The sequence below is a fragment of the Melospiza melodia genome, chromosome W (genome assembly GCF_035770615.1).
Source record: "Melospiza melodia melodia isolate bMelMel2 chromosome W, bMelMel2.pri, whole genome shotgun sequence".
NCBI lineage: Eukaryota > Metazoa > Chordata > Aves > Passeriformes > Passerellidae > Melospiza > Melospiza melodia.
This window is the reverse complement of record NC_086225.1, coordinates 24,143,814-24,215,902: the sequence shown is the minus strand read 5'-3', so window position 1 is coordinate 24,215,902 and position 72,089 is coordinate 24,143,814. Positions and strand designations below refer to the sequence as shown.

At 41.2% G+C, this 72,089-nt stretch overlaps 1 protein-coding gene across 1 annotated transcript; it reads left to right on the top strand.

Moving 5' to 3' along the window:
* The first annotated feature begins 33,940 nt into the window (after positions 1-33,940).
* LOC134431535 (dual specificity protein kinase TTK-like) lies at positions 33,941-69,864 on the top strand. The gene is given in 21 exon segments (XM_063179531.1): positions 33,941-33,972; positions 48,977-49,083; positions 52,656-52,796; positions 55,919-56,027; positions 56,144-56,219; positions 56,301-56,398; positions 56,931-57,030; positions 57,749-57,866; positions 59,205-59,386; positions 59,504-59,640; positions 61,047-61,107; positions 61,109-61,174; positions 62,255-62,347; positions 64,053-64,210; positions 64,296-64,447; positions 65,636-65,760; positions 66,070-66,150; positions 67,388-67,564; positions 67,872-67,962; positions 68,196-68,293; positions 69,387-69,864. Coding segments are annotated over 21 exon segments (2,292 nt in total). The 3' UTR covers positions 69,477-69,864.
* Positions 69,865-72,089: the final 2,225 nt, after the last annotated feature.

Genomic DNA, 72,089 nt, shown 5'->3' with positions numbered 1-72,089 from the left:
CCATGGTTACAGAGGTCTGAATGTAGGCAACTGCTCCAAAAGAAACCCGACCGCATGGATCGATTCACCTTTTAAGCTCAGGGACAGGGGAAGGGGAGGGGACAGGTGAGCACCAACCAGGTGGAAGGGGCAGGGTCTCAAGGGACAAGGGACACCTAGACAGGCCAATGACCCCCAGGCCTGAGGGGCATCCTTTGAACTTGACCAACCACACGACGCCTTGCTGGAATGTTAAGCCTGATGGACAGGACTCACTCAGCATGGGGGCAAGGGAGAGAGGTATAGGCACACCTGGGGAAGGAAGTTTACGACACACTGCAACATCTCCCCCTAGTTTTGTTTAAAAAGAAGAGGACTGTGTTTGTGGTGCAGAATGATTGCCAAACCATGGTTGGTAAATCAGTTCTTCCTCTACAGGAGGGTCAGTGTTTTCCACTGAGGCTTCCAGGTCATCCATTGGAGCACTGAGGGCTTCCAAATGGTAGACCTCAGGAGGGGGAGATGAGCTTGAAATTAACTTGAGAACCATGTGTTTGATTAGTCCAAAAACAATGCTAACAACTACAATAAATATAACTAAAATAAACAGCACTAAAAACACAGTTTTCAGAATAGATCCCAACCAGCCCGAGAGTCCCCAGCCCTTGAACAGTCCATTCAGCCAGTTGTCAGTTTCTCTGTTGATGTCCGAGAACCTTTGTCAAGGTGGTCCATACGTGCTTTGGGCTGAGGAACTATGCAGGTGATCGCAGATGGGATGATCACGAGTAGGACGAGAAGCAGGCTTGGTCTCATGGCGTCTCGAGGCTACACACGAACAGTGGGATCTAAACTGGTACAAAACCTTGAAACAAACATATATTACAAACTATTCCAGACAGGAGGCTTAAATGGAATTTCCTCCAGAGAACGCGTGCGGCGTTTCCTTCTCCAGGCAGCATGAGCAACCTGGGGCGCTTCTGTAGATTTCTCTGAGACTTTGGGAACATAGGGCTTTACCCATTTGGAAGGAACCCACCTTAAACCAGAGGGGGTGGACACACAGGCATATCCACGTCCCCAAGTAACCAATTTGTAGGGTCCCACCATTTTCCAAGTCTCAGGGTCCTTTACTAAAACCGGAGGTTTTTCTTTCATTAACCTATGATTGCTCCCCCCAAAGTGGCGTAGGATGGGTGGGTTCAGGCTGTCAAAAGAACAATTCAGAAAATTGATTGTGAATAGCGCCCTGGATAACCGGATGTGGGGAGTTTCCACCTTCAGAACCTGTTGTTGCTGGTCTAGGACCCTTTTAATATCACGGTGAGTTCTTTCTACAATGGCTTGACCTGTAGGGGAGTAGGGGATGCCAGTTTTGTGCTCTACTCCCCATTGCTGCAGGAAGCTCCCGAATTCCTTGGATTTGTAAGCAGGCCCATTATCAGTTTTCAGCTCCTTGGGGATGCCCATGAAAGAAAAAGCCTGTAAGAGGTGCTTAATAGCATCAATAGATGATTCTCCTGTGTGGGCAGAAGCATAGACCGCTCCAGAAAAGGTATCTACACTAACATAAATATATTTCTGCCATCCAAATGACTGTATGTGTGTTACATCTGTTTGCCACAGTTCACAACTGTTCAGTCCCCTTGGGTTTGTTCCCGTACTCACTGTAGGGAGTGCATGTTGTTGGCAATTTGGGCGTGTGGCCACAATCGCTTTGGCCTGTTCTCGAGTGATGTTAAACTGACGAACCAGGCCAGGTGCATTTTGGTGGAAAAGCTGGTGGCTGATTTTTGCCTGTTCAAAAACATTTGGGAGAGTGGCCATCACTGCAGGTGCAGCAAGAGCATCTGCCCTTCTGTTGCCTTCAGCGATAAACCCTGGCAAGTCAGTGTGTGACCTGACATGCATCACATAAAATGGTTGCTCTCGGTGAGTGACTAACTTTACCAGTTTTGAGAGCAATTCGAAAAGTGTGATGTTAGACACTTCTTGCAGTATTGCTTGATCTGCCCTGGATACTACTCCTGCCACATATGCAGAGTCTGTAATCAGATTAAATGGTTCTGAGAACCTTTCAAAAGCCCTAACAACCGCAGCCAATTCAGCAACCTGAGGTGAACCTTCCACCTCAGCAATGTCTGTCTCCCACTGCTGGGTTTGAGGATCTTTCCAAGTCATAACGGACTTGTGGGACCTCCCGGACGCATCTGTAAAGACAGTTAGAGCCCTTTTTAAATGTCTCCTACTTAGAGCACTTCTCAATTTTAAGGTAAATTGAACATCTTGTTCGAACAATTTGTGAGCGGGCCGCGCTACCGAAATTTGTCCTGAGTAGGAATCCAGAGCAAACTGCAACACTTAATTTTCTTGAAACAATTGTTCCAATATTTTCATAGTATTTTGACCTGATTTTAACTCAACTGGAATGTGAATGCACTTAAAATCACATCCTGCTAACTCCCTGATCCGGGTCCTTGCTTTCTGGATCAGTTCCGCTGGCAGCTCTTGAGGCTTTGTCAGTCTCTTGGACCTTTTGTGACTGAGGAAAACCCATTCTATGATGAAGAGAGAGTCCCTCTGGTCCCGGTCCTTTTTTGGTGTGTTCTTTGCCTTAGGTGTTTGTTTTTCCTCCCACTGGAAAATAATTCCATGGAGGTGTGGCAACTTACCTAGAATGATAAATTTGAATGGCAGGTCAGGCCGGCATCGGTTGGCCTGTCTTGTGGACATAGCAATCTGAACCTTTTCTAGAGCTTTCCGTGCCTCTGGGGTAATGGACCTAGGAGCACCTGGGTCCTCTCCCCCTTTCAATAAATTGAAAAGAGGGGCAAGGTCTTCATTAGTCAGACCGAGCCATGGCCTTACCCAATTCAAAGACCCACACAACTTGTGGACATCCGCAAGGGTCTTGATCTTTGGATTGATTTCTAGTTTTTGAGGAACAATGGTCCTATTTCCAATTTCTAAGCCCAAATACTTCCAAGGTGGCATCTTTTGAATTTTCTTTTCCTGGAGCTCGAACCCTGCAACAATCAATGCATCGATCGTTAGGTCAAGGGCATGTGTGAGTAAATCATCATTGGGGGCACACACAAGGATATCATCCATATAATGATAGATGATGGCCTTCTCTGCGGCTGCACGTACTGGGGAAAGCAAGGAAGAGACATACCACTGGCAGATAGCTGGAGATACCTTTAATCCCTGAGGAAGAACGGTCCAATGGTACCTTTTCATAGGTGATTCCATATTAATGGAAGGGACAGAGAATGCAAAACGCGGTGCATCGTCAGGGTGCAAGGGGATTTGGAAAAAACAATCTTTAATATCAATAACAGCTAATTTCCAATCTTGGGGAAGCATTGTTGGGGATGGCATACCAGGTTGGGGAGAACCCACATCTTCAATTACATTATTAATTTGTCGGAGGTCGTGAAGAAGTCGCCATCTCTTTTTGTCAGCTTTTTGGATGACAAACACTGGAGAGTTCCATGGGGACATGGTCTCCACAAGGTGGCCCTTTTTTAGTTGCTCTTGCACTAGTTCCTCAAGCACCTTTATTTTTTGTTTACTGAGCGGCCACTGTTTTACATCAACTGGTTTGTCTGTTTTCCACTTCAGTTTTTGGGTGAGGCGCTGTTGTTCAATGGCTGCTTTACAAATATGCTGTGGAGAGTCTGGAATATCAATTGTGACACCCCACTGGGCCATTACATCTCTCCCTAACAAAGGTTCCGAATAATCCAACACAAATGGACGGATATTTGCCAATTGTCCATTTGGTCCCTCAAATTGAATAATGCTTTTGGATTGTCTTGCCAATTGCAGACCTCCTACACCTCGAAGATGACCTGCAAAATTTTGCAAAGGCCATGTGCTGGCCAGTCTTGTACTGGAATCACTGTGCAGTCTGCACCTGTGTCTACAAGCATCTCAATGCGTTTTGACTCCCCACCCCCACTGACATTACACCATAATTTGGGTTTGTCTTTCCCAATAAGTTGGACCCGGGCGACTGTGGGCCCTTGTTTTTCGATATTTTCAGGTAAAGATGGCACAGGGATAGCTTGTGCAACAATTTGTCCCTTGGGAAGAAACAGGGGTGGGTGGAAACAATGCAGGCCGAGAACCAATTGCTCAGGATTTGATGTTGTCATTCCTGGAGCAATTCTGATCTCTTGTGGTGTGTGTTTGCTGTCCCCAATGACGATGTACTTACAATGAATTCGGTTCCAAGTACCCTTCTGTTGAGGATTTACAGAGACAAAATGCCAGTCAGTGTCCTCCAGGTGGAGTGACTCTGTCAGCTGCAACCTGTAAGGCTCATTGACAGAAGACGTGGTTAACACAGGATCACCTAAATCATAACAAAGGTTATTTTGTTTCACTTTCAACAGTGGACCAACAGACATAGTCTTTGAAGCACCTGCTTCACTTACCCAAATATTAATATTATCGCGCGCTTGATTTGTTTTGCTACCCTTATTCCCTTGGCCTGCTCTTTTTGTGTCTGCACGCCTGGCAGGCGGGCGCTCCCCTTTCAGTTTTTTTGTTGTTGTTGACCCCCAGGGAGGGCTTGTAGTTCTCCTCCCCTGCCATTTCTAAATTCATCAAATTGCCTTTTCAGGGGGCACTGGTTACTCCAGTGCCCTAGGTTATTACAAAGCAGGCATGGTTTTGTGGGCTCAGCCATTGCTGGTCTCCGCTGCTGCCCAGGGTGCTGCTGTGCTGAGGGGAAAGGCGCAGGGCTGGCAACGGCGACACGCTGAGGTGGTCTTGGCAGCAGCCTTGGTCTGGTGTCTTCAGCCACACTCATCAGAGGCACTTTCCTGTTACAGACTAGAAGCATATCTTTTAGTGTGGGGGGAGGTTCTATAGGAAGGCTCAGGATTGCCGATTGACACTGTTTATTTGCATTTGTAAATGCCATTTCCTCTAAAATCGCTTCTCTAGCATACTCTTTTTTACTTGTATTTCAATAGCTCTAGTTAACCTTTCTACAAATTTCAAAAAAGGCTCTGATGGTAGCTGTTTAATTTTACTATAGGGCTCAAAAGGCTTTTCAGGTTGTAGGGAAAAGAACGCTTTTTCAGCTGCTTCGTTTACTTTCTCGAGTGTTTCTGCAGGAATTGCAGTAGCTTGGATTGAGGGAGAAGACCATTGGCCCTCACCACAGAGGTGCTCAATGGTCATAGGGTTACCACTGTTGTCTTTGGCTGTGTTTGGATCAGCATGCAAGCCTGGGAGAGCATCTTTTAGCAGTTGTTTCCATGCTAATTCCCATAATTTGAATTCCGTAGAGGTCATGTGACAGGAAAAAAGCTGTTTTAAATCATGTGGAATCACTACAGTCCTACTCAATTCAGAATTTAAAAGGCCACGGAAATATGGACTGTGTGGACCATATTCTTTATGAGATTTACAGATCTCCTTAATCAATTGTCGTCCAAAAGAACTCCAATTAGCAGTTGGGGCTGCTTCCTGAGCTGCAGGCTGAAAGGTAACAGGAGGCAGGGACAACATGGGATTATGCATTTGGTCTGCTGTTCCCTGCTCTGTATCCCTTGAATTGGAAGCATTGGGATCACAGATACAGGTTTGGGGACAGGCAGTGGGTGTGTCCCCACCGTGGGAACCCAGGGAGGGGGCGGGGATGCAATAGCACAGGGGGCGGGGACAGGGGGCTGGCAGGGGGCGGGGAAACTGTAGGAACAGGGGGCGGGGTCAGGGGGCGAGCAGGGGGCGGGGATGCCTGGTGACATCATGTCAGCAGACGCCCCCTGGGAGGAGTAGAGGGGTGGAGCTGAGGGTATTGCAGGAAAGGGAGGGGGAGGGGGGAAGGTGTCACGAGGAACAGGAGGAGAGGGGGATGGAATGTTGGAATGCTTAAGAGGATTTTGGGAAGAAGAAGACCAGGTTTGGGAAGATGCCACGTGGCATCCACCATCTTGTGGACCCCCTAGGGACTGGGGGCCATTTTGGGCATCACTGCTCTCTGGAAAGCTGACACGTGCTCTGGGTTTCAGAGGAGGGGACACAGGGGATTGGGAAAGGTTCCACGCAGCCTGGCCAGGGCCTTGTGGACAGGGCAACTCAGGCATTTTAGCAAACTTTGGGAGTCGACTTCCCAATGAGTTTGCTCTGTTTAAAATACTAAGTTTTGGGGAAAGAGGTTTAGGGGTTTTAGAGCTAGGAGAGGGAGAAACAGGGAGAGCAGAGGTACATGGTTTTACATTTGGCTTTTTCTCCATTTCCTTTTGTTTGAGCAAGGCTGTTCGAATTTGTAAACTCCAGAACACAAATTTAGCTGAGGGTGCATTGCCAGATTGTCCTAAGGTTATCAATTCATTCCCAACTTTATCCCAGAATTGAATATTGTGGATTTCTTCAGGGGACATATGTGGGAAGTGCAGAAAAAGCCATCTTATAAACTGTTTCAATTTTCCTTTAGAGAACTTCACATTACCACTGACTAAAATGCTAACAATATTATAAAACACTCCTTTTTGTACAATGCTGAGTTTGGAACCCATATTAGATGTAAAAGGCAAAGTACTAAATCCCACCTGACCAAAAACAAAGCCAAAATCAGCTACCAATTTCTACAAAAAACCACAGATAGGAAAGCGATAACGAACAGACAAAAGCCTTACAATGCAGCTGTATATATTGCTTTTAAAATTCCCGGGCAGCAGCAGCAGGGCACACCCTGCCGAGCCGAGGCAGAAACAAAGCCTCCCCTGCCCTGGAATGCAGCCCCCCCGCGGAGCTGAGAGAGCAGCCACACCACGTGGCAAGCTGAAACCGGGGGCCCCCCTGCGCCGCATGTGCAGAGAACACCCCTCCCCCGCACAGAGAGAGAGAGAGAGAGATATCCCTTGACCACGTGGAGAGAGCCGAGCACGCTGCGCTGCAGAGCCGGAGGGAAGGGCAGAGAGCACTCCCACTCCGGCGTGAATTCCAAAAGAGAGTAACACACGCAGCAGAAAGCTAAAAGCTAGAACGCAATGAATTCCCGTCTGTGGGGCTGAGCAGCCAAAAATGCAAAGGCAAAAAAAGGAACAGAACTCACGGCAGAGTCTGATTTTTGAGCTTCTGCTCCACTGAGAGCAGAGATACTCACCCAAAATGGAAGCTGTAGCTGGCTGGGGTCTAGGCAGGTCTCCTCACCGGAACAGGACCTCTCTATGGGCAAGAGAGGCTACCCTGTCCTCCCTCTGGAAAATCTGCTTACCACAAAGGAGCTGGGCTTTCCCGAGGTGCCGAACAGTCCACGAAACTTCTTCTGGGAATATTCCCAAAGTCTCTAGCTGAGGGCGTTGCAACCAAAGCCCTTCCAGCTGGGTGCACGGCTGCCAGAAGCTTCTCCGAGGTAGTGAGAGTCCATTCTCGGGCTGCAGAGTCGCTTTGCCCACCCAGGGACGCCAAAATATTGGAGTAGGAATCCCAATATTACCAGTTAGATTGTGCCTGGGCCAGTCTGACCCTCGCTGCTGGGCCAAAGGCAGCAACTGTGGTGTAATCACCCCAGAGATACCTTTAGCATGCTGGTGGTTGCAGCTGGGCACTGAACAAGTCCAGGCTTGTTAGGAACTCCGTTTTCCTCAGGAGGAAAGCTTCAGGCGATGGTGAAGGGAAAAGGAGATGGATTCTGCTGGAGGGTTTAAATCCAGAGATTTATTCCATGGTTACAGAGGTCTGAATGTAGGCAACTGCTCCAACAGAAACCCAACCGCATGGCTCGATTCACCTTTTAAGCTCAGGGACAGGGGAAGGGGAGGGGACAGGTGAGCACCAACCAGGTGGAAGGGGCAGGGTCTCAAGGGACAAGGGACACCTAGACAGGCCAATGACCCCCGGGCCTGAGGGGCATCCTTTGAACTTGACCAACCACACAACGCCTTGCTGGAATGTTAAGCCTGATGGACAGGACTCACTCAGCATGGGGGCAAGGGGGAAGGGAGAGAGGTATAGGCACACCTGGGGAAGGAAGTTAATGACACACTGCAACAATCATACCCTTAATCCTTCCTGGCAAATCCAACCCCAACCAGCTACTCGAGCTGAGAGAAAGAAGGAAGCCCTGCCCTAGCAATTACATGGAACTGGTCCCATGCCCTTACAGAAATAAGGGCATGGAATTCCTAGATTTTATTTCCTGACAGTAACTGTTCCTCTGACCACCTATTTTTGCTGTTGATGACTGCTAAGAACATGTTTTTGACCCTTCTATCTCTTCTTGAAGATTATGGCTTCATAAATTATGTCCTTCAGCCTCTTAGGTGAATATATAGTTACAGTGGACTTTGGGCTTTCATGGAAGGGGTCTGAAAAGTAGTCACGGGTGGAGAGAAACAAAGTAGCTTCTCAACAAATGAACAAGCAAAAGCATCAAGCTAATGCTGAAAATGTATTTGATAATATACTTGGGGAAAAAGTCACAGAACACTGCTATTATTCCCAAATGCAAGACTTAAAAAACCAAAACCACAAACAAATCAGATTTAGTCAGCATGCTTAATGCTAAAAGAGATTGTAACATCAACTCAAAACCATTTAGGCTCATTATATACTTGGTCTTTTGGGGCTTTTTTGGTCTCAGAAAAGGTCAGTTGCTTTTTAAATAGCACAAAGCAGGGGAATGAAAACAATCAAATCTTTAATGTGCAAAAATAAAGCAGCACAAGACTCAGTGGGATGTTCTGGCACAGTTCTACAGAAGTGTCATCACAGGAGTCCGAGGCAGCAGGAGAAAACACCTGCTGGCAAGACAATCTTGCTGAATACAGAGAACAGGGCTGAAGACACGCAGGTGTTCAATAGAAAAATGGAAGTGGGAAATTGAGAGAATAGGTGTAGGAGTAGTAGTGGGAATAAAATTTCTTCACATTTTGTTGTGTAATTTTGCTGTGTAGTAGTGTTTCAGTATGATTTATTGTGTAATGCTATTGCATAGCATCATTTGTTGAGCAACTTTGCTGCGTGGTATAGTTTTTTATTTAATGATATTGAACATTAGGCAATGGTGTTGCATGCCATAATTTGTGTTTTCTGTTGAGCAACATTACTGTCATGGCTCTTAACACAAAGGTGAATTGCATGAATTCATAACAGTGCTGAATTCACAATTTTAACATATAGAATGGCTTGGGTTGGAAGAGGCCTTAAAGATCATCTACTTCCAACCACTCTTCCATGGGCAGACACACCTTTCACTAGGATTTCAGAGCCTCATCCAACCTGGCCTTGAACAATTCCAGGGATGGGGCACCCACAAGTTCTCGGGGCAACCTGTTCCTGTGCCTCATCACCCTTGCAGGAGAGAATTATTTTCCTATTATCTAAACCTACTCTCTTTCAGTCTGAAGCCATTACCTTGTCCTATCCCTACATACCCTTTTAAAAAGTCCCTCTCCTGCATCCCTTTTAGGTACTGGAAGGATGCTGTATGTTCACTCAGAGATGGCAAATGGAGACAATTATTTTTGTCTGAACAAAGAAACATGCAGAAAAGCAGCAAACTGAGCAGGTATTTTTGCAGAACTTTAGGGCATTAAAGATTATTTCACTGAACAGCCACACAGCATTGTCTCCTGAGTAACACTTTCTTATCCTGAGCCACCTTGTAACTAAAATGTGACACCTATCCCTACCTGACTGTAAAAACTACAGGAGAACCTTGTTCCACATACTACTGGGTATAAATAAGAACTGTAATGTGTTTTTCATGTGACTTAGGCTCTACTCAAAACTAGCCTTGCAGGAACCTGCTGTAATCCAAAATCGGAACAAGAAACTTTCCACGAGATAGGACTGATTACTTCATTACAATGCAATCCTGCTTTAACAGCAGTGCTACTGAACTTAAAGCAAAAATTAAAATTTTTACTTTAGTAAATCAATAAGACTTACACATATTTTAGAGGCAATAACAATGTCATCCTACTACACTGCTTAACATCCTCCAAAGAAGCAAAAGAAAAAAGTTTGCTCTAGGTATAGTATCATAGTCAGTTACTTATTGTTACATTCTTGACGTTTACTTGCTTGTTCTTCTTCTTTTTTCTCCCCTCTGATAATTTTTGCTTACAATAGACATGGTCTATTGACAGACTTAAATAACATTTTTGAATTTCAGGAAATATATCAGAATTTGAAGTATTTTTTCAAATAAATCAAGTAACCTATAAGGTTATCAACTTTGTACCCACATCTATTTTTATATCCATCTGAAAATGCTATTGATTGACCAGAATAGCATCTCTTTCATTCTTTACCTGGCAGTCTATGAACAATTGTATGTTGCAAGAGTCAGAGAGCAAACACTGGTAGATTACAATGCAGTGCTGCTGCAAGCATTTTTATTTGCTCTCATATTCTGGCAGTTTTTAAAAACAGAAGAGAAAAATACGCATGCAGGCTCAATTTTTAAAATACAGCAAAATACAGAAGGTATGGAAAGGCAAATTGTGAAAAAAGTGAGCTCTTTCCATCTATAACATAAGATTAATTTGTTATGTGGCAGATGGCAGAAGGGAAGGGGGGTGGAAAAGCAAAGACTGCTGATGCAGTGAGCTTCCCGTCTGTAATGAAGGCCCCACATTCCCACCTATCACACTGCCACCAAACACATCCACACTTACATGCACACCAGTTTTGCTCTGGGTTTCAAAATAGCTAAACCTCATCGCTGCGTGGACAACGAAAAAATGAAGAAAACATCCAGAGGAGTAAATGATCCTTCTGCCAGCTGCCCGTGGCTACTCACAATAGCAGCTGTGAAAGCGACTCCTTTCATTTGACACACGAGACAGAACCATTCACGCTGACCAATAACACTGCCAGAGCTACCGGCCGCTGCAGCAAGGCACCACCTCATTTGCTGTCCCAGCATCGCAAGCTGCTTTTGCACATTTCTCCGTATTCCGAGACATTTACTCTTCCTTCAGCATCTGCCACATTGCAGTCGTGGAGTGCCAATACAGGAGTGGAGCACATTGAAAACGGAAAACAGCAGGACTGACCCAAACACAATATAAAATGACAAGCTGCTGCAGCGGCGGTAACAACCATTTCCTCATTGCTTTTGCTGAACTCCACGCGATGCCGACGCGGGGCTCCCACCTGCCGCAGGAGCCAAAGCCCGCCTGAGCTCCGGCACCACTTACCGGAGGGCCTCGCTTACCTCCGACATCAGATCCCCGTATGACAAGCCCGAGGCACGCCGCGGCGGCAGAGAACCGGAGGAACACGGCCCTGGGAAGCGGATTTCGCTCCGTCCCCCCGCGGGCGCCCGGGGAACGCGCTCACCTTGCCGCGGATCGATGCCCCGCGCACCCTGGGCCGCTACACGGGATTACGGCAGATAAACAAACACCGCACCGAGCGCACCCGGAGGGCCGAGGAGGGCAGGCGGGGGTGGGGTGGGGGGATCTGTCCCCGCCGCGGCCCCATCCCGGGAGCCGGAGCGCGCTCCGCGTCTCCCGGGAGATGGAGCCATTTTGAGCCGCTGCGCATCAGTGCCGGCGGGCGGGGGGCGCCGGGCACGGCGATGGCGGGGCCGCGGCCGCCCTGGCGCGTTACCTCGGATGCTCCAGGTCCAGCGGTAGAACTCGAGGGTGTCGTTCACCACGCTGGACACCAGGCCCATGGCGCTGGGGGGCTCGGCGGCGGCGGCGGCACCCATGGTGAGCAGCAGCAGCAGCGGCGGAGCCGGCAGACCTGTCTCGGCGCGGGCGTCCGTGCCTCTGCGCCGGGGCTGCTGCTGCTGCTGCCCCTTCTACAGCCGGGGATGTGATTTAAATCTCTATCTCTCCGTATCTTCCCTCCAGGCTCCGCCTCGCTCCCGTCACCGGCTCCCGTGCCCCGCGGGCAGGGCGGAGGGCGCGGAGGCGGGGGGCGGCGCGGCGGCGGCCGCGGCTCCACAGCTCGGTGCTCCCAGCCCGGCGCTCCCGGCTCGGTGCGCAGCGCCCGGCGCGGTGCGGGCGGGCGGGGGCGTCACGTGGCCGCCGTCTCGCTGCCCCTGGCGGCGCCCGCGGAGCGCGACCCCACGGCCCGGCCCGGCCCGGCCGCGCAGGCGCCCGCGGCCCCCCCGGAGCAGGTGCGGGCGGCGGGGACCGCTCCTCCTCCCGCCGAGGGCGTGCGGGGGGCGAGGAAGCGCGGGTTATCGCAGCCCGGCTTTTTATGTTCAAATAGGGGGTTTTAATTTTTATTTTACCAGAAAGGGGGGAAATGAGTGTTTCAGCCAACTCCTATTTCCTTTCTTTCCTTTCTCTTTGTATAAGTTTGGATTTTTCTTCTCTCTTCCCCTCTTGCTACCCCTTGACAGACACGCCGAGGGTCCGCCGTGAGCGATGCTGGTTTTACCTCCGTCTGTGCGTATCAAGGCTCTTCTGCTGCTTCCAGGAGCCTTCGCTAAGATCCCTTCTCCTCCCAGTACGGATAACACCAGCGACCGCAACGGGACCTCGCTTCCTCCCTGCCCCACCACCTGGTGGCACTTCCCTGACCAGCCTTCTCCAGGTGCCACCCAGCTGCCCTTCGCACACCCCCCCTTATCTCCTGGACCAAGGCCCCTGTTGTCGCTTCATGGAGCAGAGAGATGCAGCTGCCTGGAGTGTTGCTGGGTGCTGCAGGAGAAGCATCCATATTGCACCCTGTGTTTCAGTCCCAGCAAACCCTCTGTCTGGTGTAAAGGCACCACCTGCTCCTCACACCCTTTGCTTCTTATCTCCTTCTTGGCAGCTTGTCTGTGCCATGATCTTGCATAGTGCAGATGGATGCACGACACCCTTGGGAGCGAAGGGCAGGAGGGGACCTGCTCCACCCAAGCTGCAAGCTTTCCTCCTAGCAGGCAGCACATCAGATGGTGTCGGCCTCTCCCTCCTCCAGTGCAGCAGCACCTCTATCACTTGTTGTCACCTGGTCTTGGTGAGCACAGCTCGCACTCCTCCTCCTGGGTGAGTCACCCCGGCTTAGCTCCTGCACTGCTCTGGCTGCTGGGATCCCAGCCTATGGACAGGAGAGGCACATGGCCGTCACTAGTTACTCCACTGGAAGCAGAGTCACTGCACCAAAACCAGGGGGTTGGCAGTAGGGATCACCTACACTGGGAAAAGGAAGAGGAGCTATGTCAACACCTGGAGGCCTCGATGGACAGGGAAGTCCAACTTATCCCAATGCTGGCTGAAAGCTGGAGTGAAGCAAGGATGGCACATGCGGATGGATGGACAGCTGCTACTTCTCTCACATGAAAACAGCCAATCAAAATTCTTCATGAATTACAGAGACTTGAATTATGCCTTATTTTGATAGTGCTGATAGTGGCAGAAGGTCTGGTGAGAGCTCTGAAATGGATCTGTCACTGGGTAGGGCAAGGTGAGCACCAACCTGCTTCTCAAGTTGCAGGCAGACAGTGTAGTGTTAGCTGTGCTTCCTGCGCCTCCAATAGGAGAAACCACTGGAGTGCATTCCTGGACATTTAGTATCTTGATATGTGGTTAGCATTGTCTAAAGCACAACAGCTTCAGAACTTTTTGTAACATTGTCATTTGAATCAAAAGGAAATCAGGAGATTGGGCCATATACCTCCAATTGGCCGTTTGTGTTGGCCACATGCTTGAACAGAATGGCTACTGAGTGAATCAACGTGACAGAGGTTTGCACTTCCCTGCCCTGTTGAGCAAGATGTGGACTTAGGAGAGTGCCACCAGCACAAGGAGTGAAGATCCACAGTCTACCAAAGAACAAAAAAGGAACAAGACATATTAGGAGTGTGAATACATATTTCTGTTAATAATTATTTATATTATAGCTTACATATATTTCTTTATTAGAATGCCTGTGGAAGTTTTTTTGCACAACTGACACCAATAATTATTGTTTATAAAATGTTTATATAATCCAATTTACTGTTTCATCTATTTCCAATTAGGTAACTTTTCTTGATGGCAATTTAATCCTTTTTATTAGCAATATGATTGTACATAGATAATTTCACAGAGCCATTAAGGCTTGAGAGGAGCCACAACTGAGTTGCAGAGTTTGGACAACAGGGAGAAGATGAACTATCTAACCAGAGTAACTTCCTCTGTGCTTTAAGATTGCCTTAAAAAACATGATGAAATTTATGGCTAACTATTTTCATTAGTTTAACTTTCAGCCTGCAAATATGTGGACATGCTTTTAAGATTAGGTCTGTGTCTGGGCTTCCAAACACATCCCTGCTAGTTTTCTACATTTGTGCACCCAGCAGGGTATGCTACCTTAAGAATGCTGAGACCATGTCTTCTACTCAAAGACAGCAGAAGGAGGAAGGCATCCAAAGGCATAGTATCAAAATATCCTCCAAAGAAATCTCCAGCATGGTCATCAGAAAATGCTGAGTTTTCAATATCATTAGTTGGTCAGTGTTGTAATTTTCTACTTGATAATCTACTCATTCCTAGAACCTGGATCTTTCAGATGGGCAAATTTCTGCTAGGAAAAGGCAGGTCTGTGGCAGCTGACTCCAGAGGAACACACACATGAATTGCCAGCTGTGCTCCGGCCATTTGCCCAGTGCTGCAGGGTGCTTGTGCTGGCAGCAGGCAACTGTGTGCTTTGGGAAGGGTGCAGAAGGTAACGGAAGTCATGGGATAGGTGGCTCTAGGAAGCTCTCCTCCCAGTTCCCATTCCAGATACAAGCTGTGTGTATTTCTTCCAGATATTTTTGTAAAAAAACCCCAATATCTCATTTCAGAGCTGTTTCAAGCCATTTTCTGCTTCTTCATTAAACAAACAAATAGAATAGAGATGTTACAGCTCACGATGATCGGTGCCTTTAGTTGTGCTTGTAAAAATGTATTTATTCATTAATTTCAGTGAAGCAAATGCTACCATAATGATTGATGAATCAGCAGATGCTTCTGCACTAGTTGAAAGTATTCCCACTCAGGTTTTGCTTCAGGTTAGCAATGAAATTGCTGTGAGGGGAAAATGCAATGCAGGTATATTTGGTAATATTTATGAAGTGTAGTAGGAAGAAAGCAGTCAGAGCTTTGTATGTTGCCGCCAGTGATCCCTCCAGGCAGCTCAATAAAAGACAAAAGCAGCAGAAAAGGAACTCTGCCTTCCTACAAAGAGAATCACCACAACCAGGAACTTACCTGGTGGGAAAGCATAAAATTGCTTGAATCAACACATTTGACAGATCTAAATGTTACATGATGTGGTAAGGGACAGCCTATTCCCTTATCAGTAAAGAAGGTGCATAAAGTATTGTATACATTGAAGCATGACCAAATTTAAATTATGAAAACACATTTAACTTTAGAAATGGGGTTTAATTACTTGAATTATTGAATTCTCATGTCTTTTCATTTGATTCCATCAGTGTCTTGGGAGGGAAAATGATTAAATAAATTAGCACATTAATTTGCAGTGAATGGGATTTTCTTGCACAGCTTATCCAATTGATATGCTCCTTGCATTAAAACTTTCAAGTTGATATGCCTTATAAAGACTGCTAGCTGAGCCAAAAAAGCTCATTTGATCTTTGAATCAACAAGTACAGGCTCAAGTGTACTCATATGCATACTATAAAAGCTTAAAAGAAGCTGCTTTCATACAACCATAATATTTTAAAATAATAGCAATAAAACCAACTATGTGTCTTTCAGCACTAATTAATTTGTTTATTGCATAACATTCTGTTAATTCCATAATTTGAGGTGGGGTAACTCTGCACACAGGTATTCTACAGCACAGAGAGTCTTCCATGGGATCTGAAACAGATCTGGCTTTTTGTTTTCTAAACCATCTGCTAGATGCCATCTGTCCTTTCATACATTTAACTGCATCAAAAGAATTTTTTCCAAACCAAATATACTGGAATGATGCATCAGAGATGCTAATGCTCAGTGCAGGCTTTGGCCAAAACTTACCCTTGATGTAAGTTCCCACAAGGTTCCACCTTGCTGTTGTCACCAGCACTGGATTGGATCTCTCATATGTGTCAACTTCATGTTTTGAACATCAGCCATTTTTACTGTGGCTCTAACAGCAATATGAGAATTAAAGTATATTTAATATCCTGGTTTAAATAGTCAAGGGCCAGACTGAACACTCCCAGTGAAGTCAATGCAAGTTTTGTTTCCAAAGGGCTCTCTATACATACTGACATTTCCTCTTCATCTTTCTGCATAAAAAATTGGTGCCAAGAAGATGAGGGAAGTGGTGGGCAGCTTTCTCCCAAGCCATATCAGGCTTGACTCTCAAGTAAAAATATCTGTGATTTGACTCAGGATCATTATATTTAGGGTTTTTTTCTAAACTGTAGAACAAACCCTGTTTACTGCAGTCTGGGCAGAGACTGGAAGTGTTGGCCTGCAGTGCTGGGCTGCACTTAGCTTAAACTGCTGCTCTTTGGTACTTGTTCAGAAGAGGAGCCACTAGTCCAGTGTTTTCCAGCACCATTCTGAGCGATTAATTTATAATTGATTCCTGTGTGGGAAATGTCACTAACCATGAAGCTAATGTGGATATTCAGCATAGGAGATGTGTTGTGTACCCAGCAGGTACACATACATTCATAGCTTTACCTGCATTTCAGCTTCTTTTCAAAACTGAGTGTTCAACAGACATGAGGATGACAGAAACCTGTATATATACTGTCTCGCTCTGCCTTGACAATACTTTTCTTACATAGTTTCTCATACTTTTACCCAGCTAAGATTTTTATCTGCGGTGATATCTGTCACAGCATCTATCATTTGTGAGATGTGGCAAGCACGCTTTTGCAATGAGGGCTTCATATGTGTACATGCTGGAGAAGGACGATGCTAAACTATGGGCTGATGTTTTGAGGGCACTGTTGAAATGACAGCAACATGTATAGTCAGATCTGCAGCAAGTCACTAACTCCCAAATCCAGCCTTTTCCATAGGCGTGTGTCACCGCTACTGCACCCACTTCACTGGGTGTGTCAGCCTCCTGAAGGCGTGGAGCTGTTTGTAGGGATGATCTTGCACCTTTGCTTCTGCGCTAGTAATGGCCTGAAATGTAGGGCACAGTCCCCTGCAGAAGCTGCTCATAGCAATGCAGGCAGGTGGAAGGGCGGTGGTTGTGCAAGCTGGGTGCCATCGTGCTGCCTCCAGCTGTAGCTGTGTGAGCATGGGTGGTAACCATGGTGCTATCCTTTATCTGTGTGCTGTGTGGAGGACAAAACTGTGGTAAAGGAGTTTATATATAAAGGCTGTGTCAGCCTCTGGGCCCCTGAACTGGTGTGACCTGGCTCCTGCTCCACCTTTCGCCCTGCCAGGGGGATACACTGTGGATCTGCATGCTCTGGATGGACAAGCCTGAGTACCAGTCCTCATTATAGGCGTGTTGTCTTATCCTCAGAAAATCATGTGAAAGTATTTGCCACAGGCTTACACATTTTATAAACAATAGGTCAGCCATATAGCCCTACTGAGGTAATCTGGGATGATTAATTTCATTTTAAGTATGGGGAAACCGAGCCTAGAGAAAAGTGATGCCAGTTCCAACCACTTGGAATGGAATAGAGCAGAAATTTTTGGCATGTCCCTTAAACTAGCTGTGTCTCGGTCATTCCCTGGTATAAACCCATGGTTCACGGGTCTTTTCAGTGCCATATGCAGGCATGAGCCTCAGGACACTACTTGGAAAGAACCTCAATATCCACCAGGTATTTGAAAGCAAGAAAGACATATAAAACATAACACTTCCTACGCTTGTGTAGTGAAATTCTAAATTTCTTACTAAATGTATGAAAGCTTTTGCTCTGAGTTTTTGTGCAGTGACTACTGTAAATCTTTCAGTTGTCAGGATTTGCAGTAGAAAATTTTGTAGTAGTTGTGTGCATGTGTGTGTATGACACAATAGTGTTTCAAGAGAAAAAGCAAGAGCAGAAAAAGAGAATAGAACATATGAATATTTAGTTGTTGAAATCAGAAACACTGTCATTACCTTGTAAAGGTCCTTGAAATCATCTACCACATCCTGCTCACACTCAGCCCAAGCTGCCATGCATCCATCTCTCCTGACTGGGGATATCCTGGCTGGGAAATCCCCAGGGAGGGCTGCTCTGCAGGCAGACTGTGTTTCCTGCTGGGATTTGCATTGCCCATTACAGGGTGTTGTGGCACTGGGCTTGGTGTTAGCCTCTGAGCCATCCATTCTTAGCGCAAGCAGCAATTAATGCTCAGGAAGATTCTACCAGGATTACAAAGCTCTGGTGGCAATGAAGTCACCTGTCCCCAAGGTAAGAGTCACAGCTCTACGTTGTTTTGCAGAGAAAAGAAGAAACTTCACAACTTTATAAAAGTTGTAAAGCCCGGTATGTTTATTTACGACGCGCGCCGGACGCAAGTCCCCCAACAAGGCATGCGTGCCTCTGAAGACCTCGGGTCTTCTTTTATCCCCCTTCCAAATGCATATGCATACAGTTTCACAATAAGTTCATACATATTCATTCCGCGTGACATTTAGCACCAGTTCTTCTTTATCAAAGGAATTTCTAAGTCGGGGGCAAATCGACCTTGTGGTCTTTTCTGTTTTTCTTTCTCTGTCTCCTTGCTGTCTCGGCATGCGAGTTTTTCCTTCAGCTTTGGCCTCACAGACTTTTCACCTTTCTTAGACACTTCACCTAATTCAGAATGGATCTTTACTCTGTCTCATTCCCCCCTTTCCTAGGAAATAAGTAAATTCTTTTACTTAATGAAAACCTTCATGACAGTAAGTGTCTTTTAGTGCTTCACCATGTACGTTTGACAAAGATGTTAGTACAGCTATTCGTTGTAGCATTCTACAGTTCCAAATTAACAATATAATAGATAATCCTAAGCTTATCCCAACTAATATTAGTAAAACTATAATGGGGTGGCACAACTTATTAAAGATTCCATTTGCAGTTGGTGACCACCAAAAGATCACATCTCACCAGTAATGATCCATATTTTGTTTTATTCTTTGTAGAACTCTGGTTATCTCCTTTGTATCATGTTGGACAGTAATTAAGGTTTTCTTTCTGCTTCCTTGGATTCCTTTCAAGCCTTCCAATAGGTCTTGGTGCTTAATTAATTGTTTTACCAATGTAAGGTTCATCCCACTAGGGGTAGGTGGTAGTCTGTGATACATTGTGTAATTGGCTTAAATCAGCTGGTGGGATGTTACTGGTACCAAATACCAAAAATCACACCCAATAATCTTAACAAAATTACAAATACAGAGATTAGAATGGTTTCTACTAGACAGAATAACATCATTGCTATCAAATTGTACAGCAGCACAAGCAGTTCTCAACCATACACCCTTTTCCAGTATATACGAGCACAGTTTTCTGGTCAGTGACTGGATGAATTTCAAAGTGACAAATACTCTGCTCAGTGTCCAAACACACATCCTGAGCATTAATAGTATTGCTTTCACAAATGAATCCCATCTGTTCTCTAGTAATGCAGGATTCCAAGTTTACTGTCTGCCACTTTCCATTCATCTTTCGTGCCCACACTATGTTCTGAAGGATAGAGTATTGTTTTTTCATGGTTTAATCTAAGGGCAATGATGGGATGGATAACATAAACAGTGGCATTATGTATGGTAAGCACAAAGGCAGTTGCCACATTAGAAACAGGATCATAGGTGAAATTCACCATAGTCTGCCAGGATTGAAAGTTCCTTTCAAAATCAATTGCATTATCTAACACAATTTCTTGAATTTCAGCTGGAAAATTACCTTCACCCCTTTCCCATATGATCAGAGCTGCTGTTGCTTGTATCCATAACTGTGCTTGTATACAACTGAAAGCTAAAGACACATTATCTTGAACTATACTAAGTGCTTCTACTATCAACTTGTGGTCTTGGTCTCCGGCCTTTTCATACTTCCTTACTTTGGCAGTACTTTTGAAATCTGTCACTGGCTAGTTCCTAATGCCAATAGAGATTACTATAAAGGCTGCTTCAATTTTGTTAGGCCACCTGCTGCAGTGGCCAGTTTATTCACCAGTATTTCTGAATCAATTCCATTTAAAACTCCTAATCTTGTCCCTAATATGCCAGTCAGATGTTTGTTATGGGGAACAGGAACTGCTTTCTGTTTATGACCATCCCTCCCTGCCAGAGGGATGTGCTGGGCTCACACTGCAAATTCAGACACACTTCACAAGTGTATCTGACAGAGGTTTAGGTCATATTTGAGGCAGATGTTTGTTCTGAAATGTAGAGACCTCAGGAATCTCCTTCCCCTTCCAGAGCACCTGATTTCCCAGATGTGTGGCAAGCAGGAATGTCTCTTCTGGTCTACAAAACCTCACCCACCTTGCCCCTAGCTTCAGGTCCAAGCTTCAAGTAAATAATGAAGGGGAAGTCTGAGAGAAGAGCCTAAATTCATTGCAGTGCCTCAGAAGAAACTGGGATCAGGTTTCTGCTACTTGAAACACTCAGCACAAAAGTGATGCTCAAAATCCTACAGCCTGCTGCTGAGCTCTGAGGCGGGGTCTCTCTCTACCTCTTTTAAGCAGAATCCAACTGCCTCAGACTGGGACAATCACTGATTCAAATCTCAGTAGGAAAAGGGATAGCTATAAATAAAGAAACTCACCTTCCTTGCTTGGGTTAATTTACCACCTGCAGTTCAGCACTCTTTACCAGTCATTGCCTGAGTGTTCAGCCAACCGGCTTGGAAAATGACTTAAGGAGCTGTTGTTCAGTCACATTCTTTACTACGTTAGGTTCAAGTTTGGAGTTTGGGTAGAGTCTGAACTAGTAGGGGGTGTATAAGGCCCTGCTGCGGTAAAAAGTGCAGTGTCCACTTTGAATTCAAATGAAAGTCTGATAGTAATTCGAGCTCAAAGGCAGGTCACTTCTACAGGCTGTATCAAGGTGAAACTACACCAACAGTCTGATTCACTTAGGTTATCACAGACTTCCTGGTGTTCATACACACCAGGGGAGGTTCAGACACTAATTACAACTGGTCTCTCATAAGCTACCCTATTGATGACCTGGCACCCTACTTTGATTTCTTCTCCTCTGATTCCTTGAAGTGTCCACAGTTCCTGTTCTTGCCATTCTTGCTCCTTACATACCTGATTCTCGTGGATTACTACAGTAGATATGTTTAAATCTTTTATCTCAGAAGGTTTTCCTATGGATCCAGTATACTGATTAAATGCCAGGGACCAAGGCCATTTAGCATTACTTTGAACAGAGGTACTCTCAAGTTCTGTAACTTCAGTTATGATTACACACAATACAATTCTACAAACTAAAATATGAGCTACTCCCGACCGCAATATACTCATTTTGCCCGAGTAAGTTTTAATCTCAGTTCATTGTCTCCTGGCGTCACTCCTTAAGGGGTTTCTGGGCTTTCTTCACCCGAGAGTGATGGATCCAGGCATTCTGCTCCTTGATTTTGATTGCAGTGAAGGTGGTGAGAAGTACTCGCAGTGGTCTGTCCCACTGTGGTTCTGAAGTCTTCTCTGTAAGACACTTAACATATACATCATCCCCAGGCAATCTAACTCCCTGCTCCGAGTTCCAGCCACATGTTTCTCAATTTCTCTGAGCTGTTTGCTTAAAGCCACCATGTAGGTGGACATTCTGGACATTCCCTTTGTATTCTATATGGTCTTCTATAAGGCATTCCAAAAGGATTCAGCATTCCTTTAGCTCAAGGTTTAGTTTGAATTTGCAATAGTGCTAGTGGAAGAGCTTGGGCTAGGGTAGATTAACTTCTTGCCCCAGTCTTATGATTTGCTGCTTAATCAAATGATTCATTCTCTCCACCTGGCCACTTGATTGGGGGTGGTATGGGGTGTGAAGTTCCTGATCTATGCCCAGATGGCTACTAATCTGTTGCACTATTTTGGAAATGAAATGTGATTCTTTATCTGAGGATATCGTGGCTGGAACTCTGAAGCGTGGTATTATTTCTTGTAAAAATAATCTGGTCACCTCTTGAGCTTTGACAGTTCTGGTGGGGAATGTTTCTGGCCACCCTGAAAATGTATCTATCAATACCAGTAAATACTGATACCCACCTTTCCTTGGGAGTTCTGAAAAGTTAATTTGCCACTGCTGTACAGGCCCATGGCCTCTCCCAGTCTGACCGAGTTTTGGCCGGGGGCGTATTTTGGGGTTAGTCTGGAGGCAAGGATCACATTGTCGGCTTACCTGAGTGATAGTGGCATATAAATTCCTGACAACGATACAACGATTGTTTCAATCAGATTTGTGTAATGCACTCTGTATCACTCGCAGCCTTGGTCATTTCGAAAAGGAGCCACACTCTATAAAAGGCTTCTAAGTAGTTAGGCCCTAGTGTGTTTTCTAGTGCCCTTCCTTCACTAGTAACCACGAAAATGGGAAGGGATTACTCGCTCTCTTTCAATGGTAGCCCACCCCTTGCAGTTGTACGTCTCTTTTGGTTAGTATTATTGTATTATGGCTTACCTTCAAGGAAAATCTGTACCTCACCCTTTGCTGCTTTCTTTGCCTCTCCATCCGCCAGCTCATTTCTTTCCTCCAATTTTAAGCTCACTCTCTAGTGTGCCTTAATATGCCTTTTCAGGTAGCTGAACTGCTTCCAGCAGCTGGATTGTCTCTTCTTTCCCTGTGAGGTCAGCAGTCCCCTCTCTTTCCAGATGGCTCCATGTGCATGTATGACTCCAAATGCATTCCTTGGGTCTGTGTAGATGGTTATTCTCCTCCCTTTTGCCCTTTCCAGGGCACGGGTCAGGGCAATTATCTCAGCCTTCTGCGCAGAGGTACCTGTTGGTAAGGGTCCGGACTCGATTACCTCTCTGCAGGTAGTCACTGTGAACTTTGCAATGTCGCTTTCCTGTCAGTGAACCAGGTCTCTGCATCGTCCGGAGGAGTGTCCCTTAAGTCTGGGCGGCGGGAGTACGTAGCTTCGGTGGTCTCTAGGCAACTATGGTGTCCACTGAGAAAAGAAGCTGGGTTGACAATATTAGTCACCACTATCTCTACATCGTCTTGCTCTACCATGATGGCCTGGCATTTCAGAAACCTCTGTGGTGAGAGCCAGTGGCCACCCTTTACTTCCAGTGCTGCGGACACTGTGTGGGACACTAGCACAGTCATTTTTGTCCCAGGGTAAACTTGCATGCCTCTTGAATATTCAGCACGACTGCTGCTACAGCTCTGAGGCAACCTGGCCATCCTTTGGCTGTTGCATCTAGTTGCTTAGAGAAGTAAGCAACTGCCCTTCAGTAAGGGTCCAAGTCCTGAGCCAATATTCCCTGGGCAATTCCTTGCGTGGGAAAAGTAGAAAGAATGGTTTACTTACATCTGGAAGTTTCAAAGCTGGAGCTGACATGAGGGCACTCTCTCTAGCTGGCGAAAGGCCCATGTGGTGTCTTGTGTCCACTGGAGATCTCTGTTTCCATTGGCAATAAGAGCATAGAGGGGTCTGGCGAGCAGTCCATAATTATAAACCTACAGCTGGCACTACCCTACCATGCCTAAGAGGGTTCGGAGTTCTTTCATTGTCTGGGGTTTCAGGGTTTGGCATACGGCTTCTTTGCTTTAAAGTCTGCTGCTCAGCACTCACTTCTTACCCCAGGTAGATTACCTTCTGTTTCACTACCTGGGCCTTTTCTTTGAGACTCTGCATCCTTGGAGTCCTAGGAAATTCAAAAGGCTTACCATCCAGGCTTCTCTCGCTTCCCTCATCCGAGTGGCTACTAGAAGATCGTCCACGTAGTGCAACAGCCTCCTTTCCTCTTGTGGAGCTTCCTGGGACTCTGGGTCTTTGCAAGCTGTTCTCCAATCGGAGTGGGGAATCTTGAAGCCTTCAGGCACATGGACTATGTGAGCTTGAGTTTGAATGCAAAAATTTCCTGGCTGGCTTTGTGGATAGGGAGGCAAAAGAAGGCATCTCTTAGGCCTAAAACAGTGAACCAGGTTAGCTCAGGTGTTAAACAAGTCAGTAAGGTATATGGATTTGCTACCACAGGGTATAAATTCTGTGTTATCTTATTGACAGCCCTTAATCCAGTACTATCAGTTATTGGGCTGATTCCTTCCTTATTTTCCTTTTGAGGGTACTACTCAGTTCTCACTAGTTGTGTTCTTTCCTTAAACTTGATGCTCATGGGGGAGCATCTTTCACTCTCCCTGGTACAGCAGAGGCCCATACCCTTGAAAACACTTGTTTACTTATTCTAATATCTCCTTACTAATGTCTTTCTTAATTTCAGTGTCTGTTAATGTTAAGCCTAACATCTTTATATCATTTGCTTCCAGAGTAACCTTTCTCATTTGAGAATGTTTAGCAAATTGAGCGAATTGTACAAAAGCTTTTAGGTACACATAGTACACATATTACTTTAAAGGTTTGCACAAGGATGCCTTCTCAGACTGGCCAGTTGTTCAGTTGTTCCCCACACTGCAACATAAACATTCTCCGCAGGTACTAAAGCTTTATTTAAAACTGAATATATGGCCCTTGTGTCAACAAAAATTCTTCCCTTTTGGGGAGGTCATCTTTACCCTTCCTCCCTTACCTTGGGAGGAGCCTTTAGCAAATCATATGTACTCATTTTGTGAACTGTGATTGCTTTGCATTTCAGCATGATAATCCTTGCCTGATTTCATACGTTGCTATCTTATGCTGCATGCTGAACAACATGTTTGATTTGTTTTCTCTTTGCCTTGTTTTCCCTTTTCAAGAAATCTGGGTGATTTCTTAAAACACAAAGACATTTCAGCATACAAAACTCTATCCCATTTATCCTCCTATTTTAAAACAGTACTAACAGCAATGAAGTATTATAAATCTTTTTATTTTCTGAGCTGCTCCTACTGGCAGCCTTCTCCCAGTGAGCCCCTCCCAAAAGGGGCTAATTTAGGAACCTCTTTGCTCTGGTCAGTTCTCATTATTTATTTCTCCTTGCCCTATCTCGCTTCCACTCAAACCTTTTTACAGACCTTCACAGTAGTTTCTCAACTTTCCTCCTATACACACAGCTCCAGGTGGCAGGTATCAGATGTGGTTCCCACACACAAGTTCTAAGACCTTAGGTTCTGAATCCGCTTGACCAGAAACCTCTAATTTACATGTGCCCTGACACTTATTAGAACAGCAAAACCAGTGTTTCTCATAAACACCGCACTGCAATAATAACTGCACATCCAGCTTTTGCTCACAGGCCATTCCCGTGTTCCCTGGGGAGACGGGGCAGCCAGAGCTGTCCCTGTGCCCAGGGGACAGCCACTGTCACCTCACACAGCATGCTAATCAAAAACGTGATATAGACACTATAATCTGATCAAACAAAATATCAGTCTTTTCTAGTTCTCTTCTTGCACAATCTAATTAAGCCCTGTGTCTACTTACACTTGTTTTACTGCTTTGCAAAAAGGCTGTGCTAGTCACAGCCGAAACTCTGGTATGCCCTCAGACACAAACACTCGCACCCGCAACCCCCCTTTATCTCAAATTCGCTAGAGCCAAGGCTTGAATTGCTGTGAGGGGGGGAATTCTAGGAATTCCTTTAACTCTATCGTAATTAAGCATAAATCACCGTACTATAGTTCTCCTATGTAAAATGCCACTCTTGTTGCAACAAAATCTTAAAATCTCTACAAACACTACTATACAATCTGAGAATCAAATTACCACAATGCAGCGGAAGAAACTCACCACACAAAACCACTGGGAAAGGGCATATCTCTCAAAGTGCTCACTTTTCTCAACACAACATAGCATACCATAATTCAGCATTTACTCACATCAATTTTCTTGGACACAATCAAAATCAAACATCCAAGGCAAAGGAACTCTCTGAGCTCATACTCATACTCACGGTTAAAATGTACCAGATCTACACAAATCACTACATTTAAACACGATAAATACCATCACTGACATTCTTCCACTCGTTTCTCTGCGGGGCACTTCTGTCCCTGCCCCCGCAGCCTGCTGCAGCCGGCGCCTCAGGCCTCACTCGGCTGCTTCAAACACGGGTAGTACTGACCCCCCCGCACTGTAGATTTATTCTCTTTTATACACCATACACTTATACACTTGCACGATTAGAAACACAGTGCACCGACCACACAATGCACACATTAACCATACAGCAACACAGTGTCCGGACATCACACACACACAAACAAAGCACACACGGGCTCAACAGTTCTGCTCTATCAGAACTATGAACCCCTAACCCACACATACACGGGTTCACCCGGCTCACCCCTAGAGCCTCTAGCGGTTCTGCTCTATCAGAACTATGAACCCCCAACACACATACACGGGTTCACCCGGCTCACCCCCAGAACCGCTTGCGGTCTGCTCTATCAGAACGATGAACCCCATCTCTAACACAGCTGCTCTATCAGCTGAACCCAGACGTCTCTGGGTGGTTTACTCCCTTGCTCTCCTTTCTCTTCCCCGGGGGCCCCTCAGTACATACTGTATCTTCCTCCGCAGGCCAGCAGGTCGTTGTCTGTCCTCGCAATTGGCAAGTTGAGACGAGCGGAGCCCCACCAGGAAAAAATCCTAGGGCGCGCCTTGGAGGTCCATCTATCCCCCCTGCCCCTGTGGGGACAGAGAACTCCTGGCTGGCTCACCATAATGTTTTGCAGAGAAAAGAAGAAACCTCACAACTTTATAAAAGTTGTAAAGCCCGGTATGTTTATTTACGACGCGCGCCGGACGCAAGTCCCCCAACAAGGCATGCGTGCCTCTGAAGACCTCGGGTCTTCTTTTATCCCCCTTCCAAATGCATATGCATACAGTTTCACAATAAGTTCATACATATTCATTCCGCGCGACATTAGCACCAGTTCTTCTTTATCAAAGGAATTTCTAAGTCGGGGGCAAATCGACCTTGTGGTCTTTTCTGTTTTTCTTTCTCTGTCTCCTTGCTGTCTCGGCATGCGAGTTTTTCCTTCAGCTTTGGCCTCACAGACTTTTCACCTTTCTTAGACACTTCACTTAATTGAGAATGGATCTTTACTCTCTCTCAATGTGGCAGATAAGTGGACTCCCAAAGGGAAAGCTGACACCTTAAACTTTCATGTTTTTTAAAAGACAATTATTGCATATGAGTAGATGCACTAAATAAGCACATTTTATCTACATGCACATTTTTTGAACTCTGCATCTACCCACAAATCTTTATTTTGCCTCAGGCCTTTTCTCAAAATATTAGGTCTTATCTATGTAATGGAGCAGGATGCTTAAAACCAAAACCTGGGAAGCCTGACATTGGAAGAGGCAATATTAAAGTATGTCCAAAGGACAAAGGCCAATCAGATACTGTAATATCTGCCAAAAAATCACAAGTAATGAGAGGCTCGTGGACACAAAAGGATAGCTCTGTATCTGAATTATTTCAAGAGTTCATGAATCAATACTTGGAACAGATCTTGTGTAAATGAGCAGGACTCTGCTGAATTCAGTAGAGTCTTTATGCACTCTAGCTTTATGGACACCTATTTTATATTGTTTACAGCAGAAACATCAAGCAGAAACATCAAACTTGTCTTTTCATTGGGAAAGCGGTCAATGTGAGGAAGGCCAAGGATGCTGCATTATACAATAAAATATTTACATTAGTATATTCTGAGGATCAATTTATTGATACATGAAGAAAAAAACCCTTCTTTTTAAATAAGCTTGTTGAATAATAAAGTTTGATTTTATTTCTGCCTAGCTGATTCTAATAACAAAAGAACCAGGATTATTTGGTCTAGACTTAGTAAGCCATAAGATTTGAAGAAGGAAAATAAAAGAGGCAAGAAGTGATATCTACTCTGAACTTAAAAGAAGGAGACCTCAGGGAGATTATTGTTGTGCAAGTTCCCAGGAGCTGCTCCTTTGAAAGAAAAAGGATCCCAGAAGAATGAGTCTCAAACCATGAGAAGCATCAGCTTCTGTCTGCAGGACATGATGCAGATGTGAGGCAGCCAGACTATCCAAATGGGGAACTCCTGACAGGGCTTAGAGGGGAAAAAGAGATCCTATGGGGCACAGAAGAAGGCATGGGCTGCTCAGGATAAATACAGAAGGAATTCCCAAGTCTGAAATGATTGAATTAAAAAACTGAAAGACTAGCCAGAGTAAAAAATGGTGAAGTACAAGAAGGAAACAGCAAGAGGAAGAATAAGGCCAAGTGAACAGGTAGTCTAGTAATGAAGGAGTCAGAAAGGTGGAGGATTTTTCATTCCAGTTTTTACGGGCAAAATTTGTTCTCAGGCTTTCCATGTGTTTGGTGGAATATAACCAGTGTGAGAGGAAGACTGAGTTAGGGATGACTCAAGCAACTTGAACACAGAGCCAGGTAGGAAGAGTGACTGATATCACTGCAAGGCTGTTCCCTACCTCTTCAAGAGGTTGCAGTGATCAGAAGTTCCCAACGACTGCAGAAGCAAATGCCACAGTCATCTTCCAGGATGACAAGGAGGAAGAGCTGGGGAAATAGAAACCACCTGGCTTTACTTTCATATTTGCAGAGGTTAGGGAGAAAATCCTTGTGTAAGCCATGTACAGGCGCATTAGAAAGAAGAAACTGATTGGGAAAAAGAAGTATGGATTTACCAATTGCAAACTGTGCTTGACCAACCTCATTACATTCTTCATTGTAATGACTGGATTTGAAGATGAGGGCAGAGAAGTGGTTGCCCTTAACTTTGGCAAACTTTTGTCTCTGCTCTTACAGAATTTTTGGAGCTAAACTAGACAGACAGGGTAGGTGGGTTTATCCATTAGTTTAATTCACTAGCTGGGTGAATTAAAGTGAGTTAAAAAAAAAAGGCTGGAACAACAGGCTGAAAATGATGTGCTGTCTGTTTACAAGTGGTATTCCTTGGGCATTCACTTTGGAAGCAGTATTGTTTAACATCTCCTTTCATGGCTTTGACAATGGAACAGCATGTATCTGCCACAAATTCACAGATGGTATCCAAATGTAGGGAGCAGTCATTGTGCTGGATGATATGTCTGCTGCTGGAGTCACCTTGATAAGCTGAAGAAATGGACTGATAAACATTTTCTGAAATCCAACAAATGCAGTCCTGCATCTTGGACAGAATTACACCATGCAACAGTACCAGTATCCATACAGTAGATATGATATTTAATAGCATTCATTATACCAGCAGGCTCTAGGAAGGGTATCTGTAGGTACAGGGATAGCTCCAGGGCTGTATTCAAATTCCACAGAGGCTATTTAGCTACAGAAGGGAAATGATACTTTAATTTTTTTTAAATTTAATTTTACACAGCACAATATTGGTAGCTAAAGAAAAATGCAGTGCAGGTTCTCTGATAAGAGAACCTATGAGAGTACCTATAAGAGAACCTATCTCCTGTATTTTGCTGACACAGGGCTAAGGGAGTGTGCCAGAAACTTCTGCCAAACTGCAGGCCCATAACCCAGTGCCAGCCCAGAGCTGCCCAGTGCTGTGGTGCTCAGAGCTGCTGGTTATTGTGTCAAGAAGCAGATGAAATATCCTTCTTGGTTGCTGTCAGCATCTCTGCTCTGTTTTCAGCCCAGAGTGGCTGCTAGCAAATAGCCTCCACATAACTTTCTGCAGAAAAGGAAATGAAGTTATATCTTCTATCTCTGTGGCATACGAGAGTTTCCATTTCTCTCTTTTTTTCTGAATTAATCACTTACAAGTTGTTACTTATCATAACTTTTTCTTGCCAGAATTTCCAGTTGCAGCTCTTATTTTTAGTCAGCCCTATTGTATAGATCAAACTATTGTCAGTAATATCTTCTCTATGTTGGAATTAAATTAATATTTCTTCATTTAGCAAATTGATTTTTTATTGGACGGCAAACCAGATTAGTCTTATTTTGATGGTTAGTGTTAGGCACATTGCAGATGTTATATCATTCACCAAAGTTCTTGCAAGTTTTTAGTATATTTGTAGAAATGTGAATGCCAGATCTGTCAATGTTTTCTCAGAAATTACTGGGCTCCTTACAGCTGATGGTCCATTTGCAGTTACGCTTACTGTCACTTAGCTACTTGTTAATTCATAGAAATTAAATTAACTAGATTTTGCACCTCTAACTCTTAAAACTCATGTAATTCAGATGCTTACAGAAGGTTTATCTAATAGGCTAGTACCATTACCTGTTTTGATCAGACTTCTGATCTTCAAATAGTAAGCCTATCTAGCAAAATCTGTATTTCATAATATCTGGTTGGTGGCCATTAATTGCTTACATATTTTATTTTTGTTTTAATGAAATCAAATTTCTGCCTCTTTATGGAGTCCTGAACCTGAGCCATGTTAATGAGTTACACATTTGTGATATCAACAAATTTAATATTTGAACATGTTCTCTCGAATGCACATTAAATTAATTAGTGTTTTAAGATTAGAGAAAAATCAACTTTAATATTTAAGGGAGTAATTTGGCCAAGAATTTTAATGTTTTAATACTCTTGGACTCTGAGTTTTCCATTTCTGTGCTTTTTAGGGTTTTTAATTTTACCAATATAATTAAAGATATGCATCCATAAAATTATAATATTACTTCAAGTGTTTCAAATGGGATTGCTTTACTTGGTGACTTGTGAAGTGGCTAGGTGGGATGAAAATTTTACTCTGTTCAATGTGTACTGCATTTAATGTGTCAGAATTGACAGAAAAGTTTTTGTATGACAAGTAAAAATGAAATCTATTCCTAGATGTATTTGGTTGTTTTTTTTTCTGATATGTGCAAAATGACACAGGTTACAATGTTACATGACCTGAGCTATACTTTCAGTATATGCTATCTCACAGTACATCATACAGGATTTATGATCAGGTAATGTTTATAATCCCAAACTTACTCAAATTCATTGATGATACAGATTAAGTCATACTGTAAAGGAATATTTGTGAATGTACAGGTGTAATGACAGCCACAAATATGTTACCCTATAGGAATGGCAATACTGTGATTAATAATAATAACAACAGCAGTTACAATACAGCCAGATTATCCAACATGGTCATCATGGGAGTTTTGGAAGACCATTTTACCAAGAAAATCAAACACTAAACCAAATATAGCACTTACAGCAACTTTTACTGCCACTTGGGCTCAAATTCCACATGAATGTACAGAGATTTTTCTTGCATGACAATGTCAATATCTTGCACTATATCCTAAAATGTGAATATTCTGTATGTCTAACACATGTATAAATGGAATTTCACCTATGAGTGGAATACTGTTAATGGCAAATAGAAATAGTTTATCTGTAATGCCACAGTGACTGGAACTGGAACCTTTATGCTAGAAATCACACCTACAGCAGGAACAGAGCCCTTACCATAGAGGCCTTGCAAAATAAGCTTAGATAAAAATATACTGCGGGCAAGTTGGACACTGGCAGTTTTAAAACACTCTGACATGGTTGCATGAGAAATGCTCTGGCCAGAGGAGGGAAGGTGAGGGAAAATGGCATCTGGTCCATGTTAAGGCTAAAGACTGCCAAGACAATATTCCTATATAGGTATACTGACCTATAACAATGACTCACTGATCTTACTGATGTTCAAATGGGTACCTGAGGTGAGTCCACCTCTTTCACCTCTTCCTACACCTCCTTTCCTTCTCCCAAATGTGAGCTCAGCTCTGCTGTTAAATTTAAATGGATTCTTGCTGCATATTCAATTTCTGGGGCTAGGGCTTGCCATGCATTCAGTGAAGAGACCTGAGCTCATGCCTGCAGAATTTGGAGTTTCTGGAGTTTCCAGGTGATTCTGCAGTGTTGTGTCTGTATGCTTAGAAAGACAGTGCAATAAGAACCACATGTGCAATAATAAAGATGGGTAGGCACTTGTATAATTTTTGTTATGTGGCTATCCAACTTGACTTTAAAGAATATGGTGGGTACAATATGGGTGATATTTTAACCTTATCATTCTAATGAATAAGTAATAAATAGTAGCAGTTGCTTGATCAAAATGGTAAGTTTGTGCTTAGTCTCAATTTCCATTTTTGGAAATTTTCTGCAAATTTTCTATGAGCTGCTCCAGGTTCCATAGCCAGTGGGGAGAAATAGATACTTGTAGAGGAAGATGTTTTCTATCACCCTTAGATAAAAAAGTCATTGACTGAGGTTTTCCATCTCTAGCAATAATGCAAAAAAGCCTAGAGCAGTGACTAGTAGGTGTTAGGTGACTAAAGAAAATTAACCCCACCCTTATATATAGTTTACTATTCAGGTAAACTTCACTCATTCTGAGCCAGTGTGTATATTCCCTGTGTACATACAAGGAGAATGTGCTGTCGTAATATGAATGATAAGAATACTTTTCATGTATCTATCTCATTCACCCCAGGATATCCTCTGTTTATCAACGTTAATTAATGTGTCTTCATAACAATCTTATGAGGAAAGAATTGCCCCCAATTTAGAGATGAAGAGATGGAGCCATAGGATGTTTAAATAAGTTGTCCCCAGTTGCACAGAAAACCAGTGGCATAAATGTAAATACAAGAGGATGCCTCACATTCATAGCCCAAAGATAAGGTAATCATAAGGTGTGGTTCCCAAATCAATACAAACAGTGTAATACAGTCTTTGCTTCCGGCCTATTCAAAGTAAATAGGTTGAGGTGTGGTGTGCACAAGGTAATTCCTGATGAGTTCACATCCATACACTAAACTTGGTACAGATATAGCCAGACTGAGAACAGAGCCACAGGGCAAGGGTCAAATACCTGTTCCACATACTTGACATATTTGTGTGTCTGTATGATTCATTTATTTTGATTCCGAGTAATCCAATCTTTCAGCAAGGAAACAATTTGATAGCCCTGATGAGAGGGACTAGGGGTACTGGTGGATGGGAGTCTGGACGAGAGCTAGAAATGTGTACTTGCAGCCCAAAAAATCAACCATATCCTTGTGTGATGGTCAAGGGAGGTGATTCTGTCCCTCTGCTCTGCTCTGATGAGATCTCACCTGTGTCCAGCTCTGGGGTCCTTAGCACAGGGGCAGGTCCAGAGGAAGGCCATAGGAGTGATCAAAGGGGTGGAGCACCTTTCCTATGAAGGCAGGCTGAGAGTGTTTGGGTCCAACTCCCTGGACAAATCTTTAGAACAGCAGTGAAGAAGCCCAGCTGGTTTATGCTGAAAGCAAGACAGAGAGCGTTTCAGGAGTTTGCAAGTGCAGCTGATTTAATTTCAGGATCGTGAACATTCCCTGCTGCCAATTTATTTTTGGGGACATAGGTATCTATTGATGCTAGGTTTTGTTCACGCCTTCAGTGGGCTTGATGTCCCTATGTATGAGCTTGCCTTCAATAAATACTTGCTGTGTATTTTTCCCCCAAAGCACTCCTCTCCCCTCCTGGCTTCACACCCCTACTGCCATTCTTGTCCAGCACTTATTTGCATGTCTAAACCTGTCATCAGTGTGAGAAATGGCACAAGCCAAAGACTTTAACTGTACTGAGTTACAGTTCAACTCATCAGTGAGTATCACCAGAGCTGCAGGAGAAATCCTGTGCAGTTAACTTCCTGCTTTGCTACACAGAAAAAAGCAAGCACATGTTGCTAAACTAGTTTCAAAATATTATTCATGTATTTCTCCCCATGTTTTTATTTCCCCTGCTTTTGCCCTTTTCATTCTTCCATGTACTGGTCAACTTCCTAAGGAGTTGACATTTGCACAATGTTTCACTTTTCATTTCTGTGTGTTGCTCTCCATTTGCTACCCTGTTCATCACAGTTATGCCATCCAACACAATGTCAAGTCACTTTTCCTGCTGCTATCTGGGGTCATGGTACGGTTTGGGTTAGCTGCTGGTGCGAGTAGCCAACAGCCAACTCCTTGAGCCACCATCATCTGCTATGACATAACTTCAAACAGAGACTCTCTCAACCTTTCCCTGTAGGACACAGGTGAAAGTAACTGAGAGGCTGCATGTTAATGGCAGAGAGGTGGGAGAAGAGACCACGATGACCACGGACCTCAAGGTCAGCCTCTGGCAGTGAGTGAACTAGAAGATGCTCTGCTGAATGTTACAAGCACTGAACTAAGTAAAAACTGTGTATTAGAGAATCTGTGGCAGGAAAAAAGTCCACTGACCCTTTTGACTGTTGTCATGAGTGAGTTGTAATGGAACAGGAAGAGGCTCCTCCATTTTGCTACAGTATCCAGGTTTATGCACTGAGCTTATTAGTTGTTTACAGCTGTGAGTTGTATTTGTCTTTGTGTAAAGATGGGAAAAGAGCATTTCTTTTGCACCACTTCTTTTTTTTCCTGTACCAGTTAAACTACAGAGGAGGAAGGGAAGTGATCTAATCATGCAACAAGGGCCTCTTTTAATGTCTTTGCAATTTGCAGAAATATAAGAGATATTGGTATACTAAGGAAGAGTACCCATCTCTTCTGATATTTTTGTAGCTCTAACACAGCAGTAGACTAAGATTAATTAACTATCACTGAAAAATTATCCCAAATGGAAGGACTGTGGAACTTGGTACAATTACAGTCTTTGGCTTGTGCCATTTCTCAGCAAGCTCTTTCTGACTGAGAGGGATGTGGAAAGACTTGTGAAACATTTGCTTTTTTGGAACTCCTCTCATAGTTCAGCTTCTTTTCATGCTTGTCTAAATTATCCCTGTAGCTGGCAAGGGACACCCCAGACCACTTCATACCCTGGGAATTGCAGTGGTCAGTGGGATGCTAATGAGTGCTTGTTTTCAATGGCAACTTCCATAACTAACATATGTGTCGGATCCCATTTTTCTCTTTCTCTTCTGTTTTATGGTTGATTTATGTTTGCTGGTTGTCGGTTTCTCTTCCCGGCTGATTTATGTCCGGAGATAGCTCAGGGATGCCACTTGCTCGGTTTCTCGGCTGTTTCAAAGACTTGGAAAGGCCCAGAGTGGCCTTGGACAGCCCAGCGCTTCAAAGGACGAGGAGAGACTTCTGATCTTGTTTCGGTCTCAGTGTTTATTAATTGTTTATCTAAAAGATTTTCTTTCAGCCCGACAGAGGTCTGCACAGCAAGTCAGCCATGGGCACACTCTCCAGCCTCCGGGGCGGTCACTTATCTTTATACCTAAAGTTACGTGTACAATATTTATGATTTTTCTCCAATACCTTCTACTCTTATTAACCGGTGCACTTCTAGTAAAGACCAATCCCAAAGTGCCACCATCACCACAGAAGATGGAGGCCAAGAAGAAGAAGAAGAAGGACAGGACACACCCCAATTCCTCCATCTTACTTCTTTAGACCCCCCTGTACAGAAATCCTAAACCCTGTGTTCTACACCTTAATTAACTTATCCCTTCACCATTCACCCAGTGAAATCCTCCCAGTCCTCATACAGGTGTCATCTCCTGTGTAGGATCAAAGTCCAGCCACCAGACACTTCTGGCAACATTCCAGGACTCCCGAGCCCCCCAAGGGTGGTCTCGGTCTCTCTGCACCACAGTCCTGAGGTGCTGAGATCCCACATCTCCCCCTTCTGTTTGCACCAGGAAAGCTTCTTTTGCTATCCGATTCATAGCGTGTTTTAAACATGCAAATATGCATGGGATAACAAGTATGAGGACTAGTAGAATTATTAAAACATAGAACCCTATTCTTAAAATTCCTCTCCAAATGGGAGAGATGTCAAAGAACTCTACCCTTAAAATTCCTCTCCAAATGGGAGAGATGTCAAAGAATTCTACCATACATTTTGCTTTTGCTGACTAATAGGTATATTACCCCCATTGCTTACTGCAATGAATGAAAGAATGATGCAGATAAGCATCATAAAACTCATGGCTTCGCTTCTATGTGAAATCATTCTTTCGCTTTTCTTTTCAGGACCTTAACAGAGAATTCCCCCAAAGTCCTTAGTTTCTTTTTATTTCTCTTCCGAGTCGTCTTGTGCTATCTGAGTCTCGACTCCTGTCTGAGTACTCGTCTCTTTGTTACTTGAATCATTGTTTCTGGGATCCGCGTTTTCATGTTCTCGCACTCGAAATAGTTTCACGTGTCGTACCGACACCCACGTCAGATCTCGATCTGTGGAGACACAAGCGAAAGCCTTGCCCCCCTCTAGGTGGCGCTGTCACCGGCCTCCCCAGGTCGGACGACAGCATGAGCTGGACTGCCCCTCGTCCTGTCGACTGCCGTGTTCGTGATCTCGTTTGAGACCGTGTCTGCCTGGCTTTTAATTCAGCTGGAAATGGAGCTTGAACACCAGAACGTCTCCCTTGAAGGGAAGGGACTGGGACTCCGAGGGTTATAACCAGAGGTACCAAGTCTGAAGAGGGTGTGGAGCCACTGGGACATAGGAACCCGAGCACGGCCCCTCCTCGCCCGAGACGTCACGGGCCCGCCCCCGCCCGCGCTCTACTCTCTGCGCATGCGTGCTCTCCGAGCCTCTCCCCGTCTCTCCTGGGCTGACGTCACTCTCCCCCCCTTGTTCCACCTCCGAGGTCTCCTCCCTCGGTCTGCCCCTGACTCTGTCTCTGTGTCCATTCCTCCCGCCGGTGTGTACGGTCTGCCCCCCGCCGGCACCCGGGCCCGCCCCGCCCCGCAATTCGAGCCGAATTTGTCCGCGGGTTTTTGCGAGTTCTGCCCGCCGCGCGCGTCTCCGGGACGGCCGCCACCCCCCGGCGCCGTGCTGACAAAAGCCGCACCGGGACATGTGTCTCCCGGTATCTCTTCACCCGCGCTCCCCGCCGGCTCTGCCGCTACCGCGCCGTGCCCCCGCGAGGAAGCGTCCCCCCCCGATCCCTTCTCTGTCCCCCTTCACCCCCCCCTCCGATCCTGACTCCCCTGTACTCTCCGGAGTTTCAGGACGCTTTAGGAGCTTCCTGGGGTTTCTGGGTTTTGGGACCGGGGCTTTAATATTTTTTCCTGCTCTCTTTTCTCGAGAGCCCTTTCCCCCTGGCTTCTTGAGGCCAGAAATAATTTTTTTTTTTTTTCCTGGAGTCTTGCTCCCCCACCCTTCTGTTGAGGATGCCGCAACGTTTCGTTGCTCTCCCAGTCTTTTCGACTGAACCGGTATGCTTTTCCAGCAATACCCTTGCCGACAAGAGCAGCTTTAATGTTGTCTCGTCTTTTTTGTCGTTAAGAAATATCAGTGCCTATTGATTTCCTGCCAAAACCCCACTTCTAATAGCAGGCATGTTTCGGCAAGTGGGTAATTAAGCCTTGCCCACAACAATAGCTGTTTTAATACTTTCTTTGGGATCTCTTCTGTGTGTGTTTGAGCCATGCCTTGTAAGGCGGACAAAATTTCCCGCTGTTCTTGGGAGAGTGTGGCCCCCATATTCTTATTTTTTGACCTTCTCACCGAATCTGTCGTCAGAGCTGTCCGAAGCCTCCCGTCTCTGTCCAGCAGGTCACAGGAGAAGAATCCAGAGGCGCCTTCCGGTCCCGATCCGGGCTGCTCTGCTACGAACTGTCTTCGGTAGAAGCTGAGAGATGTAATTCTCAGTGACTGCTGTTTTTTGCAGACTCTTCTGGCTGTTTTTTTTTTTTCTTCTTCTTTTTCTTTTTTCTTCAGGCTTCTCTCCTCAGGAGCTATCAGTGCTCTCCTGAGAACTCGTCCTAGATTGGAGCTGCTCTCTTTGCTCTTCAGCTCTTGAGCTTCAGCTCTTCAGGGCTGATCCCCCCCCGAAAGGGTTGGTGGGGAGTAGCCCAAGCAGGGAACGCCAGATGTCAGATCCCATTTTTCTCTTTCTCTTCTGTTTTATGGTTGATTTATGTTTGCTGGTTGTCGGTTTCTCTTCCCGGCTGATTTATGTCCGGAGATAGCTCAGGGATGCCACTTGCTCGGTTTCTCGGCTGTTTCAAAGACTTGGAAAGGCCCAGAGTGGCCTTGGACAGCCCAGCGCTTCAAAGGACGAGGAGAGACTTCTGATCTTGTTTCGGTCTCAGTGTTTATTAATTGTTTATCTAAAAGATTTTCTTTCAGCCCGACAGAGGTCTGCACAGCAAGTCAGCCATGGGCACACTCTCCAGCCTCCGGGGCGGTCACTTATCTTTATACCTAAAGTTACGTGTACAATATTTATGATTTTTCTCCAATACCTTCTACTCTTATTAACCGGTGCACTTCTAGTAAAGACCAATCCCAAAGTGCCACCATCACCACAGAAGATGGAGGCCAAGAAGAAGAAGAAGAAGGACAGGACACACCCCAATTCCTCCATCTTACTTCTTTAGACCCCCCTGTACAGAAATCCTAAACCCTGTGTTCTACACCTTAATTAACTTATCCCTTCACCATTCACCCAGTGAAATCCTCCCAGTCCTCATACAGGTGTCATCTCCTGTGTAGGATCAAAGTCCAGCCACCAGACACTTCTGGCAACATTCCAGGACTCCCGAGCCCCCCAAGGGTGGTCTCGGTCTCTCTGCACCACAGTCCTGAGGTGCTGAGATCCCACACATATGTTGCAGTCTATAACACACTATTGAGCCACCAGGTAATGAAGAAATCTCCTTTGCATTAACAGATGGAATTATGCTTATCTTTCCATAGTTTCCTTGTTTTCAGTCTCCGTTACTAATGTGTTCCAGGACCTACCAAGTATGAAGCAATAGTGAAACCATTTCTGGTAGCATGATCATGATGCCATACATGTTCTATTATTATTTTCCCTAGCAAATCCTGCTTACATTTTTCCAGTTTGTCGCAGACATTTCTCCACAGAAATCCTTTCTTTCGGATTTCTGTGTCTTCTGGAAGGCAGAGGCCTCAGAAGGGAAGGTAAACAATTGTTATCAGCTGCTGTGGAATGCAATAGGATTCACCTTGATTGGCTCATTTTTTATGTTTATAATTAAGGGCCAATCACCAGTGCAAGCTAGGGGACTGAGTCCCTGGACACAACTTTGTTTGGGATTCTTTTCTATCTATTCTTAGCTTAGCTAGCAGCTCTGCAAACCTCTCTCTATATTCTATTTAGTATAGTCATAATGTATTATATATATTATCTTAATAAATCAAGCCTTCTGATCAAGATACAAGATTCACCGTCTCTCTCTCACCAGCCGCGCCCACTCAGGTGCGGTAATACCAGTTGTTAGAAGTTTTTACTAGTTAATATAGAAAAATAAATTCTTAACAGAGCCCTCTGGTTATTTTGTCCCAGACTGCTTCAGAGCAGGCTTCCAAACATGCATTATTTCAAATGGGAATAGATGCATGTTATATTGATAACAATTCCTAACAAGGCTTTATTTGCTTAGATTAAGAGAAGAACATTTTCCACCTCTTCTATTAAAAATACTTTCTGTTGTTCTACACATACTTTTGCTTTTGTACATAGAGGATAGGTACCCTAAAAATTATGTACTTGGAAATTGAAGGGGAAACATGTTGCTGCACCCAAAACATTTATTGCAGGTAGAATCTGTAAAACCAGAAGTCTCTAAAGCACGACATAAATCAGTCCATAACAGCAGAGTGGATGTGCATAACACACCAGTGCACAACACACAACACGACACAGGGCTGCCTGGCATTCCTTCATTCCTGAGCCACGTCAGTGTGCAATAAGGGATGTGGGAGCAGGAGGCATCCCTCATTTTCCTTGATTGCTTCCTCTTAGATTTAGAGGGAGGGGATAGAATTTCTGTCTGTGTGTGCCAGGTTTACCAGCTGAGTGTGTATGGGGAAAATGTATGCAACCAGAGCCTGCCATTACCTGCTCAAGCAATGAAAAGATAACATGTGTAGTGTGCAGGTGCTCGCTCTGTAAGATCAGCATTCTGCAAAGACAAGGCCAGGACTGCATCCAGGTGGTTCCCTAGAAACTGATCTTTTCACTGCAGCCTGCACATTCTTTTATCATCCAGCAACTGGCACCACGGTAGGAGCAGGTCAGTGGGATTCTATTACAGCGACCTGTGTGGGCGCTGCTGGTGAGAGAGAGACGGTGAATCTTGTTTCTTGATCAGAAGGCTTGATTTATTAAGATATGATATATAATACATTAAGACTATACTAAATAGAATATAGAGAGAGGTTTGCAGAGCTGCTAGCTAAGCTAAGAATAGATAGAAAAGAATCCCAAACAAAGCTGTGTCCAGGGACTCAGTCCCCTAGCTTGTACTGGTGATTGGCCCTTAATTATAAACATAGGAAATGAACCAATCAAGGTGTCCCTGTTGCATTCCACAGCAGCTGATAATAATTGTTTACCTTCTCTTCGGGGGCCTCTGGCCTCCCGAAGATGCAGAAATCCAAAAGAAAGGATTTCTGTGGAGAAATGTCTGCGACAGGATTCCTTGCAGCTACTGTGAAATCATGTGCCTTATAATGACTTTATCTCTAAGGGACTAAAATCTCTATTGTCCCAAAAGGCAAACATCCTAACTCTCTAACAATGTAACAATACATACCTTTCTTATGTCCCTAGAGGTGCTCAAGGCCAGGTTGGATGGGGCTCTGAGCAACCTGGTCTAGTGGAAGGTGTCCCTGCCCATGGCAAGGAGGGTGAAACCAAATGATCCTCAAGGTTCCCTTTCAATCCAAACCACTCCATGATTCTACAATTCTGTGACTGTGATACATACACATATTCATGCTGAGTACCACTTGAGAATGATGGAATAGCACCCTCAGCAATTCTTTTTCTGTGCTTTTATTTAATGGATAAATAACATATGTTTGAGTGCCACTGATGATCTTACTGACACTTGGAAAGTCCCATTCCAGACAGCTGTTATTTCAGGGATACTTGCACAATTTCCCTATAACCTAGAGGTATCATTTCAAGGCCTGATTTTGTATGTGTGGTGTCCCACTCCTAGGGAAGGAGAGCACCCAACAGTCATAGAGGCTTGTGGTTGGAAAAGAGCAACAAAATCCAGAGGGTCTTCAAAAACTTACTAAGTTTTATTAGTAAATTATACACTTGGCACTGAAATCAGTATGAGTTAGTCCCTTATCTTCTACAGAGGAAGGAAGGAAGGAAGGAAGGAAGGAAGGAAGGAAGGAAGGAAGGAAGGAAGGAAGGAAGGAAGGAAGGAAGGAAGGAAGGAAGGACCAGGCTTGGCTCCTGCACCAATCCAGCTGGGAGGGTGCTCAGGGACCTGGGGCTGCCTCCTGGAACAGGAGGGAAACATGCAGCAGTAGAGCAGCATCTGGATGCAAATAAGACAGATGTGGGTGGAAATAGATGGGCCTTTCTGCTTGGAAAAATGTGATGTGAAAACAGAATAAGAGTATGCTTTTACAACATAGATTTGGGAAGGAATTCTTTCAAAAAGGATGGGATTTTTGGAGAAGACATTAATATAGTACAACCGAAATCATTCCATCAGAGAGGTAGTGCACATGTAAATCTAACTGTAGCTTTTCTTACAAGTACAATACAACCACCTTTCTTGGAAGTATATTAAAAATGAATTGTGGATGAGTACTCAGTTTATTCATTCAGAACTGTTCCCGAGTTCTTCAATTCTCTAATGGAGCTTATTTTCTTTCTTTTTGCTTCTAATGATGCAAAATTTTGATAAATTTATAATTCCACAAAAAGCTGTGTAAGTCTTACAATAATTATGCATTCCATGTTCAACATAAAGGTCACATCTGAGATAACTGCCTCACAGAAGTCCTATTTTAAAACTGTCTTTAATAAATTCACCATTTCAACAGATGGAGTAGAGAAGAGAGAAGACTAAGATGCATAATGGTAGAAACCCTGATGCAAAAAAGGGTTCCACAAAATATTCATGTCATATGACTTACACCTCCTATAGAGCTATGCAACCCAGTCACTCAGCATATGGTAAGTAACTTAGGAATAAACTAATAAATATAAAACAAACGTGACAATGCATTTGATAGTTCTGGCATGTTTATCTAGAACAAAATCAACACCATAGTCAATGCTGCATTGCTAAGAATGCAGAGTAATGTGCACACTCAAATGATTAGTCCATGATGGCAAAAAATGGACATAATTTTATGGAAACTTCATTAGTACAAAAATTATATTGAAACACTGTTGAGTAGGAGTTTCAAAATGTTCACTGTTTAGTGGGATCTCTTCTCCTTCTGATGAAATGATCTCATGTTTTACTAGGTTTTTTCTGTCTTCCATGCACTGCATGTTTTTAATTCCCATCTAATTTTGGTGTTCATGCCTCGACAGCAATCCGAGATACCTCAGCCTGACTGATATTCTTTAGATATACAGCATCAACCATACCCTTCAGCATGGACAGTACTTTTAAAGTCTGACATTGGTTTTGGCTTCAAACACATTGTCAGGACCTCTGGAATGAATTATGTAATAGTTTCAAGTCAGACAGAACCGTGAAATTAACATCTGTGTTGATATATCAGACTCACTGCATTTCATTGTATTACATTTGTATTGAGACAAAGAAACTTTTGACAAAAAGCATTCTTTCAGAGTAAATTTGATTCAAAGATGATTATTCACAAATCCTCTTGAAAGCTGTATTTCAGTGCTTATGCTTAGTGCTGTGTTTTGTCTCCAGTTTTACCTTCCAGACACTGGTTCCTTGGAACTTTTTCCCACTAACTTAGAGACCACTGTAATACCTACTTTTTTCTCCCAGTGAAGATTAACAGCAATCAAGTTATGTCTCAAACACCTTTTTCTTTTCTTTCTTAAATAATAAGGCATTTTGTTCAAGTCTGAGGTAATTTTGTGACTTTTTTGTGTATTTTCATGATTTGGTTTTTTGAAATGAGTCATTTGCTGTTGACTAATTTGAGACTCCCCAGAACCACATGTAAAAATAAGATCGTGTCTGAGCCCCTACTCACTAACCACATGATTTTTATACAAGAGAATTGAATAACTTGTTTTTGCAATGCCATCACAGTTCTAAGTTTTCTCTTCTTAAAATCCTCTCATATAAATCTCAGAGTTTCCCAAGATATATCAAGGTTCTGGAACAAGAAAGAATTTTCTTGGTGGATGAGGATAATGTTAGGGACTATTTAAATAAACTGGACATACACACTGGACCTGATGGGACACACCCACAAGTACTGGCCAAGGTAATTGAAAAGACATTCAATTATCTTTGGAAGGTCATGGCCACTGAGGCAGACAACTGAGGACTGTAAGAAAGCAAATTTCATTGAAAATGGTTCTCTCTTCAAACATCCAAAGCAGTCATAAAAAATGTCTTTTCTGGCCTTTACAGGGTATTGTGCAACATATTTTCTCAGAAAAGGTGTATTTTCTATAAAAAATCAACCTGAAAATCATTCCATAATACTATTTGAAAGTATTTAATTTAAAGTAATCAGATCCTACTATCTTTAATATGTAGCAGTACTCACAGAACCACAGTTTAACATCCATCTCTGTAAATAAACAGGGAAGTATTTTGCCTCGTGAAGAAATCTTGAAATATAGCTTTGAGCTAGATGCTGCAGGTTTCCTGAATGGAAATAATTATTCTTCTCGATTGCACTTACTGTCCCTGACCTAAAAGCAATCAAACTTAGGAGAGCAGCAAGGGGGCAGATGGCAAAAAGTAATCCAGGAATCTGAATCCCCCACATATCAACTACTCATCATTATCTCCCTCTGTGCCTACTCTCACCTTGTGATAAAAGGGAGCTCACTGGAGGTGACCTGTTTACCACATTCTTTGGAGGTTAAGCCAGACAGGAGAGCAGGGTAACCTGGGCAATTAGGCTAAATTCAGAGCCTACCTTAGCCCACAGTAACTGGCTGATAGGTTCCTCTCTTCAATGTACCTTCATGGTATAAATTTGTGACCACATGTGGTTTCTTATCAGAAGACGTGTAAGACAAAGACCAGGGCAAAACCAGATCTGATGTTATTGGCTGCTCTGCCAGTCTTCTGGCCAGCTAGTATAAACATTGTGGTTTTACACCTGGGAATTCAGATTCCAATGAAAAAAACAAAATTAAGTGTAATGGTTTCATATGTGAGAAAATTCAGCTGTGTCTGCCTAATGATGGGTGAGAATTAGGCAGACTTTTTTAAGATGCTTTGTGGGTCTTTTTGGTGAAGAAATGAAATAGATAAGGGACTCAGATATCATGATTTCAAAGAGACAGCAAGCAGTTTTTTGGACAAAATGGGACTCAATATTTTGTAGAGTGCTCACAGAACAGTATAAGCTATAAGGAATGGAATTTGTTCAACCATGAACACTTGATTCTTTCAGTTTAACATGGAGAAGAAAATCTTCCTTCTTATCCATTTAGATTGTGTTGAACTTCCACACTACAGTGAATAACTTACTACTGGTCTAGTAAGATGGTAAAATCTAACTTCTATTATCTTAAGCTTTAATTTATTTTTTGAAGTAATGACTCTGGTGAATAAGACAGCTCTTATTTGTAATCTGTTTTTCTAAGGCATCTTGAAAGTGTTAGATTACATTTTTGTATGAAAGAGCTGGTACTGAGGCATGGGATATGCCTGTACTGGTTAGTGGCTGGGCAAGCAGGAGTACCTGTAAACACTCAGGATCTAGGCTTTACAGAAATGATAGAGATCATCTGCTGAAACTTTCAACATCTGTACAGTAGATTTCCTTTATATCTACTGATGGAATATGTAAGAATTAGCAATTAAATATAAACTGACAGTTTAGATTGATAGTGTATATTAATTGCTAATTCTTACATATTCCATCATCTCCTTTGCACACTTTTTCTTTAAGCTAGCTCAGTCCTTGATCTTTGCTGCTGCCTTATTCAAAACTCAGGCCATCTTCAATGGACTCAGTACTTTCTAAACATCCACTGGGATTTAAAACCTTAATAGCCTAAAGTTTCCAACACAATCCTTCAAACAGAGTTAAGCCTGAAGGGTTCCTTACAGGCTTCTTGTCTGTTGTCTGCGGACAGACAACACAGTCAGGAGCAGGAATGTGGAGGAGTGAGTGCAGTGTCTGAAAACAAACCGCGCGCGCGTCTTCTCTCCCCCCCTTCACTCTCTGTAACACTCTTAAAGGTACAAAACTTATTATTATTCAACATAAACAGAATGAGACGATTGGGGATAAAAGCATCATACCCAGGACAAGAGTTATTTGATTTAGAGGTGTTAACACACTACCTTTTTTCTTGGTTCTTTATGTAAGGTACAAGAGGGAATAGCATGAAATCCTTTTTTGAGCTTTACTTTAGTATGCTTTCTCTCTTACTGGACAAGATCATCCCAGTTTGATTAAGCTAACTGCCTTAGGATAAGAAGAATGTCTCAAAACATCATCCTCTAGTTCCACACTTTGAAAATTACTTTTGGTTGTGGTCTTTTATTGCTTTATTCAGTCCAGATTCAAGCAGTGTGGTTGTAGAGGCATGTTCAGACATAGGGTTATAATTGGAATTTTTTTTGATAAGAGGTTCTTTTGTCACTTGAAATAGTACAGCAAATATTTTGATGAAGAGCTGTATTTAAACAATGCAGCAATCTATCAGAGCTGAGCAAGTTATTTTCCAGTGAACGTAGCTGATCTTTTTCTTGTATGTTCTTCCTCTATTTGACTTTTTGGCATATGGTTTCATCTTGCAGTGTGATAAATGTCTACTTCTCTGCACTGTCCTTTGCATGGACCTTGCTGCATCACTGTTACTAAAAGCACACAGTGGAAGTAATCTGTTGAATCTCCTGTTGAGAAACAGGAGTGAATAATGACCTTGTCAATCTTCAGTATCTTGAAGGAGGAAGGTGGTTGTGTCTAAGTGGAGTAAGGAATCTCTTCCAGAAAGGTTTAAAGATACATTGCAAGATGGCATTCTTATTTGAAGATCAGTTTCTTTTCCTCAGAGCAGGAACTGTTATATAGGTTTCTGGATCCTAGTTTGTGGAAATTCTTTTCCTTAATAGCGATCAAGTCACATCTGTTATCTCATTGTAGGAGAGTTTAAGTTCAGAATGATTATTTCCCACCTCCCTAATCACTTGGACCTATTTTCACTTGATCTTAGAACATGGTTTGAAAGGTGGGATACTTTTAAGATGTGTGCAAGAGCATCATCTTCAGTATTCTGTGTGATGTATTGCAGAAAGCAAAACCAAAGGGGCTGTCAGTGGCTTGTTGAAACATCAATAGTATAAACAGTTCTAGTTGTGATGTCTCACTGAAATATCTTCAGTTGTTTCACTGCTACAGTCTCTAGGGACCTTTGTGGGAAAGTAGTCTGTCTTGTTTCACTATTAAAATGCACTCTACAGCTGTACTAAAATAACTTCTACTTTAGTAGCCAGCATTACAGAATTTACCTATCTCGCGAGGTAGCTCAGGTCTGCTCTTTTTGTTTTCTGCTGCATAGTTTTTAATTGGCAAATATTATCAGTCCTATGTTTCTTGAAATGCCTAATGAAAATTACTTTTAAGAAGATAAACAAGCCACTCCAAACTTCTTTTAAAAACTGTACCCACCAACATCTGATATAGCATCAATCCCACTGGAACTACACTATAGGATCTCCCTAAATGATGATTCCTCATTTGGAAATTACTTTCAGATACTAGCTTGTTCTTAATAATTTGTATAATCTAATACTTTCTTGTCCAGAATAGCATAGAATATCAATTATTTATGTGAAACTACATTTATGAACTACATCTGTAATCTCATCAGCAATGAAATTACTTTTGGCTGGTTGAACCTAAAAACCAACGTTGATTGTAATTTTTGGAGATTAACTTAATCAGTTGCTACTTATTTGGATCTTTTGTGTTTGGCATGTTTACTTACTGCTCATAACTTATTCTTATTACTCATAATTTTTTTGTTCTCAATTTCCCTGGTGTCTACACTCTACCTTCTCTGTTCCTGGCTGTCAGTTTGTCTAGTACTATATATTTTTTCTTGGGTTTAGGTTCTGTTAAAGAAAATCCTCTCATCTTATGACTTTGTCGAGTGCTTCTAGTTTATTTTTTAGCTATTGCAAGTAAAGCAATATTGATACTACAAGTTAAGGGACACTGATAGGTGCTCTGATACTAACTTGAGTGGGAGAAGAGATTTGCTTTTCAGTAGAATTGCTTGCTGTTCTCCCAAATATTCCATGTAAACAAGGTGGAAGAGCAAATCAGCGTCACAGCCTTCAGAAGCAGTGGCAGTGGCTTGAGATGTTAGTATCTACTGCCATCAACACTATTTTGTTCTGATTGTAGAATGCTAAGTGCTTGGAATGGATCTTGAAGATCATCTAGTCCCAACCCCTCCTGCTCTAGGCAGGGACACCTTTCACTAGACCAGATTGTGCAAGGCTTTTTCCAGCCTGGCCTTGAATGCTTCCAGGGTTGGGGCATCCAGAGCCTCCCTAGGTAACCTGTTCCAGTGTCTCCAGGGTTACCTCTTTATTGTGACTACCATAGTTTAGGCCACCTAGCTGAAGTTCCTTCTTGCATTTTGTACCCATTTTTCCTAGTTCTACCACTAGAGTTCCTGACAATAAGTCCCTTTCTGGCTTCCCTACAGGCCCCATTCAGATACTGGAAGTTTGCTATGAGGTCTCCATGCAATCTTCTCCAGGTGACCAGCCCCAACTTTTCTAGCCCATCTTCATAGGAGGGGTGCTCCAGTTGCCTAATCATCTTTGTGACCCTTGTCTGGACTTGTGCTAACAGGTCCCTGTCCTTTTTATGTTGGGAGCTGAATGTAGTGTCTCAGGTGGGATTTCCCAAGAGCAGAGGGGCAGAATTGCCTCCTGTGACCTGCTGGCCATTGTCTTTTTAGTGTAGTCCAGGATTCTGTGTGGCTCTCTGGGCTCCAAGTACCCACAGATGGCTCATGTTGACTTTTTCATCAGCCATCACCCCCAAGTCTTTCTCCCCAAGCCTGCTTGCAATCACATCTCTGCCCAACCTTTAGGTGAGAAACTGGATTATTCCATTCTTGACACTGGACCTTTTTTGTCCTGGTATCTGCTTTAGCTGCAGTCTGGCTATGCCAATACCTTTTGACATATTGTAATACCAAGATTGTCTGAAGAACCATTGAGTGTGCTCTGAAATAGTTGAAGACAGTAAATGCTTCTATGATTTTCTGTGTTGTACATTTTCAATGCCAAACCTCTTGTGGCATGCTTCTGGCTGTAGCACAGTGCCTCCAAGCGTGTGACACTTGGTGCCTATTGCTAGTCTTAGGTCTTGTTCTGTGTATTGCTATCCAAGCTGGTGCTGCTTTCTACAGGAACCTGAATTTTAACAAGCTCTCTGAAAGTCAATGTAATACATTACAGCTTAATTTCTCTGGCTCAGACTTTGCCTGCACATGGGTTATTCTGTGCCTGTCCTATTGTTTTGGATGATCAGAGCTGAGTTCAGTAAACCCATGTGACTGTAGTTACATGCCGAAGTTACATGAACAACTTCTTTCATTCAAAATTTCATAGAATTCTACTGAAAATGTTCTTTACCTTTCCGTGTTGTATTTTTCTGTACTTTTATTTTGAGCCATGGTCATAAATTTTTTGCTCTTCCCACTTCTAAGTGGTACCTTTGGGTACCTGTTGAGTCAAGGGGGAACTTAGGAAAGAATTCTTTTATCTCTTGATTACATTGTTGCTGGTAAAAGTGTTAAGCTCCTTTTTTTTTGTTGTCAGTTGAAACATAATATTAATGTATTACGTAGTGATGTAGATTTAGGCCTTTTGTGTCTTGACTGGTATTTGCAGAGGCTGTGGTTGCTCTCAGATATTTAAATGTTGGTGTGCTGTGTGTAAGTATGAACCTGCTCAGCAATCTGGCTGAATGTAACACTAGGATTAAAATTTGCCAGAAGTAAATGAGCTATCAAGTGTGGAAGGGCTTAAGGATTGAGTCCTTTGGATTTTGGGAAGGTTCAGATTGATGTCTTTCAATAATTAGAGTTTAAGATTCTTTGACTACTTGTAGTTCACTGATTACTCTAAGGAAAAGGGAAATATTTAGCCTATAGGTGGGTTACTTTTTCAAAGTTATTTAAAGGCTTTGTCCAGTACATGGAACTTCATCCTTCTCAGGCTCTTCACCTTGTATAACTATGAATGTGCTGTCTTTACAGGCTTCAAGCTCCAGAGGAGGCACGGGACCAATTTCATCTGGCCAGACTGAACTGCAAGAAATTTGCTTTTGTGCATGTGGCTTTTGCACAGTTTGAGCTATCACAAGGTGTGTAAAAAAACAAAAACAACTAAACTTGTTTGGTGTTGCTGTTCTGTGTTGTTCTCCATTTTGTTGTTTTAAACTTCTGCTTCCTTACATAATTTGTAAGTAAACTGATAGGTATTGAATCAGAAAGAAACAAATTGGGATTTTTAAAATTGAAATTTACTGAGAACGTGTGTTCACTTTTAAAGTGAAAATATGCACACCATTCATTGTTTTTTTCTGTTTTAGAAATAACTTTCAGACTAGGTGGAATTTGTTAGTAGTTTCTACTTTTCTAATTTAGATCTTGCAGTGGAAGGCCTTTTGAGTAAGGCTCCTCCTGCATGGAAGGAGGCTCAAATACTTTGCTTGCTTGTGGAAGAAATTCTGTCCTCTTCCAAAAAGCATTTGTAGATTGTTTTTTATTAAACCAAAATACACTGCCAGTGTGCAATTTGGTTGCCCTGGTACTCGCTGGCAAGGCTGTGTTGGCTGCCCACAGGCTTGTAGGCTTGTGGTTTTGGATCTTTTGTATCTTTTATTTCCATGGGTGATTTGAGCAGTGACATATTTTGCCCTGGGTATTTCTTCCTCTGACAGTTTGCTCTATACAGAAAGACAAGCACATTCCATGAAAGCTGTTTTCTTATTTGAATGGAAAAAACTTGATGAATATATTAATTTTTTTGTGATTTGTTTTCTTTCATGTTTTTTCAGTATCATGCAAGTTATTGTATATTGTTGTATGTTGTATATATTTCTCATACTGCTTAGTATGAGAAATTCTCCCCAAACTTAGCTACACTAAATAAATTAATCTGTCTATTCTACATTCTAGATTCTGAATACATTTTACTGGTTATCTGTCTGTCTTTACTTCTGTTTATTTTCCACTGATAGTGGTTTTGTCTATACATTTTTGCTTCAGTGATACTTTTTAACTATATTTTAGGATATTGTTTAGATGCTCAAAGTGTGGCCCATGAGGCAGAGCCATTTTGTTAAAATCAAAGTTGATACTCATTTGTCATCTGAGATTTTCCAGCTTTTCTTTTCTGATGAATTGATTGGCATTAGAGCAGGAAAGGCTATGAACCAACTCTCCCCTCCCAGAAGTATGTTATGTTTTGTGAATGACTCCTGTACAGGATGGGGAAAAAAAAGACAAAAATCTGCTTGTTTTTGTCTTGAAATTATACAGTTTCTGTGTTATGCCTAAGTCAGTTATCTGACCAGTCTTGTTCTAATATAAACCTGTGGTATTGAACTTCTAAACAGTAGTAAAAAGATGATGATAATTTATTTAGTGAGCACTGGATGTTTATTTAAACAGATAATTAAACACTAATACTGCAATAACAAAGATATTGTTAAATAAGTGTAATAAAACCTATTGTGTAGTTTAATAAAGTGTAGAAATGCTGCTACAGGTTACCAGTGACTAAATTCATCCTGTAGTTATGGGATGTGTCCATGCAGTAGTTTACCTTACTTTGACAGTAAGTAATCAACCTAGAATGAAGTGCTAATCCCAAAGGAAATAAGCCAGTTATGATCGGCTTTGTTTTATCTGCAGTGTGCTCTCTGATGTGTATCTGTTACCCTTGAGCTGATCTAGGTGTCCTTTAGTAATGTGTATGGAGCTACAGTGTCCCTGCTGGGTGCTCAAAGAGGATTAGTGGGACATGTGAGTTGTAAATTGTTACTTAAGAGTGCTGTTCCTTTTTCACTGTGTCCACTTAGGCCAGAGGGAAAGGAGGGTAGTGCTTTGTTGCTTCTTCATCCCAGTGATTTCAGCAGTGCTTGGCACACCTGTCAGTGCTTTCTTTTGCATTAAGAAGAAAAACTTAATTGCACGTTCTCTTCCTTAGCTCACAGTTTTGCTCAAGATAAAAGCTCAAGTTGTGAAATTAGATTTGGTAAATTGATGTTGATTTCTTAATAATTTAATATTAATGACTTGGAAATGAGGTGACACAGTAAAGGTGCCATTCTGTTTTTTGTGGCTCTTTTTTTACTAAAATACTGAGTAAAATTTCATTTAAGTCCCCCAGATGAAGAGTTGTCTTGTCATTACTTGGGTGCCTTGGGTGGTGTGTTTGAGGATGATTTGCTGTGAATTGGTCAGAACTCATGACCATAAAACTCTACTCTTGACTGTTTCAAATCTTATGCCAGGGTGCTTGATTCAGGCTTTTGGCATCTGATGAAGTGGACTGGTTGGAATTCAGAAATATTTCTGGCTTGATTTTGTGCCTTGGTTCCTCATCTGTTAAGGGGGATGAAACAGTTTTTCACATACATGTTTTGATGTCATGCTCTTTCTTACTCAGGGTACTAGGAGGAATTACTTCCAAGTAGCAGGTCTTGTTGAAGCAATGTGTGGTTACTAAATATAGCAAAAGGTAGAATCAGAATGCTGGTTAAGGATTCTTAGAGCCTATCCACTTTGCTAATGATTTAGGAGAAAAAACAGTATTGGACTATATGGTTAAAAACCAAATTGTAACAAATTAGCACAGAATTTGTTTAAATGAAATTATAGCTCATCTAATTTTACTGCTTCCTTGCTTCATGTTTGGCATTATCCATTTAATATTCTTAAAATAGATTACTTAAAGCATAAGTTCCTGGTACCTATACTGCACTTCCAGCATCCTGAACTACAGGCAACAGTGATGTCTAAGTTCATTTATGAGTGGAGTTTTGAGTGCAGGGGACATGTGTATGCTATTATGCATATACTTGAGTATTTCTTATAATATATATGTAGCATAAAGTTAAGAACCAAGTGGTTTGTTTTGCTGCTTTGGAATGGAGGAAGAAGGGCATTTGACGTTTCAGGGGCATTGACAGCTGTAGCAAACCATTGCATCATTTTGCCCAGATGTTCTTCAAACTAAGTGAAGTATTGTGGTTACAGTACACTTTTTTCTTTATTTGACTTTTTCTAATAGATGCCTATGTACATGTTTACATATGTAAATTGACTGCTTCAATATGGTTTGTTAACACATTCCCTTTCCCACCCCAGCTCTCTTCAAAGTTCTCTGTTTATGCCATTTAGTAATGTCTAAAACTGTAATGAAAAAATATCCTTGCTTTTCTTTCCCCTTTTTAAACTGTAGTGCTGTCCAGAGTTGTTGTTTTATTTCACAACAGCTGGTTTTAAATGTGATTTCTATTAAGTGCATTAAAGATGTTTGTTAATATATGCATAACACAATTTTTACCTGGTCAGATCTAAATGGAAGTCCATAAAAGTCATATTCCTTGCTGATACGACAAAAAAAAAAAAAAATAGAATGAGTACAGTTTTCTTATAGTTCCTATAACACTAAAAAATACTGAGAATACATACTTTGCGGCTTGATGTTCAATTTAATGTGTGATTTGCTTTTAACTATTTCCAGGCAGTTTCCTTAAAATGGCAATGTAAGGGGAGATGTCCCTAATGAACAATGGCTTCATAGAACTATGCAAAGTGAATATAAGACAACATGAATGTAACCATCTTGTTAAAAAAATCTTGCCCCAGTGTAATTGTTTTTTTTTTTACTTCTGTGATTTCTAACTCTGCTTCTTACACTTAGAAAATGAGAAGAAGTGTAAGCAGATCCTTCAGAAAGCTGTGGAGTGCTCTGCTGTTCCTCTGGAATTGTTGGAAACTGCTCTGCAAAACTTACATTTGAAAAAAAAGCAGTTACTCTCAGATGAGAAGGAGAACTTTGCAGGTAATTGCAGTTTCTTAAAATACTGGTTGCTTATGCATGTTGTGATTCTAGATTGGAAAAAATCACTAGTGTTTGTCCCTTCTAGATACAAACTCAGAATCTCTATTGCCCAATAAACAGATATATTTGTCTGTATTATAAATCTCATTCCTTCAATGCTTGTTTCCATCTTCAGTGCAGTGACTGCAGTTTGCAGGAGCTGTGCTATGGTCAGTCCTGTGATTCTGCAGAGGGTGTTTCTCTGGCTGTCAGCAGGGATTTGCAGTTTGTAATAGAGACTGACAGCTCTAAGTGTGAAGTAAGAGCTACTGTTGGTAGAGAAGAATTACAACTGAAATATACAGACTAAACTATATTATATAGGTTGTTTGGAGATGTATCTTGTGGCAGACTGGGAAAGCTTTGACAGTCATTTCAGTGAAGTCAAATCTAGGAAAAACAATAAATTTCAACTTTATTTTGGACAAAACCCATATGTTTGTCAGTACAAAACTGAAGTGCTTGGCTGTATTGTAAATCCCAAGTGATCCTTTTTGATGGGTATATATTTTCAAAAAGGGAACAGGTTTTTCTTGAAGCTTTCAAGAGATAAATTTTTTGGAGTGGAATTGAGAAAAAATATGGTTTGACTTCAGCTTTGGAGTGTGTGTAGCTAACTCTTTCAAGAGTGATGTCTAACACTTCCATATTTTTGCATTGTGTGAGGACAAGATTAATGTGAAATAGATCTGATTTAATTTCCTTAGGGATATATCTTCAGCAGTGGTGTTTGAGATTTGCTTTGTGCCTATTGAATCAACCTTTGACTGAAACACTAGTGGGGGTGAACTCTTTTAATAGTATTCAGTTATGGCATTCATTTCTAATAAACTCTATTTTCTGTCTTATTCTGTTTATCATTAATTGGTTATAGACATCATAAACACCACTGCTGATGTACTGTGCCACAGGAGAATATCTTGAAGGATACCAATACCCTTCATGGATTGTATCATTTTTTGCTGACATTGACTTGCTGCTGCAGGGCTAAGGAAATACCTGTGAAAATGAATGGCAACACTGCCTGCCAGTTAGGAAGCAGTGAACTGTGGGGCAAGAGTAGGCTCATTTATTTTTTCATCTGTATTGGTTTGTAATTAGGTATTTGAAAATGCAAACTATTAATTTAGTTATTTAAAGAATAAAGTTTAAAAGGTAAATAACACCAGACTTGAAATATCTCAAACTCTGGGACATAAAAGGGGTAAAACACTGAATTTGGCTTTAAGTGAATTTATATGGTCCTCTGGAGCAACAAAGGCTATTTTAGTATATTGGCATTTAGGTATTTTTTGTATTACCATTTGAAGAGCTGCTTTTTAAAGTTTTATTTGAAAATGTGAATGCTGTATATGTAAATGCATTTGTTCACAGCTTCAAAAGATTGTACAGAATGTTTTTGACAGTTACATGCTGTTAGTGTTGTGATGCAAATATAAACCATGCATCAAGTCTAGAAACCTTTGGTCTAATTCCTTTTTTTCTCTTTCATTCATGCACAGCAATCTAAAGTAGTTGACATACCAGGTACAATCAAACATGTTCAGTTGGGAAAATGGAGTTTAGTATTTCAGAAATGGAGAACCACTTTAGAATTGTTTTGGGTGGAAGAAAGCATTAGGTCATGGGGTCCAGCTGTGGTAAGGGGTATCATAAGAAGCAGATAGGCTGTCTTAGACTGTGAAGGAATGAAGGTATTGTAGATCACCAGCTGGCTGTGAGAGTCCAGTGGCCAGCTTGTTGGTTTAAAAATAAAAATCTTTGGGGAAAAAAGTGTGAGTTGGATTTGTGAGATGGTGATGGTCCTGGGTTGGTAATAAAACTACACTGTACACTGAGGCACTTGTTTTATTTAAATGAGTGGTTGGGTCTATTGGCATAAGTAGTTCATAAAACGTTAAGTATTGGAAATAGCCAATACTGCACTGTTCACCTACCAGAAGTCTGACTTCTGGCTGAAAGTAGAAAAGGGATATGGGACAGTTGAAAAGAAAAGTAAAATCCATTTTAATGAGCTAAAACAAATTTAAAAATGGAAAGTACTATATAGAAGTCCTTAAATTGTGATTTATTGTAAGGCTGTGGATAGCTGTGGATCTTGTTGGTTAAGCAGACAATTTCCTATACTGACAATTTCTTATACAAGGCCTATGTGATGTAAAACATCATATTATATAGTGTCTTAGTTAGAATCTTTGAATGGTTTGGGTTGGAAGGGACATTGAAGGGACATTGGAAGGGACATCATCTAGTTCCAACCCCCTGCTATGAGGCAAGAATACCTTCCACTAGACCAGGTTGCTCAAAGCTTTCAACCTGGCTTTGAACACTTCCTGTTGCCTTTGATTTTCTTTTTTTTTTTAATATGCTCTTTGATGTCTGTCTTAAAAAAAAAATCTTGTAGCATTGAAGAGATCTTAATCAAAATAACCAGATACAAATTTACATTTTTGAAAAAGGGTTTGTCAGAAAAATAGCTGAGTTCAAGTGATTGTTTATCTGAAGGTGCTTAAAATAGCTTGTACTCCACATTGTTCCCTAAATGACAAATTAAACTGTGTTGTAATGTGAATGTGTGTTCATTAAGGTGTTGATACATTTTCATTTGTGTATTCTGAGTTCTTGTGGTTTCTTTGTCTCTAAGAAATGACCTTCCCTTCACCTTTAGAGAAAAATAATGTGGAAGACAGTGTTGTTCTGAACTGTTTATTTGTGGGTTTGAGGTTCTATAATGATTTTTCAAATAACTTGAATTCTGACTGTGTTTATATCTGAAATATATACTTTCACAAAGTTTATTAAGTTGACTTGACACTTAATTTTAAGATTAATGTAGAACTTCATAAAACTACTGCTAAATATTCATTGATCAAGCAAGAGTCTCTTCTGGATTAAGATGGGGCTGGTGAATGAGCTTTTTGCTATTGCCTGCCTTGATACTCCCTGACATTGCACAGCTTATATGACCACTCTCAAATTTGCTGTCAGTGAGATCAGCTGGTTCAATTTAACCCAATTAATTGCTTAGAATAACTTAGTTGAATTTGTCTGATATGATCTGAATGTAACTATTTTCCCTACAGTATCAAGTACACAGGAGTCTGGACTTCAGAATATAGGTGGAAATCACAGAAGCTTAAAAAAGAATGATTCTAGTGAAAATTCTTCAACTATTAACAGATCTTTATTTAGGTAATGTCTTAATTTCTTATTTAATGCTTTATAACATCATTTAAACCAAAAGTAAACACATACACTGCAGTGTTGTGTGTTTTGTGGGGTTTTTTTGTTTATTTTTTTTCTTTTAGGGAAGAGAAGTCACAGGAGCTGAGTGCTCTAGTTAATTACCACAATCCATTGAGACCACTAAACAAATCTAACCAGGTAAAACATGTAACATTTTCTTTAAAATCTTAAACTCTTTATTTTGCTGTACACACCTGGTAACTTTGAATTTGTTCTAAGATTTGCCCATTTGGGAGGATTCCTATTACCCTGGTATCTGATGATGGTGATGACATGGAGGATTCAGATCTCCCACTCACGGCCAGTGTTACAGAGAGGTATGGTTATTGGGTTTACCTACAACACCACAGACTTTAGTAGTCCTTTTCAATGATACTTTTATTGGATAGTGGAAATGTCAGATGTCAATGTCAAATTTGACCTGAAGAATAGAGACAAATAGTCAGTATAGTTGCAATGGGTAGTGCAGTAACCTACTTCAAATCTTATGGAAATTCTTTGTATGAAAGCATGTGAAGATGAAGAGAAAGCGTGTTCTGGCTAATCAGTAAGCTCAAAAGAAATGGAAATTAAAGTGGAAATAAATTTTGTTCAAAATATTTAAGTTTATGTAGTCCAGTTTTTAAAAAAAGGGAGAAAATACAGTCTTGTAACTGAAGATATTTTTAAATCCTCATTTTGCAGGACTTCTTTGTATTGCTTCTCACTTTGCTGAGTAAACCTGCTTTTCTGTTTATTTGAAACTTGTAGCCAAGTCTTCACACAACTACTTTTTTCATCTCTTTCACAAAAAAGACCATTGCCTCACTGTGTTGGCATGTGATGTAACTAAGAATGTTACTTCAACAGGCAAATGTCCAGCTCCAAACAAACAGCCTTTGTTGCACCTTTTCCACCATCAGAACCAAAACCTTTTGGGCATGATTCGTGCAGCCTGAGAGATTTGCAGGTAACTTAAATGTTTTTTAAATACATGAAGGAACTCTAGCTATCCTATGATATTAGTAAAAAAGATAATAACAGCTTTTTCAATTTGAGAAAGAAATAATGTAAGATTTCCCTTTATGTAATCATTTGTGGATAGAAACATTCATTATGGCTTTTAAACTTGAAATTTGTTATGCGCAATAGGGCATTAAAAAAGAGCTTTCTCTGCTCCTATCTGATGTACTGTTCAATGGGAGTGGTGTTTGGAATATGATTTATGAAGAGGAGATAAACAGATTTCAACTTGACTATAGGACCTTTTTCAGCTGAAGTCATGACGTTTACCATGGGAAGACCCTATTTAAGGAAGTCAATTCAACTCAGTGCTCTATGGAGCCATAAATTCCAGCTTTTGATAGAGATTTTTTTTCATCAAAAACCAAATGTCTTGCATTACTATGTCTTATATTTTCATGTCCCATGTCCTCATCTGCTAAAAGAAAATTCCAGAATAGAAAGCACTTAGGCTTTTATTATAGAAACTGGATTATGAAAATTCAGAATGTTGATGCATTTAAAAATAGCATCAGTAATAGTTGTCTGTGTAACCTGCACAGTTCCCTGAGGCATGTTTGCTTTGCAGTGCACCTGCCACTTAATCACCATAAGGAAATGGCTTTTGTATACTATTCCTGAGTTTTCCTTTGATTTTTTTTTAAGATGCTTTTTATGTTCTTTAGTCCTTACAAGAAAAAACAGCTTTACAGATGTTGGATGAGGGCAGCTCAGAAACAGCTACCAATTCAACTGTAACTCTCAAAACCAAAATGGATGCAAGTCTAGTGACAAAAAGAGCAGGTAACATTAATGTCATGTCTGAGTAGTTTGAAATCGAATGCGCATTGAAAATGTGCTAATCTGCATTTTTTAAAAAATGTGTTGCTAAATAAAATGTTTTCAAAAAGTGGAAATTACTGCATTATTAACATACCTTTGGGGAATAATTCTTCAAGTTCTTTCAAAAACAGTTTTGTTGTATTTCAGAAATACTTCACTTAGATATTGCATGGATTTTGACTGTTATGTGAAGTCAGCTAAAAATAGGGATGGTATTAGATTACATTCTATTGTCTTTCTGGAAAATGTTGTAACCAGCTTGGATTTATAGCAAGGATTTCAGGGCTAGTAAAATCTAGAAAGTTGGTATTATTTATTTACCATCTTCATGGAATATGGAATACATGTACTAACCTCCTATGGTTAGTTGCTAACTACTTCAGTGTTTCATCAGAAAGCTGGTTCCCTAAGTGGTGTTCTCATCCTGCTGAAAAAATTAGGTGACAATGTCTGATATTGCAAGAGTTAGATTTAAGATTTTATAAGTACATATGTATTGTAGGAAATAAACATTACAGTTGAAAAGATGTAATTTTTTTAAAACTTCACTGTCCCCTCAGCTCCTCAGTGAGCTTTTCCCACTGACTTGCATTGGGAATAGTTTGGTTTCAGGTCATACTTGCCCTGCTTGTGCTTCATTCATGTTTCCAGGTTAAATGTTGGTTGAGGTAGTTGAGTCCTTCAGCAGTTGACTTGCACTGAGCTGCTCAGCATGGGATGTTGCTTTCTAGTAATTTGAAAAGAAAACTTTTCAGGCTTGTGAAGGAGCGCTCTTAAGCTGTGCTGTTTGCAGCTTGCACTGTCACATCCCACCATTTCACTCTTGTGCTACCTGTGCAAAAGGAACTAGGAGAAAGTGCCAAGTCCCTTTCAGCCTCTGGCTTCAGTCATTGCACTTGGATTATAGGTTGCCTATTGTTGCAGACAACAGACTTCTAATTTGGAGTATGGTAGTAAGCTTATCTTCACTGCTTTATAAACCTGCTCAAAACCCTGGGATATTGTTGTATGATTTGTGAACCTACTCTCATTGCCTGTGTTGGTGTAGGAAACAGTTGCATCTCTGTTACTGTTACAGTGTTATCCTAAGACTTTTTGAAGAAAGTTGCCATTTTACTACACTGAATTGAACATGCAGTTGAGGACTTCATTAATGTCTTTTAAGGCCTAATTCCAGTAAATCATCTGTGTTTTAGTCTGATCTAGAAAATGAGGTAAAATTATTGTAGTAACTTTTCAAGTGTTGAATATTGATTCATTTTAATAGTCTGGTTTTTGTTTGTTTGTTTTTTTCCACAGAGAGTAAAGTTCAGCATCTGGAGCTGAAGACACCAGAGCCCAGGAGTCTGGAAAGTCAACAACAACAATCTAGTTTTGGTGAAAGCTATAGAAAGCAGTTGGAGCAGATCAAACTAAACTGTGTTAATGCCAGAAAAAAAATGCCAGCTCAAGAGGTGTCACAGAAAAGCTGCTATGGAGAGGTAAAGTAACAAAAATGTTACATGTGTGCTAGCAGCCTTCTCACATTGAAGAAATTATTTCCGTGTTCTTAATTGTGGTTCCTTGTGTGATATAATATCTTGCTTTGCCCTTTGTAGGGAAAACAAATGAACATTGAACAGTCTGGTAATCCTGTTTCAAGACGATCATCACCATCAGATGCTGTTTCTAAGAAAAGTGACCCATTGCATGTTTATGGGACACCAAGCACCACATCTAATGATTATATGGCCTGGTAAGCCTACTATAAGGTGGTAGTTGATCTCTGGAAAGGTTTAAGCAGATTTTTACAGGGTTTAAATTTTTCTGTTTGATAGCAAATATTCCAAGTGCTTCTGTGAAGTGCCTGACTTTGAGATTCAGATTGCATTTAGGGACCTTTGCCTTTTTGGGCAGCTTTTCAGCATTTGAATATTTGCCATCAAATCAGTAAGTCCCTAGTAGAGCGTTTACCTTTTTCACTCATCCCTGCTACATGACACTTTCTTTTGGATAAATTATGTGGCTGAGAGGCTTTTTAGATTGATAATGATATATCAGTTTATTTCCCATGATGCAAGTGTCTGAGGTTTTTTTAAAAGCTTTTGGATAAATCCAGAAGCTTGCAGAATTAAGCATTTATGTTAGGAAATTATAGCATTTGTTTATCCATGTTACCTTAAATAAGGCATAAACCCCTATGCCTGTGTTGGCAAATCTTTCTAATTATGTGATTACTTTTTGTTTTCATAAGTCTCTAGGATGAATCATATAGGTCAAGGTTGCATGCTGAGTAAGTACTGTTCCTGTTGGTAGGACCTCTGTCTCTATAGCTGCAGAATTCAGACTGTAGGTAGGGCATGCACCACATAATTTCATGAAGGAATGTGATAATAGTCCTTGAATAAATTCTCTTTACTTAGTTTGTACATGCTAAATATGCAGAATTGCTTAGTGTTTCTATTTCTCTATTTGGACTGGTTTTGTCTTTTTGTTTTACTTCTGTGATTTTACTCTACCAAATAAATCCTAGTTATATACATTTTTTTCCAGTTCTGATCTTGGCATTAGTTTCTGTAAATACAATTGGGGAAAAATTTAGTGTGTTTAGAAATATAACTAAAGAGACACATCAGGAGAACAAATAAAAAAAAACATAGGATTTTTTACAATCTTTCCTTTTCTTAAATCAGTGATCTTTCTGCTCATACACATTGTAGGTAAAGCTTTCAAGGCAATAGTGAGAGTTTTTGAAGTTGTCTGTCTTAATATGCTTACTCTAAAAAATAGGTAATCTAAAAAGTTTTTTAATAAATAACAATAAGCTGGAGAAGAGTAACTGGCTCAAACTCTTAGAGTCAGTTCTTCTAGCTTTATAGTTCCTTCACTTTTCAGTTGCTGGCAAGTGCCAGCTGTTATCTGAAGATAGTGAGTTTGTGTTCTTAAAAGTATTTGTGAATATTGTTATAGTTTCAGTGTATTTCTAAAAGGACTTCTAAATAAAGATGTTGAAGTGGTCTTAATGATAATTATTGAGTGGAGGCTTGAGCTGTTGCTAGTCACTAGGGTTTAACTTTCAAGAAACATTGAAGATTTCAACTTTGTTGTTAAAATAATCTTAGAAAATACAACTAATGCAGATACTGTTTATTTTTTTGTTAGTTTCAGCACACCAGTTGTAAAGGACAAGTTTCTGCCAGGATGTCAAATTTCTACTCTCTACAAGCCAGTTCCCGTATTACATACCACATACTCCAGCAACTCCATTTCAAAATCAAGTTGGCTTGCAGGTAACAATTTTCTGTCATTTTAGCACATATTTTCATCGGGAACTACTTTGGGTAAAATAAATGTGTGTATGTATTTTTTTCATCTGAAGTTACTGTTCCTCTTCCTGGAGGAGTAATGGAAAGTAGTCTAGTATTCCTAAAATAACTTGCTTTGTGTGTATGTCTCAATTTACATGACCTAAGTCAGATGTTGAAAAATCAGTTCAGTTTTGTCAAAATGCTGGAGCCTTTATGTCTAAGCCTTTTCTAAGCAATCTAAGCCTTTTCATGTCTGTCTTAATGACAGAGAGAAGAACTAGAGCCTCTATTTTTGTTCTGCAGTGCTTTTACACTGGTATTACCCAGTACAGTACCATTAAAGAGAAGCAGTGCGTGTTGAAAATCTTGAGTTTGAGGGAGGCAAAAGATTGCATTTCTCCTCCATTTGTTTTTAGATTTCACAAATTTTGGTACATTTGTTGTGGCCTGACATAATGTAAAAATGGGTTACCTTAGATGTGTTGCATATTCAGGTAGGAGCCTTCCCAATTGTAGATAAAACTGGGGATTAGGTTCAAGCTTCCTACAAGAGGATAAGTATTGATAAATTAATAAATCAAACTTGAGGCCTTTCTATGGCTTGGTGTAGCAGATATGGGCAATGCAGGCTGTTTCAACTTCACACTACTGCAGTCTTTTAGCTATTAGCTTCAAAAAGAATGGTAGATGGTTTCAGTAGAGCTCTTAAGTTTCATGCTGAGACTGAAAGTCTCTTGGACAATGTAGTTTCTGACATTAGATGTAAAGAGGGAGGTGTCTCTAATGATCTGGAAAGCCTTATTAAAGAAGATCCTTTCCTTGATTTCCAGTGTGAGGAGCATTGCACCTTTTACATGAGTGCAGTGATGTTACATGCCAAATGCTGATCAGTGTATGGGGATCTAGCTTTCATTTGGAGTTTCTTTACTGCTTCTAAACAACTTTATCATCTTCAGAAAGAGCAAGACAACTTAAAGCATTTTAATGTAATAAAAAGTAGAGCTCTCAAGTTCTCTTGCATGTACCAATATTTATTTCTTAACCTTTTCTATTTGTGCACAGGTTCCAGCTTCTGTACCTTCACATGAATGCCTTGTCATCAATGGAAGAGTTTATACAGTGTTAAAGCAAATAGGTAGTGGAGGCTCAAGTAAGGTAAGGTGCTCCTTTATCCTTTTAGGCAGTCACTCATTTACACAGTACTACAATCTATTATAAATGTTGAAATCACCTAATGAGTGCCTAGTGTTAACATGTACACAATATTTGACCCAGGGAATCTAGAACTTTGCTGGTGTGCCATGCTTAGACTTTTTGCTCTTGAAGATAATTTCTGTGGTAGAGTAAGCATTAAAATTCCTGGTAGAATCAGCTGTTCTGTTGTAAGAGATGTGCTGCATTGTGTACATCCTAATGTGAGAGGCTGTTGTTTAGAGCAGTGTGATTACACTGTTGGGAAATGGGTGACTTGTAAAGTTGATTGAGAGCCTGAGGGAGACAGGCCATCTCTTAACTACTTGTGTAACTTGTGTGAGGAGTAGAGTTGTAGCTATGTCTGAAGTGGTGAGTGAGATGCTTTTTACATGGAAATTTGGGGTCATGGGAGCTTGGGAAACAATATTGGCAAAATCTCTTGGGCTTGTTATAGTTCCTTAGTTTCTTAACAGCATAAGCAGTTTAGCTGGATGTTGTGGGGGACTACGTCAAAGGCCTTACAGAAGTCCAGATAGATGACATCTCTATCTCTTCATTTGTCCACTGATTTAGTCCCTCCCTCACAGAAGGTCACTGGGTTGATCAGTCTTGCATGTGGTGAAGCAGTGCTGGCTCTTTCAAATCACCTTCCTGTTCTCCATGTGTTTTAGTAGAGCTTCTAGGAGGATGTGTCCTAATGATGCCTAATTTAACTAATTACTTAGAGGTCTTTCCCTTTGTGAATCCATGTTGACTGTCTGATCATTGCATTTCAGTTGTACCCAGTAGGATATTCTCTGTAATTTTTGCAGCAACTGAGGTTAGGCTAAGAAGTTTGTAGTTTCCTGGGTCTGCCTTCCCATCCTTCTTGTCAGTTGGACTAATATTAGCCAGCTTGCAGTCAGCAGGGAACTCCAGAAAGAGGAGCTCTGTTTCCAGTGTATGGTTGTAGAATGAGGTAGGATGGCAGGGACTTCTGTGTGTCACTTTCTCATAGTCTGCTTAAAACAAGACTCAAATAGAGCAGGGTATGCATGAAGTTTTGTGTTTAAATATTGCCAAGGATGGAGATTTCATAGCCTATCTGGACAAGCAGTTTTCCTGTTGGTCAATATGACAGTGAAAAAATCAAAACATCCAATTGTGATTTTCCTTGTTGTTAGCTATGTCTGTTGCATCTCATACTTGGATGGTTCAAGAGGAGTCTGTCATACCTTCCCTTTAAATAGCTGAAGACTGCATGTAGGGTTTCCTGCAGCCTTCTTATCTTAAGACTAAATGAGACTTTGTGCTCTCAACCTCTTCTAATGTGCCATGTGATCTAGCCTCCAAATGATCATGGTGTGACAAAGTGAATGTGTGAGGGCAGATCAAACCTTTATCTCTGAGAGTGTTATTTCATAATCTTTATCTTAAGAACACTGCAGACTCATGATGTACTACACCTGGTGAAATACAATGTGGCACCACGATAGCTTCTGATAGAGGGTTGTTTCTGTTGTAACTGGTGTCTTTGATTTTTTTCATACTGACTTGTATGAATTTCTTCATATTGTTTCTTCCTTTTGAAAAGGTAGACTTTGGTATTCAGGCTGAGTTGAGATGAAGGACTGTGGTACACTGGAATTAGGGATGAATGAAGTTATTGACTGACACTGTTTTGTAGGTGTTTCAAGTACTGAATGACAAGAAGCAGCTGTATGCTGTCAAATATGTGAACCTAGAGGAAGCTGATCAACAGACTGTTGAGAGCTATAAGAATGAAATTGCTCATTTGAGTAAACTGCAGCAACATAGTGATAAGATCATCCGCCTTTATGGCTAGTGAGTAAATACTAACCTTATTTAATCAGTGTTTCACTGTAAAAAGATATTTCCTTCACTTTTAACACACATGTTTTATTTTTAGTGAAATTACTGATCAACATATCTACATAGTAATGGAGTGTGGAAATATCGATCTCAATAGCTGGCTTAAAAAGAAAAAAAAGATGGATCCACTGGAACGAAAGAGCTATTGGAAAAATATGCTGGAAGCTGTTCACACAATCCATGAATATGGTATTCTTAAATAATTCTAGGTATTTGTGTAGGATATATGGCAGATAACATGGCTCTTGTTTTAATTTTGGAGATGGTATTGTTTTTAATGTTGGTGTAATCTTAGTGATCTTCAAAGATGAGTATTTGCTGTATTTTAAAAAAAGCAGTGATGCAAAAAACCAAGGTAAATCTTGATCCAGAGACAGACTTGGCTAACTCAGGAAGGATCTCACAAATATCATTGTTTATATAATGCTTTCTGCTTTCTTTCAACAGCCAGAAAGTATTTTCTGGTTTAGACTACATTGTATACTCCCACTTGTTCTCTGTTAGACTCCAATTTTAGCCACTCAGTCTCTCCATACTTACCTCTTACATTGACAGCTCTGCCATCTTTACTTTGACAAAGTGTTTCAACTTTCTCCTAGAGTTCTTCAGGTCTTCCTCTCCTCTTTACCTATATAATTGTGTATGCATCTATAGCATCTATATTCTGTTTGTCTGTATAGTATAAAGGAGAGGCAGACTTGGATCTTTTCCTTTATAATAATGAAGTGAAGAGTAGTACATGTAGCAGAAAGCATCATCTATTTTAGGACTAGAACATCCAAAAATATAGCAAACAGCAAAACCTACTGAAATTCAGCGGGCATACATATATGTGATGTTTTGAAAAAAGCCATAGATTTTTGTAAAATATCAAGATAGATTGGTTGATTATGTAGATAGTAACCAAAACTCATGTTAAATTGTGCAAGTAGAGTTTGTGAGAAGTCAGTTGTGTATATTCCTTAGTGAATGGTACCTTTAATCAGACTAAGCAATATAATTTTATTTTAACTCCCTGCTTAGCTAATTAAAGAGAGAACGACAAGCATGGACAGGCCACTGAACTGCTCCAGAGCAGCAATCCAGTGTGGCTATGTGCCCACAGAGCTGGAGTGTCTGTCCCAAACTGAGACAAACTCTGCAACTCAAATTGCTTGGAGCTGTTCTGGGGTACCTGCAGGTTTGATTAAGTAGTAATTCTAACTGTAAATTCATGCAAGTTAAGAACTCTTTAGGAAAAAATGGAAGCACTTTTGTGAAATCTGCAGAGACTCAAATAAAGCCAATCTGTACCTTCTCTCTGTGCAAGGGTTATAGGAATTGAGTAATACTAAACCTTATGGTAGTAATTTGGATTTACTTTAAACTTTTTTACAGGCATTATTCACAGTGATCTGAAAACAGCAAACTTTCTGATAGTTGACAGAATGTTAAAACTAATTGACTTTGGCATTGCAAACCAAATGCAGCCAGATGTGACAAGTATCATTAAGGATTCTCAGGTGAAATACTTCTGGAAAATTGATGTCCATTTTTCTGTGAAATGCAATAGTACCTGCTGATAACTTTGATTGTAATAACCTCAACTACTATTGAAATCTTATGCTGAATGGTTTTATATGTGTGCGTGAATATTTGTATATATTGTTTTTTACATGTTTTAGTGAAGAAAATAATAATGGCATTCAACCTTAATAGAAACAAACTTTTAAGATGCTTTTCAGTGTTTTGGGACAGAAATCTAAGTTTTATTAAGTTAATGAAATTTAATGTATGCTTTACTTAAAATATTTTTTCATTTTTATGGTTAGGCTGGCACAATGAATTATATACCACCTGAAGCAATAGAAGATAGGTCTTCCTATGGAGAAAATGGCAAACCTCGTTCTAAGGTAGTATGATCTTTTTCCTCCTATTCCCTTCATGTTAAGAAGGAAGGAATTCAATCATATCTTCAGATTTTTTCAAAATCTTCCACTGAAACTTGAACACAAGAGAATTTATTGTGCTGTGATGGTGTGCAGAGTTGGAAGGTTAAGCTTAATCTCCCTAACTACTCAAAAGCATTTGGCAGACGGTGTTTAGAAAAATGTAAGTGCTCAATTACTGCGTAAAATTGAAAGTAAAACAGAGGCACAGGCTTGGGCTTTTTAGGGCCACAAATGAGTTCAGTGTATCCTATTAATTTTTCTCCACTACAGAGTATTGTGTATTGTAGAAAATTTTATAACCTCACCAGGGCAATGGAATGTGAGTGATGAGAAAAGTACTGAAGGGAAAGCATTTTTCACATTGGCAGTCAAAATTCAATTGAGGGTTACATGGTTTGGTGCAAAAGTATTTAAAATCCACATGTACTCGCATGTACATGAAGATTAACTTTTTAACAGTTGAATGGAAGCATTGTTATGTAATAAAATAAAATCTTGGCTTCCTAAATAGAGAATAAAATATTTCAAAAGTGGATTTTTTTTTAAGGATGGTAATTTTTTTACCTTTTGTACTTCTACATTAAAACTGCATGCAAAGTGCAGATTTTTTCAGCTCATCTAAGCAGAAATCTAACCACTGTGCTGGGAGTCAGGTTCTCTGTATGCATCTTTCTCCACTTCCCCCTCTCCCCCACTCTGTGCTTCTCTTGAAGTAATTCAGCTTCAAAAGGACAAGTGCAAAGTTGTCCTGCAAGGACCAGCCTGAGTGACATAGTTGAAATGTGGATCTGAATCCTTTAAACCCAGGGGAATTGAATTGTGGCTTTCCACTTAGGAGACATAGCAGTGATTTCTTACCATTTCCTGGACTTAAATAATTTAGTATGCTTTTAGTTGTGCTTATTTTTAAATCTGAAATTAGAATCCTGCAATTTGACTTGTTAAAGACTAAATTTATTTTTAAGTTAGTTCTTCAAGTAAGTTGATTTTCAAAAATAGTTTAGAACAATAGTTTTCTTATGGATTATCAGTGAAAGAAGCCACACTACTGAGTAGATAATGGCGTGCTGTCTTGGTGATTTTGTGTAATAGTAACAAAGATCTCTTACACAATGAAAACTGTACAAATACATGATAAATTGACTGAAGGGTCAGTTTCTTAAGTAGAGAATAATTTTTTTTTAATTTTTAATATTAGATAAGTCCCAAAAGTGATGTGTGGTCACTGGGCTGCATTTTGTGCTGTATGACATATGGAAGGACTCCGTTTCAGCATATAACAAATCACATCAATAAAATGCATGCTATTGTTGATCCAAGCTATGAAATAGGGTTCCCAGATATTGCTGAGAAGGATCTTCAAGATGTGCTGAAGGTAACTGTTCCTTTTGTTTTAAGTAATGGTAATTTCTTTATTTAAAGCATATTTTATAAAACTGAATGAGTTGTGCTTGAAAGACTTTTTCCACAGAGAGATGCTCACTGCTACTTGTAGTAACAGGCCTTATTCTGAAAGAAGAACTAAGCTAGAGCTACTCATGTAGTTTCCATATTAAAGTCTCTTTTCAGCTCAATACCAGCTACGTAAGTCCTTTGGTTCAACAACCAAAGTAAATACTGTTAATTCCTAGGACAATTCATAATTTATAGGCAAAACATTGTTCCTCTTTCTTCATTTGCAGCACTGTTTAATAAGAAATCCTAAAGAGAGAATTTCTGTTTCGGAGTTGCTGGTACATCCCTATGTTCAAATTCAAAGTCATTGTCCAACAGGTACATTTATTTTAAAATACATTTTATTAAATAGTATTTTTAACTATGCATTAGAAACCACTTCACTCTTAGAGGTACTATGAGCTTGTTGGTGTGACTCAGTTTTGTTTGGTGCCTACATCTGCTTCAGAAAAGACTTCAGTATTTTAATTCTTAAACCTCTTGCAAACTGTTCTGGCAGTTTTTGTGCTGATAATGTATATAATTTCACCATAAGTATAAATTACCTGCAGGTATTCCAAATGCAAAAGGAACAACAGAGGAAATGAAACGTATCCTTGGCCAGCTTGTTGGCTTGAATTCTCCCAATTCTATTTCTAGAGCTGCAAGGGTAAGTAAATTGTCTTTTCTGTTTTGTGTAGTAGTACATGCTCATGCAGACCAAGGCTAGAATGTTTAGTAGTGAAAGATGAAACAATACATATATGAAATCTTCAGCCATAGCTGGGAAAGCATTGCATATCTTAGTGCTTTTATTTGCAAGGATGCAGAATCTCTCTACATTATTCTGAACTGGAAGGGTTGAAAGTGATGCCAGTAATTTTTCCTCTTAGTTTTTTCTTTCCTTTCCACCTCCTGATAGATCTGCTTTGCTTTTAAGCAGCCCCTCTGCGGGGGTCTTCTAATTTAAGAACCCTCACTATGGAAAAATTATCTCAATTGATCTGTTAAGTGTGCACACTTTTGGACTGCAACTGTTCCTGCTTCCTGGAAGTTCCTGAGCTGTTAATGCCAGTGCTATGTGTAAATTAGTTCCTCTGTGTTGAAGTACTGCAGCCTCTCTGTTTATTGCCTGAAAGAAGCTGGATAAATCTTCAACTCTGTTCTTTCTACGTGTGTCTCAGAAGTGATGGTGTAAAGTATACATAAGACCTAGAGAATGCAAAGCTGCTTTCATGGGGAGGAAAGTAAATACAATGTATATTACATCTAAAGGAGTTCATCCTTACACTTCTAGTTGCACTTGATCTGTTTTGAACATGAGGGTGAACAAGTAGTTTATTCTTCTAACAAAATGGCGATTTGGCTGTCTGTGGGCATCTGAGTATCTCATGTAAAGCTTGCATGCCCCCAGTACACAAATAACTCCTTCCATGCTGAGGTTTCCATAGTGGAGACATTTCATAGAGTAAACTTGATTTTTAGATCTCTGCAGCTCATTTGTGCTCTCCTGACTTGTGAAACTCTACAACTTTGCCCCCACTGCAAAGTCAGTGTGTGTGTTTTTCCCTGGGCACTACACTGCATTACAGCTGGTACAACTAAGCTGTCTTAAGTATTCTATTTTTTGATTTGACAGAGCAATTTTAGTATGGAATATTTCAGTATGTGATGATTTATTTCAAGTGTAATGCTTGTTATATAGTTTGAATCCATGTGCAGTACAACTGTTCACCTGAATACCCTGTGTGTTTAACTTTCAGACTTTATATGAACAGTGCAGCAGTGGTAAGACTCTTGATGTATCAGCATTTGCAAAACCTGGGAGTCAAAAAACATGGACAACAAAATGATGTGCTACTGTTCAGGAAGCAACAGATGTCTGGTCTGTTCAAAAAGTATTTTGTGCTGCTAGCTTTTAAAAGGACACTCAGCATAAAGTTTGCATTTTTATATGTTCGTTGTGTTCTTTTGATAATGATTTCAGGTCATTAAAAAGAGCTTAATTGAATGCTTTTTACTGTGGGCTCTTTCACTCCTTGCATGCTGCTTGGGTTGAGCAACAACAATGGCTACTTGGTGATTATGGTCTGTGTTACTTACAAAGCACTACAGTGTCTGGAGTACACAAACTTGTATGAGAATCTTTTAAGAGGAGATCTTATGAGAAGCTAATATAAAAAGTTCCCCAAAAATGCCAACTGATGTACATGAAAAACATGGAATACCTTTGCTAACAAGTACCTTTGCTAACAAATACCTTGCTAACAAATACCTTGGAAAGGAGCATTCTGTATAAACCACCAGTTACAATATTGGTAGATGCATGTAAATGTCACCCAGTTTTTGAGCTGTTCCTGTGGTTAAGTGTTATGATGGAATCATCAGTACTGTGTTGAACTTGTATGAATAAAATGGCTCTTGTTGTATTAAAAATGCTATTACAAGATTAGTCTGCTTTTCAAATTTCAAAATAGAAATTCCTTCAGGTTTCACAATGCTAATAAATTACTAATTTGGGTTTTTAAAAGCATTGATACTAAGCATTCTCTAAAATGCACTGAATGTAGGAGAAGTGGATTTTACATGATTGTTATTGGATTGGTTAGGTTTTAACTGAATTACATTTCTGGTGTATGTTCATACCTACCCTCCTTTGTTTTGGATTAGCTGTGATTCTCCACATTACGCAGGGAGAGTGATCAGAGTGGGAATTATTCCTGACAAGCAGGAGGGCTGAAGCAGGGGCAGAGAATGTTTGCTCCACTGCAGTGTTGGAGCACACAAAGAACAGCACATCTCCTTCCTAAGAGTAAACCTGGAATGATAAACTTAACGTGTTGGTCTCGTTGTCATTATGTGAAACAGGGTGTGGAATCTCAGTTAGTCATCTGTCAGGATGGGGGTAGTTGTCCCATATTTCTAGTGAAAAAGGCTTGTTCCCCATAGAGATCTTGTTTTTGCTCATTTTTTTTAAAGATTTAGTGCTACTGCTGCAGAAGTTCAGAGGTATTTCAGGCATAATGAGTACCTTGTACCTGTGCTAATTGTACTCCACCTTTTGTTTATAGTTTGTTATATAGATAGATATTAAAATTTTCAAAGTCGAAGCCAGTGAAGAAAAAATTTTATTGTTCTGCACGTTTCATATTCTAAACAGTTTGAGAGACTGCTAAGGTATGGGAACTGAAACACTTTGGCTTTCTCTGGAAGGGGGGAAGAAGTATCAGCCTCTTCAGAGAAAAACCTGTGAAGAAAATCTTTACTCTGCAGAAGTGTCTTTTCATAAAGTGAAAAGTTTCCCAAGTCCTTGTCTAGATTACAGCGCTTGAAAAAATTATTTGTAATTATTCTAATGTTACAATTGTTTAACTTTTGCTGTTTTGCTTTCCTAGTTTGTGTTCAATTTTGAGAAGCAGTGCTACATTACTGTGCAGCAGTGCTACAATAGCTACAGCTATTGTTCTTTTGTAGTGTATGATTTATCAAACCTTTCTCTTATTCCATGACTGTTGAAGAACCCACAGGAAATATAACTGGCATGAGAGGGAGCTTATGAAAGAGCCCTGGGGCTGATAAGGGACAGTGGATTGTTATCAGTCATCCCTTTAAAATAATTTTTTTTCCATTGCAGATGGGCAGTTGATTTATACTCCTTCCCCACCTCAATGACATGCTGCAGGATATCTGTCTACCTTGGTAGCTGCCACTTATGAGTCTTCAATCTATTCCAGGCTTTTTTTCTGCCTTATAGACAACTATCTCCCTTCTCAGGTTCTTCTGGAGTCTTAAAAGCATAAGTGACTTACAGAAATGTGTGATTAGCCTTGAAGGACAAAAAAATAACAATCTTAAATGTCGGGTAACAGGTAACTGCTAGAAGCTTTTTCAAGGTTATGAAATGTCCATCCTGTGTTACTGTCACCATCAAGGCTGCATTTCAGGACATTGTATATAATGGAGAGAGGAAATGGCTGGTAAAGCAGAGTATGTCTCTGTAAAGAGATAAATCTACAATATAATACTGTATCAGCTAATAATGAGATTCCACAGCTATGTGAAGGGTACAAAGGTAAATGAGAACACTTCACTAAGTTCTCTGTTGTAATTCTTGTTGGGAAAATGGGTTTGGGAACTTATAGCTTGTAAATCTAAGACTGTGGTCCAAAAGTTCTGCTCAGCAGCTAGCACTACAAAAGAAACCTAACTGCAGAAGGGTGACTTTCCTTTTCATTTGTGAATGGGTATAGCATGACTCAGTCTCCAGATTCCTCAGGAGGGTAAGTGGAGGGGCAGGGACTGACCTTTCCTCTGTGGTGATGGAAGCTGAGGGAATGGCAGGAAGGTGTGTCAGGGGAGGTTTAGGTTGAATATCAGAAAAATATCTTCACCCAGAGGGTGGTTGGGCACTGGAACAGGCTCCACAGGAAGTGGTCATAGCACCAAGCCTGACAGAGTTCAAGAAG